Source organism: Lissotriton helveticus, chromosome 2_1 (genome assembly GCF_964261635.1).
Source record: "Lissotriton helveticus chromosome 2_1, aLisHel1.1, whole genome shotgun sequence".
Taxonomy (NCBI): domain Eukaryota; kingdom Metazoa; phylum Chordata; class Amphibia; order Caudata; family Salamandridae; genus Lissotriton; species Lissotriton helveticus.
The window spans coordinates 1,205,339,835-1,205,411,923 of NC_136059.1; positions in this window are offsets into that span (position 1 = coordinate 1,205,339,835).

The window sequence follows — 72,089 nt, forward strand, 5'->3', positions numbered from 1 at the left end:
GAATGGTGACTTGAATTGCCATATTGAAATCCCTCTGCGTGTGTGCTGGGAGCACTGAGAGACCTCGAGCAGTGGCATTAAAACCTTGCCAAAGACTGTATTACCCACGATGCGCCTGGGAACCTCACCCCATGACATGGGAAAAGGAAGACAAATTGCAAAATTGTTAAACATTGTATATTAAAATGAAATAATATTGCTGGGTGGAATAAAACCATGGGAAAGTAAGTTGAGGGCGGGAACATTGATCCATTACATTAAATGAAAATTATCTCATCTTAGTATGGTGTGATGACCTCTCCTCGTCTTTCTGACCAATCAAATGAAGGGAACACATAGAATCTGAAACATTTAGGGGGTGGTACACACACTGAAATGGTATAACTAAGGTAGGCTTAGTTAGTTATTTTGTCTGACTTGTAACAGACCTGTCACTGACCCAACGTATGCTGAAGGAGAATCTAGAGCAGAATGCTGGGCGAGCACTCTGATAGAAGAATCAGGAGTTTGCTGGAGAAGAGTCAGGGCCTGAAAGTAGCTGTAGAGAGTGGTGCAATACTGGTGTTGCACTGGAGGAGGTTACCTGTCCTGATCTGCACCTGTCCTGTTGGCACCTGATTAGTCAGGAGCCCTTTCCTTTGCCCCAGCCCGTGGCCAGGGTTGGTCCTCGCACCATTCTAGGTAAATATAATCCATGTGGAATGTCCTTCTGCTATTTCCCTTTCTCATCCTTCCCAGGTACCAATGTCTAAAGGTATTACTTTAAATTCTTGAAACTTAATGTTTTATTAATTATTTTCTTACTTGTAAAATTTCTGGTCACACTAATGTGGCCTCTGACTCATCAAAATTTGCACAGATAAAGTGTTCAAAACTTCTCCTGAGTCTGTGGTTATTTTATAGTAAGGTAAATTTGTAAAATTGCTACCTATTATGTTCACTCCCTAAGATCCATAGGACTTAGAGCACAGGTGACACAGGTTTGGTAAGTCATGGTGCACAGGTATAAGTCCTAAAGTGAATAAAATTCTGATAGGCAGTAAGTGGAAGCAGGATTACCGGTTTAATGTGTGAATGTTTATGGGCCCAGGTGAGTATGACTAATTGAGCTGGTAATCCCGCACCATCAGTATTAATAGGGCCGACCAGTTCACCGGCTCAGCAGGCCGCACAAGGCCGTGCAGGGCTCACTGATCCAATCTGTCCAGGGAACGCTAATCAACTGCACATTTGGACTGCCAACAATGTCAAGTGCCATGGCTCCCAGAGGTTGAAGGATCTAAAGACTGGCAGCCCACAGCAGCAAGGAACGCAACGTTCGAGAGTCTGGCTGGTGAAGCTCACTGGTTAAGCTGCCGTCTTGGAGCTCGGCTCTCTGGTGCCCCCCAGGAATCCTAGTATGTTCGATCAAGGCAGGCACCAGGTCTTCAACCATCTCAAGTAGCTCTTCCACATGATTTCCAAAAACATCCAAAGTCTTTCATCAAACAGCTTTACATTCTTCTCAAATACCAGAGCATCAGTCTGAAAAAACAATTGTATCAAAGTTATTCTGAATAAATGAAATATCACGTTAAGTATAGTGCTGTCACAGATACTATGCAAAGCTGTGTGTGACATAACTAAAACATTCCCTCCAGATTTAAAATGTGGGGCACTTCCAACATTCAGGATGGAACCTCATCTGATGATTGAGGAGGACAAATTCAGAGATATGAAAAATGATACCATCTTAAATATAGGTGGCCATATCCATGATGTGCAGGAGGTGCAGAGCTACTACAGCTCGTGTTCATTCACTAACACACACACAATCAAATCAATCAAGAAAGATTCCATGACAGAACTCAGGATTTACTTGCTTCCACTCTCTCAATGACTCCAACCGTGCATACTCTCTCAAGCTCCTCCTTAACTATATTCTTCAGCCATAAGGGCAAATTCTCTATGAGGGAACCTCCCTCCAGCTTCTCAACATCAACCTTTCCAATCTTCCTATCTGTACTTGAATTCTGTTACACTCGAAAACTATTGTTGGTTTCCAACCTGATCCTAAGTCCACACTCGTGGGGTCATAAGTACTTCACCCCCTTGGCAGTAAGATACAAATTTCCCGTGGTGTTCTTATATTTGAAAACAAGAATGGCAACTAAAACCGTTGGTGTGAATTAGAAGTCTTCATACCCACTAGTACTAGCATCAGTTTCCTACAACTGCACACTGTCATTAAACAGTTCCTCCATAGCCAGAGCACCTCAGAAGGCATGTAGTAGCAGTATCTTTGATAATGAAAGAGTGAGTGCATGATATGTCTGGGCATCAGAAAGCAGGTAACAAGCAAAAAGGAACCAGAAGCAAATACTCCTGTGCTGTGAGTTTTAACACCCCAGTGTGCTTTAGTTACATTATATATTAAAATAAGCACTGCCTTGACAAACGTGCGTTCCCTTAGTACGAGTTTAAATTAGGACTTAAAATGTGTGCTCAATTACGTTTTTTTGCTGGAAGGCCACATTTTTCTTGGAACATAACTGCCTGTCACGCCATACCGGGTTCCGCCACGTGTCCTTTTTTCCTACCTCGGCACCCATTAAATTGGCAGCAGATCAGTCACAGAAGGGTGATCATAAGATGGTGTGATCTCATTGGTTCTGGTTGTTTTTGAAGAGATGGAACATACAGTTTCAATGGCATTGGGTTCTGAGTCAGTGAGTGGGCACTCAGAGACCATATCAACATGCCTGATACATAATGGTGGCTTCTACCTTTAGTCTTCATGCACTCAATACTGTCAAGTCCCATTCCAAGATGGCAGGATAGGTGTAGGCGTAGTGGCGTATAGGCATAGATGGCGTACTGACATAGGTGTGGAAAAGTTCATTAATTAGCATGAAAATAATTAATTTTATAGTTATAGGTGCAATGACAAAAATAAAAAGTTATGCAGAAAAAGACACACATTAGAAATGTGCTGATGTACAATAGACAGTCATAGTTAACCGTGTAGGCCATAGAAAAGCTAAGAATCAGTTTTTGTTTAACTAGAAGCAAACCTAATATATTGCTGAAATGTGTACAACATGAATTAGAAGCTTGACCTTAAATCAACATGCTTAGAAAAATTGTCATAATTGCAGAATGATCCCGTTTAACAAATGTATTCATCTTATAAGCAACACTTTACTATTTAACTGTCACGAACTTCCTACTTTCTCGTGTTCATATAACATTTGAATAGGATAATTTGTGCATTTTAAACAATGGTGCTTAATTCATAGTAAAAAGAATGCATTACCTAACAATGATTTTGCCTTTTATTTAATAGTTCATTGTTCTCGCAGTGAAACTAACTTAGATATAGAAGGTTGATCTATGTTTTGAGGCTTATGGGAACCAAGACCAATGTTTCCAGAATCTAACACCGCCAGACTGACTGTAGCTAACCTTGTGATAAAATGTATGAGCCAAATGTATTTTTGTGGGAAAGAAGGAGCTGAACCTGATTACCAAAGAAGACTTTACTCCTATTGGTTCATGAAGCATGAAGCCTGTTACAATGTTTTTAACATGTTTTCCTGGATTTTACATTAATGCATGACACTAAATAGAGGCAATGCCTTTTTCTCGTTTCCCTTTCCCTTGCCAGACTCGTGACGGTTCTGGCTACTGCTACTACATTTTACCTCTCTGGCTTACCGTTGTTATTAAATATTTGACAGGTTGGTGCTGCTACTAAACGATGATATACTTGGGTTTAATGAGACTCGGCTGAGTCTTATGGCCTACTTTTATTGGAAGTTCTGCTACTCTAATATGCTCTGCTGATCTCACTCTTTTCCCTGGAATAGTACTCTTCATGGGTTCTTGAAATCTAAAACTCTGATCCAGATCTCTAGAATAGGGAATCTATTCCATTATGGAATGCTCTTAATGCAATATATATTTGATACTTTGCTCTACCCATTCTTTTGATGAGATTGCTGTAAAGTAATTTGATTTATGGACCAACTGAAATAAAGACTAGATAAAGAAGAGAACCTCACTAATCTTTTAATGAGAATAAAGGTATTGGAAAAATTATCACAACTCTCATCATTGACCGAACTTAAAACTGTTGATATTATTTAAGTTGAGATGTCTAATTTGCTCTTGACTCCTAATACACATTACAAGGTCCATTAAGAGGAAGAAAAATGATTTAGGCCAGAAAACGGTGATAGTACTATAATTAAGTACTGAGATTTTAAAATATTAGGGCCCACTTAGAGCTAGCTGATATGATATTCATAATCTTTCTGCCTTCCTCCATGCCCGACTCCATGTATAGCAATGGCTTGTGACAGAAGAAATCAATTTCCTTCGGGATCATCCTTTTCACAATCCGCTCTTTGTTTGCAATAACCAACCCCTCAATATCTTTTTAGAACATTGGTGAACGATGGCTTCAATAAATGACACATTGTCCTGAAATTGATCCTATCCACTTGTGACTCCTGTGGACAAAACATCCACATCATAACGATTGTCTCGCCACGAAGATTATGAAACTGTTGTAAATACAGTTGGTCTCCAAGTAAATGCTTTACCAATCCTTTTATATTGTATATACTACACATATTGTGCTTCCTGTTTCATTATGCTGCCTGCACTTTGCTCACTAGTCCTTTCATATTATTCTGCCACTAAGTACATAAAGTGCTTGATGGGGGCGTGGCTTAGCGCCCGTAGTGGATGGCGGCGTAGGTGTCGGCGCTCTGATCCCGCCGAGGGGCACCAGCGGTCCGCGACTCTCTCTCGACCCGCTGAAAGCGGGACTTTCTACCGGAACATGGCGTGCGTGCCGTGAATCCTTCAGGCGGCGCTGACAAGACCGCCAATACCGTCATTTTTGCCGCTGGAGTTTCGGTCGCGGCTCTGACACAGTCGCGGCCGCCATTTTGTATTCGCAAAATGCCGAGGCTGCATCCCAGTTACACGCAGCTTTGCACTTTGGACATTTTTACGCTTGCAGCCTCATTTATGTCAGTTGTTGAGCCATGTCTTCCCTGCTTTTGAAGTGCTACGCTTTTTGGCTGTCATTGCTCTTTTTTTTATGGTTCTGAACACAGACTTAAGCTCCCTCAGTTCTCTATTGATGGCGGCCATTTTATGAACTGTGCTATCTTTCTGGAGTTTTCTCCTACAGTTGCTGGCTCACCATAGCTCCCTAGATGTTTCAGAGACTGTCTTTCTTTTACCTCTGATACATATCCTTATCCAGCTGCTTTGTACTTCACGGGAATTTTGCTTATCCCCTATCTGTTTGCATTTCCTCCTGATGGCTTGCTTACATGGGCAAACTTACGTCGAACGGCATTACTAAACCTACACAGCATATCTTCATTAAAAACTCTAAGGTGTTCTCGGCCTTTGCCCAGTTAGAAGTTTCTCAGTCAACTTCTGCCCACTATCTGCTGTCCTCAATGGAGCAATCTGCGCAAGCTGGAGGGAAAGGTACTACCAAAAGGCTGAAAAAGGACCCCCCCTCTCCACCTAATCCTGCTTCTGCCATATCTATGGAACTGTTATTGAAGGAGATAAGGGCTTTACGTCCTTTTATGGAAGAAACCAACGCCAAATTACAGGTTTTGACTGACAACTGGTCTCAAATGGATGCAAGAGTCACTTCTGTGGAGCGCAGCGTTTCTTCTCTTCAGGAGTCGTCGTCCAAAGTCTCCCACTTGCACTCACAGGTTGCGTCTCTTCAGAAGCAGGTGGAGGAGTTGGAAAATCGTAATAGACGCAACAACCCACGTATTTACGGCCTGGTGGAGGGCTGTGAGGGGTCTGATCCCGTTGCTTTGTTCAAATCCTTTCTTCCTACCCTCCTGCACTTGCCGGAAGGCACTATGCTTAATATACAACGGGTCCACAGACTTGGCCGAGCTCCTTCTCCTACCTCCACTTCTTCGAAACCAAGAGGCGTCATCATGTACTTTCTAGAATACACCGACTTATTAAAGGTTCTCTCAGTGGCTAGAGCCTCGCCTCGCTTAACTTGGTCAGGATCCTCCCTGTTCTTCGCACAGGATTATGCAAGAGCCACAGCGAATCGGCGCAAGGCCTTCCTAGATATGAGACCTGCTCTTCGTTCCATCGGTGCCAGATATGGTCTCTTCCACCCATGTTTTTTCAGGGTTACCTACAACAACAAAACGACAACCTACGAGGATCCAGTTAGTCTTCAGAGCTTCCTGAATTCTTGCCAGGCTGCTGACATGGACCTCTCTGGTCCATCTTCATCTTTTCCTCCGTGATTTCTACCTCTTCTCTCTCTTTTGATTGTTGTTACCTGTTATTGTTCTTTCTCCTTCACTTGACGCTTCGTATCTAGCAGTTATATATCTCATTCCCACATGTTGATATATCCACTTCCTTCTTCCTTCATGTTCTCTCTCCTTACTTTACTCTTCTTTTTACATGGTTTCTTTTGGCTTTTATATTTAGTGGTTTTGTTTCCTAATGTTTCCTAATGTTATCCTTCTTTATTCACAGGTTATATGTCGCTTTCCGTTCCGTCCCCTCGGTTGGGTGATTCGTTGACCCTGTTCGCTCGACCTTCCCTAGTTGGCTCTAACCCCTCCTCCTCTTCTTCTCGTTTGATCCTCCTCCTGATTGTGCTCCCCTCCTTTCTCGTAAGTACGGTTCTTCTTCTTGCTTATCATGTTTAATGTCCCTTCTGTCCCCTTCTTCTTGACTTTCACGTTTTTTCTGTGCTTAAAGGTGTCTTTTTTCATATGCTTGCTTCTCCCTCTCAACCTTCAATATTTCGCTTCATATTCTCTTGTTTCTACATTTTCCTTTCTTGCGTCTTCGGTCTTCACTGTTTTGCTCTCTATCATTAGCCTGTCTCTTCTTGTTCCCTCTTTTTCTTTTCATTCCTGCCCTCTTTTTTCTTTTTCTTTTATACTCTTTTCTCTTTTCCTATTCCTTTTCTCCTTTCTCTCTAGCATCACTGCTCATCTTTTTCTCTTCTGCTTACCTTTTCTTATGGGCTTCTCTTCTCACGTTACTATTGGTCTTTTTTTTCTTCTGTTTTTTATATTATGTCATTGAAAATTATTACATGGAATGTTAAGGGCATTAACTCTCCGATTAAGAGGCAAAGAATTTTACCTCACTTAGCCAGATTGAATGTTGATGTTGCATTTTTACAAGAAACTCATTTATCTGATGTAGAATCGGCTAAACTTAAACGAGGATGGGTTGGTGAGGTTTATTATTCCCAGGGTGATGGTAAACGAAATGGTGTAGCTATTCTATGTCGTAAAACCCTTACCCGTTCCCTAATTGCTCAGGAATCAGATGCTGAAGGTCGATGGGTATATGTTAAACTGTCTTTAAAGGGTGTTCCAATTTCCCTTCTTAATGTCTATGCCCCACTGGTGGTGATCCTGCTTTTTGGCATGATTTTTCCCACCACATCACCAGATTTGCTGATGATAACTTCATCTTAGCAGGCGATTGTAATCAACCCCTTGACCCTTTCCTTGATCGTAATTCCAAGGCTCCTTATATCCCAAATAAATCTCATAAGCTATTTACTCAGGCTATCTCTCAACACAAGCTTATTGACGCCTGGCGCTTGTGCAATCCATCAACGAGAGAATTTACTTTTTATTCCCCATGCCATCATTCCCAGTCCCGGATTGATTATATTTTTGTTACTCATAATATTTCCCAAACTCTTACTAATGCTGAAATTGGTCCTATCTTATTTTCGGATCATGCTCCTACCATAGCCCATATTGACATACTTCCTAAACCTGTCGGTCCTAAGAGATGGCGTTTTAATAACGCCCTTCTGTTGGATCCCAAATTTACCGCTTCCTTTATTGAATTTTCTGATGATTTTTTTCTGTTTAATGATACTCCCTCCATCCCCAAACATACTATCTGGGATGCCTTTAAGGCTGCGGCAAGAGATTTTATAATTGGATATGATGCAAAAAAACGAAAACTTGCCCGCAAACTTACTGGCGATCTTCTTCAAGACATCAAGAAATTGGAGCTCGCCTATTTCACCTCTCACTCACAAGACAGTTTAACAGCCCTTGTTAATGCCAAAATGAGTTTCAACAAGAAATCTACAGAGGATGCCTCTCTCTATTTATTGAAATCCAGTGCAAAATTTTATGGTGGTAGAAATAAAGCGGGGAAAATTTTAGCCAACTATCTGAAAATCAAGCACAACAAACTGAACATTGAGTCTATCTACGACACTCATTCTAATCTTCAACATAAAGATGCAGACATCCTCACTGAATTCTCTTCTTTTTACACAACTTTATACTCCTCTGCAACTCAGCCCTCCATCCACTCTTTAGATCATTTCTTCTCTACTATACATAAACCTGCCCATTTCCCTCTTGATTTATCTTCCCTAGAATTAGATATCTCTCAACATGAATTACTTCTAGCACTCCAGACTCTCAAAAAAGACAAAGCCCCTGGACCAGATGGCCTCACTGTTGAATTTTTCCTTCATTTTTCAAAACTCCTTCTTCCAAAACTACATTCTCTCTTAGACTCTTTTCTTGCCTTAGGCGCTTCCTCAGGTTCTTTCTCTGACGCTCACATCTCTCTTATACCCAAGGAAGGGAAAGATGCTCAATACTGTAAGAACTAAGGGCCCGATGTAGGTCGGTCGGTAACGGCCGAAAATCGGTATTTTCGGCCGTTACCGATCGGTAAATAGGTGATTGGCATGTAGGGGGCTTTATTTTACCGAATCGGTAAAATTACCGATTCGGTAATTTTACCGATTCTGTAAAATAAAAAATCGGTAAATGTACCGAATCTGAGCCACCCATATGTAGGTGGGACTCTTCAGAGTCCCAGGAGCCTTACCAAATCGGTATTTTACCATCAAATAAATTTGATGGTAAAATACCGATTCCGGTGTGCATGCACATGTGTGCATGCACATCTATGCCATGTGACAGGCAGACCTGCCCTTAGGGCATGTATGCCTGCCACATGGCACCCGAGCCTGTTTTGGGGGTGCCAGAGGGTGTCAAAGTGACACCCCCTGCACCCTTGTGGAAATCAGTATTTACCGATTCGGTAAACACCGAATCGGTAATGCCCATTCATTCCTATGGGCTTCATAGCCCATAAGAATTAATGGGCATTACCGATTCGGTATTTACCGAATCGGTAAATACCGAATTCATCCGATTCGGTATTCCAGCACATCTGGAATACCTACATGTCGACCCCATAGATTTACCGATTTTTAATTACCGAATCGGTAAAATTCGGTAATTTAAAATCGGTAAATCTATTTCACCTACATCTGGCCCCAGAGGCCCATCTCCGTGGTCAATATTGACTACAAGATATTTGCTAAATCACTCGCAGCACGTCTTGACCTCCTACTTCCAGATCTTTTAGGCGAGGAACAATCAGGCTTCGTCAAGGGCAGATTTATCATGGATAATACTAGACTTTTGTTTAATGTGTTATCAAAATCTCATAAATTACCCAATGCCCTTGCAGCGATCGCTCTAGATGCTGAGAAAGCTTTTGATAGGGTTGAGTGGACCTATTTGTTTCATACCCTTAAATGGTTCGGTTTTGGCCCTAAATCTATCTCTTTGGTCTCTTTACTGTACTCCAATCCCCGTGCGGCGGTTTGCGCTAATGGTCTAGTCTCCTCCTTTTTTGATTTAGGGAGAGGAGTTTGTCAAGGCTGTCCTCTATCCCCTTTTCTTTTTAACCTGGCCCTAGAACCTTTTTTATCCAAATTACATCAAAACCCTAATATTCATGGCTTTCATGCCTTAGATTCTAAAGTTAAGCTTGCCGCGTATGCGGATGATATTTTACTTTTTATTTCCAACCCTACTGAATCCATTCCTGCCTTTCTTGCTGAAGTAAAAGATTATTCCAAGATATCTGGTTACAAGCTTAATAATGACAAGTGTGAGATTTTGCCCTTGACGAAGTTCACATTTAAGCCTGATTTCAGTGCCTCCAACTTTACATGGAGCTCCTCACACATTAAATATCTTGGCCTTCATATCACCCCTTCTATTTCAGACACGGTTTCCCTTTACTTAAATAAATTCATTCAAAAATTATCAGACTTAACATCTAGATGGCATCCCCTTTACTTATCATGGTGGGGCCGCCTTGATACAATTAAAATGATGCTGTCTCCCATAGTCCTCTATACTATTTCTAATATTCCTGTCTCCATTCCCTCTAACTTTTTCAGAAGAATCAACTCAATTCTGACATCTTTTCTTTGGAGCAATAAAAAACCTAGAATATCCCTTGCCCGACTTATACGTCCCAAATCAGAAGGTGGAGTTAACTTCACAGATTTCCCAGTTTATCATAAGGCGTTTCTATTACGACAGACTTCCCTCTGGTTACAGGACCCGACCTCCCCTTGTCCCCTGTGGGCCAAACTTGAACGCCTCTTCCTCTCCCCTTTCTCTCTTGCTGAATATCTTTCTTTTTCACGCAAACCTTCCTCTACTCCAACTCCCATCCACAAATTCACCGCTAAGTTACTTTTATCTTCCTCTCCTGCTCCCCCTGTGACTGTTGTTGAGTTCCTTGCCTCCACCATTTGGCACAACACTTCCCTTTTAATAAGGGATAAGCCCTTTTATTGGAAGTCGTGGCGGCACAAAGGACTCATCTGGGTCTCCCAACTATTTTCACATTCCTCTTTCATACCCTTCCCCACTCTCCGCACCACCTTTGGCTTGCCTGCTTCTTTTATCCATAAGTATACACTTCTTAAAGAAGCTGTATTGGCAACTTACACTCGCCTTCTGCACGCACCTCCCCCTTCTTCTTCCTCTATTTCCCTCTCACTACTTCACTCCTTTCTACGCACTACTCCTAAAGCCTCCTCCATTTACAAACACCTTAATACTAGAGACTCTGTCAGATCCAAATCTAAGGTGGAGGAATGTGGGGAACAGGATCTTGCTACATCTTGGTCCGTTCCTTTATGGGATAAGATATGGAATAAAATTCGCAAGTCCTCTAGAGCAGCGACCTTGACACAAACCTTGTTTTTCATTTACAATAGACTTCTTTTCACCCCATTTGATTTGCATAAGCGTTTTCCTACTACTCCACACATTTGCTGGTCCTGCTCTTCTCCGCAGGCGACTTTGTTTCATTTGTTATTTTTATGTAAACCGGTTCATGACTTTTGGATACAGGTCTGGGCCCAAATTAATGTAATGTTTCATACTTGCATTCCTTTCTCTTATACTAATGTTTTTTTAGGAAGTCATTCTCCTTGTTGGACTGATGCTGAATTCAATACTCAGATTATTGATTTATTGTTAGCTGTTGCGTTTCAGCAAATTACAGTCAATTGGAAGACCTTTTCTAATATCTCTTTTAAGGCTTGGTGGTACAACGTTTGCCATAATGACAGACTGGACACTGCTTTTGTTTTTCCGGCCCATATGGCAGCAAAGCGTATAGATTTATGGCTTCCTGTTACGCTTTATCTTGATGTATGTACTAAATGCTCTTTTCGCCCGCAACCTTCACAACAAGAAGTTCTCAAACCTCCTTAATTGCCCCTTGCATTCCATTTCTCAAACATTATCAATTGTATATACTTTCCTTTGTATACTTTTATTTCTACAATTGCTGTTTTTATTTTACTTAGTTTTTGACGCCTATGATTAGTTTTCATTGTTGTTTATGACTGTTTTATGCCCATTACTTACCGATGTATTTGTACTTTCTACTTCTCATTGTATTATGTATTGACACCTTATTCCTTTCCCCTTACCCGAAATAAAATTCTTTTTTGAACTGAAAATAAAGTGCTTGATGATTTTATGTTGAAATAACTGTAAAGAATAAACTATTATTTTGCATCATCAGCAACACAGACCACATCAGCATTTATTTAATATAATCTGTTGGTGTATAAATATGTCTCCTTTATAAGAAATTGCCAGGTCCCACATTACTATTGGAGCACTCGATCTCTTTGCGCCAGCAGGTAAAATATGAGCCATGCTGTTGTGGAAAAGTAAATTTTGCCATGTTGTATGTGCCTATGTGTTCCCCATCTTATGTTATATGTGCATGATCGATATGCATGTATTCCCCTCTGATCGATTAAAGACGCAATTACAGTTGTGTCCATCTCTAGTATGCCAGTTTCCAGCCCTTGCCACATTTCACAATGTGCACGTTAATACATTGAATTGTCCCCGTTTCTAGGCCTCAAAAGGGCCTGGACTCAGATTCAGCTCCTGTCTCCTGAAACTCTCTCCGAGGAGCGATACAGCCCCCACCTGCATCCCTGACCCTTCACTTACTTCATGCCTCGCAGTGCCCGGCCCGGCCTGGCTCTGCCTCCCAGTCTGCCAAGAGTATGTTATGTTTCTAGTTATCAGTCCAGCCCTCCTTCTCTGCATTCCTAAGCTACTGCATCACATCAATAGTTTCCGTCATAGTCTAGCCTTTATGTCTCCATGTAAGAGAAATACTGTATTAATATTCATAGAATATTCCTCGCACACGCAACACATGTAGAATTATGCACGCATCAGTCTTAGTATCAAGTAGCCTTTGCCCTGATAACTTTTGGATTCTATCAATATGTACTCCAAACACCAGATACCAGATATGCCTTAGGTACATGTCGCTCTGACACTCCAGACTTTAGTCTCCTCTTCTAGCGCAGAAGTCATAGCCCCCAGTTCTCCCTGGTAACACGTCATTGCCCGTTTGCGCGCACCACTAGGTTAAAGGTCCCAGCTGCTCAGGTAGCCCCCTCCATGTTTCCGCCCCGTTTATGACATTTCTGTTACGTTTACATCACATGTCTATGTATACGCCCTGTACACGCCTTCTTGTTACATCATTTTGCCCTTATCTTTCGTGACTGCTACGAGTCACGCCTACTGCTACGCCTACTGTATTGAATGTAATGCAATTGTTTTGATATATATACTGTGGACTGTTACAAAAAGTTACCCTTTTACCCCTTTACCCCCGGCAGCTGCCTTGCCTTCATTCCCGTATAGGCTGTCCTGTTCCTGTCCTTTATGCCTGATTAAAGCCTATAGACTCAAGATACCTCGACTCCTGACTCTTATTTATTGAGCTATCTGTTTTATTGATTATAATAAAAAATAGTACCGGTAATTAATTATTTATTTACCACATAATGGCGCCCGAATAGGGACTTGCCCTTTCCCCACGCGCCGGTGAAGCCACGCAGGCCCCCTGATCCTCTGCAGCCGTGACGGAACCATACCGTGCACGTGCAGATATTTCTGCTTCAAGTATCCCTCAGGCCCACGGAGGAGACGGAGGTTGCAGTCCAGCATCCAGACGAGGCGGTGAGGAACGCGGCGAGTCCCGACCAGAGCCCAAGCCGAGAGTCCAAGGTCCGAGGTATCCGGAGGCCCACCTGTAACTGAAGTCCGAAGTTCGTAGTCCGTCGTCGTAGCAGTCCAGTCCAGTCCGAGGCCTTCCGTTCTTGCTGCCCGGTGAGTACCGTTGCTGGGGTAGTATCTAGACAGGGTCAATTAATTTGTCTCTGGTCCGTGGGTTTGGGTACGCAGATCCAACACGAAGTGTTCACCTAGGTGGACGCGGGTCCTGACGTGTCTCTTTATGGGACCGGTAAGTTTCGTGCTGTTTTAGCAGCGCATCTAGTAATTCTAGTAAGTTCCGTTCTCGAGAAATTCATGTGTTCTGTTCTCAGTATTCCAGGTAATATTCTGTCCGAACTGTTATTCTAAATGTTATTTCAATGTGTTTTCAATGTCGTGGTATGAGTGATTTGTTTTTCCAGTTATTATTGTGTTTATCGTGTATTGTATTGTGTTTAGATTCCAGCCTAGACAATGCCTCTATTGTCCAAGTTACGTCAGTTAAAAACCAGAAAAGGATTGCTGGAGGAAGCAGTTCCTGTCCCGCCTAGGGACAGTCCAGGTCATTTTATGTATCATAAGCATGGCTTAAGTGCCATATTATATCTAGACTTATGGGTGGATTACACCAAGGAATTAGAAGAGAAATATAGATGGCCCGTATCAGGTACGTGGGATGCCGAGTGCATCATGCGAGTAGAAGAAGTATTATGGAAAAAGAAAGCCAGACAGTCCCAGAAAGATGCCATCGAGTTATGGCGCAAAGAATCTCATAGAAGAACCGAAAAAGAAATCAGAAAAACAGAATTAAGTAGGGAATCCTCAGAAAGAGCCCAAGAAAGGGAATTGATCGAAGTAGGTGAACGAGTTAAAGCCGAACAGTCAGACAGACAGAGAAATGCCCTTATTAAGGGTATGTATCCTCTTCTTGCCGAGGGCTTGCCAAAAGCAACCCCGGAAGCACCATGTAATTTTCCGCCGCCATTAGTTCCGATTAAGCTACGTCACAAACCGACTGCAGCTGATATTTTTCTCTCGTCCTATCTGGACGACACAGTTCCAGAATATGCAAATCCTGTTCCGCCAGCTCCCGTAAATAATGTAATTCCAGTTCCTCCAGTCACCGGGGCACCCGTTGCAGCACCTGTTACGGTACCCCCGGTCCAGCCTACAGTACATGTACCCACTACATCAGTCACTCTCCCAGCCCGTAAAATATCCGTCGACGATTCTAATCTAGGAGCCACGGGGGGAAGTCCTCCTGGAACCCCGCCTCAACACAGACGTCTAACGTTACTCGAGCTACATGAACGAGCGTTACAGCGTTCGCCGAAAATTCAGTCAGTTGCAGATATCAAGCGAGCCCTTACCGAATGCCGTTATGATCCAGTCCCAGGCGATGATGATATGGTCCTGTATTCATTGCGTGTAAGACGGGTGACCGAATATTTGGACACCCTGCCGAATATGAAAGGTTATCTAGACAGAATATATCGTTTCATCTGTACAGGAGTAGATCCAGAAAGTATTGGCGACGCCATGGTCCAAAGAAAAGTCGAGATTCAGCTCATGCTTTTGAAGTTTCTAATTAATTGTTTAATAAGAGAACAAGATTATCCGGATAAAGATCCGGAAGAAATGAAAGTCCTGACTAGGTGGAGTGACCATATAGCCGAGGGAAGACACAAGACACAGAACTGTATAGAGAGTATGTACAAGAAAATCCGTAGGGAAATAATAAAGTTACACGAGAAACGAAAAGCAGCACAAGTAACCGAGAAAGAAGACGCCTCTGATACTGAAGAGGTAGACAGCGAGAATCCCTCCAGAATAGCGTATGTAGGTAGAACTAGACTTCCCGACCGACATTCACGCCTAGATCACAAGAAAGTTTTCCTTTCTCCAGCACCAGAACAAGGTTCTCTTGAGCAAGTATTTCAAGGTACCGATCACATTCTGAAATCACGAATCGGTTATAGTGAACTTAGTACCATGCATGAACAAGAACTAGCCCGATCAGCAGTCCGATGGATTACTGACTCTACCACTTTTCCAGACGAAATAGTGGCACAAATGTTTCTGAAACTGCCCCCAGCCGAGCAGCGACTGGTGGGTATGTATATGATCCAGCACCTCATTACACTGTATGAGGAACAGCATTCTGATCCAGGTCCATTACATGATGTTCTGAACGAGTTACTCCAGTATAGATGGAGAGGTCTAGGTACTGATTTAATTAGTATCATTCTAGAACAACGCCACAAATATAGAACGTTTCTGAATCCGCATTTTGTTCATGTCTCACCTCCAGAAAGTAAATCATTGTATATAGATAGACAGCATCCGTTACGAGAAGTACACCCAGTTAGGACAACGGGTGGTGACCTAGAACGAGTATTTGTTTACACCCCTATCACAAAGATGGAACTCTTAGAGATGAAAAAGTTAATTCCCTGTCACGACAAAGATCCAGCAGGGTTCCATCGAGAATTAAAAGACATGCTCCGTATGGGAGAATACACGTATCCTGATATCATTAAAATGTTAAAGGTCCTGTTGCCCGCAGGGGTATATGAAAAACTCAAGGAAAAAGAATGGGAGGTGGGAGAGAAAAAGATAGATTGGACAGCTCTAGAAGCTGAAGATAATTCACGAGTACCAGGTACCGGTCTTGGGAGTAAAGTTAAAGAATTGCCCGAGTTATTGATACAGGTTTTGCCAAGATTACTAGCCACGAAAAAGGAAGATTGGGATGCCATCTCAGCTTGTAAACAGAAACAGGATGAAGACACTAGTGATTTTTATTCTAGATTTGAAAAATGGTTTATTATTAACAGTGGTCTGAAAACAAGTAGTGAATCGTACCCTCATCTTTTTGTTACCAAACTAGTCGAGAATTCAAGTCCACAAGTTAAAAATCGAGTATTGAAAGTCGAAAGTAGTTGGCAAGCTAATACTCCGTCGCAGATGTTACAAATGCTCCAGTATCACCAGAACAGAATCAGGGAAGAACAAGAACACGAAAGGAGACGTATGAAAGACACAAAAATGAAAGTATTAGTTGCACAATCTGTTCCACAAGACAGTCAGAAGAGGGGTCCGAATCAAGCCAGTCATCCTGCAGCTCCCGTTAAAGGGACTTGCAATTACTGTAAACAGCCAGGTCATTTCATAAACGAGTGTGCAGTTCTGAAACACAACATAGCTACAGGTAAAACTAAAGAAAGACCACGTCCGCCTAGACAAGAACAAGTTTCACAGACTTCTCAGTCACCACAGAATGCACAACAGACAGTTCCAGCACCGCAGCCTATCGCTGCAACACAGCATGTTACACAGCAGATGTACCAGTATGCCCAGACAGAGTATCCAGAGTATCAACAGTATTCATGAAACAGCCTAGAGAGGGAGGTAGGCTTGCCTCTCATCGAGATACCTGTAGATCAAGAGGGTCCCTATGTACACAGTCAAGTATTAGGGAAAGACAGAAAGTTTTTGATTGATACAGGGGCAAGTAGGACTACTATCAGTCATGACGAGGTTCCAGGGGCTCCGCTCTCAGGCTCTAAAAATGTTTCCCTTGGATTTTCAGGAAAGCCGATTGTTAATGAAATTTCGAAACCAGTTACTCTAGAAGTTGGTCCATTGTCCCGAACTACTGATTTGTTACTCACGAAATCATGTCCAGAAAATTTGTTAGGCATCAAAACGTTAAAAGAATTAGGTGCAGTAATTTGCTGCTCCCCAGAAGGGGTCCGATTGTTTCTGAGAGACTTTAAAGGTCATTATGTATTACGTGATTTTGATCCAAGATTATTGAATGTACCACAGCATTTATGGGCGCAAGGTGCAACTGATGTAGGTTGTATGCATATCACACCCCATCGTGTGACTCTCAAGCAAGGTATAGTTTTGCCACGAATCAGACAGTACAGATTGCCACCTGAGGCTGTAGCAGCCTTATCCAAAATTATTGACGAACTTATTGCTCAAGGAGTGGTTGTAGAAACTGACTCCAATATATGTAATTCTCCTATCATTCCAGTCCTGAAACGTACTGATCCAAATGCACCTCCAGTATATCGATTAGTGATTGACCTTCGAGAGCTTAATAAATGTATCATACCTCAGTACCCAGTAGTCCCAGATATTTCTTCGCTATTGACAGCCATTGATTCTGAAGCTACGTTCTTTACAGTTATCGATCTGAAGAACGCATTCTTTAGTGTCCCCATTCATCCAGACAGCCAGTACCTTTTCGGTTTTTGTTTAAATGGAAGAAGCTATAAATTCACACGAGCTCCTCAAGGTTTTACAGAAAGTCCTAGTATTTACAGTCAAGCACTTAAGAGACAACTAGACAATATTCACATGCCAACTGACACTGCCCTACTCCAGTATGTCGATGATCTATTGATCACAGCCCGTTCTGAACGTGACTGCGAGCGAGCGTCACTCACGGTTCTGTATTTTCTAGCCGAGCAGGGGCACAAGGTGTCCCCTTCCAAATTACAATTCTGTGTCCAGCAAGTGATCTACTTAGGACACTTACTGTCCAAGTGGGGTAGGCAGTTGACACCAGACCGTATCCAGTTAATAGCGAGTCTTCCACAGCCCAAGACTCAGAAGGAGGTACGAGCTTTTATTGGCCTCACTTCTTACTGCAGACAATGGATTCCTCAGTATGCATTTCTAGCCAAGCCACTGATACAGTTAACGACACAGGAGGCAGCCGTATCGACTGTCCTCCCTTGGACCCAGGAACATACACTTGTTTTCAATGAATTAAAGAAAGCCTTATGCCAAGCACCTGTTCTAGCAACACCGAACTACAGTAAGCCTTTTACACTTTTTGTCACAGAACGTGATGGTACTGCATTATCTGTTCTTACGCAAGATCAAGCAGGACAATACAAGCCCTGTGCTTATTTCTCGAGCACATTAGATCCAGTAGCCCAGGCTCTGCCTGTGTGCCTCAAGTCAGTTGCAGCCACAGCTCTAGCTATCAGACAAAGTGATTCCATAGTGTTAGGACACTCCCTGACAGTACAAGTTCCACACTCCGTGGAAGTTCTTTTAAACCGAACACAGACTCAGCACTTGACAATTGCACGTTTAACAGGTTATGAACTGACACTGTTTCAGCCACACATAGAAATCAGACGCTGCAACATTCTAAATCCTGCTACACTGTTACCGTCAGTTACTTCAAATCCTGCCACACATGACTGTGTGGAAGTTGTTAACACTATGACAAAACCAAGACAAGACCTGACAGACATTGCATTACCTAACCCCGACCTGACACTTTATGTGGATGGTTCATGTATGAGAACAAGTACAGGAGAACTAGTAGCCGCGTATGCAGTGACTACTGAAACGGAAGTTATAGAAACACATCGTATTGACACCCTGTCTGCTCAAGCAGCAGAGCTAGTCGCTCTGACCCAAGCCTGCATACGTGCTAAGAACCTGAAAGTAAACATATATACAGATTCACGTTACGCATTCGGAGTCGTACACGACTTTGGAGTGCTCTGGCAGGAGAGAGGTTTCATGACTTCTCATGGAACCAAGATTCAGCATGGTCTCCTCATTCAAGCTCTGTTAGATGCAATACATTTACCGACAGCTATCGCTATCATGAAGTGCAAGGCACATACGAAAGTTACTGACATCATTTCCCAAGGTAACGATCTAGCAGATCGAACAGCCAAGCTTACAGCTCAGACCCCAGACATTCCAGTTAACACGACACAGACACCCACTCCAGATCAGACTACTTGCATGACAGTTAAGGACCCTACACAAGATGTCATAGACATACAGTTACACGCTACCCCCGAAGAAATCAAGAAATGGTCCGAACAAGGAGGGGTCCAGACAGATCAAGGTTGGTTGACGAAGGGAAAAGCCACATGGTTTCTCCCCGACTCTATGGTTCAAGTCATTATTAATACTGCACATAGTCCAGCACATCTAGGAGAAAAAGCTATGTTAGACAGTATTCAGAAACTTTGGTTCAACAAGCATTTACGAGCTGCAGCCAAGCAGAAAGTCCGTACCTGTATGATATGTTGTCAGTTCAATCCAGGTAAAAGTGTCCCGGTGGAACAAGGTGGATTCCAACCTCCTGACCACCCTTTTGAAGTCCTCCAGATGGATTATATTCAGATGGAGCGATGTCGAGGTTTCAAGTATGTCCTCGTAGTTGTATGCGCTTTGTCCAGGTGGACAGAAGCATATCCAGTCCCAGATTACACAGCCGCGACCACTGCCAGGCAGTTGGTTCGTGAGTTCTTTCCCCGCTATGGACTCCCTAGGGTCGTGTATTCAGATAACGGCCAGCCATTCTCATCCGAGCTTATGAAACATGTTTCCCTTCTGTTAGGGTACCAGTGGAAGTTCCATTGTGTGCGCCATCCTGAAGCAGCCGGTCTCGTAGAGAGACATAATCAGACTTTGAAAATCCGCATTGCAAAAGTATGTAGAGAAAAAGGTGTAGACTGGCTAGTTGCCCTGCCAGTTGCTTTATTTTATATGAGGATGGTTGCACATTCCAGATCAGGTCTGTCCCCGTATGAGGTCGTATTCGGCCGCCCCCCAAACATGTGGGGTACACCTAGACCCCGCAGTATTACAGATGTTTCCAGTAACATGCTGACAGATTACCTAGCTTCCTTGATGTCTGCCCTACACTCTTGTCGTTCACAGGTTGCCGCCGCATTTCCAGACAACACCGAGGTGAAACCGCATGAAGTCATTCCAGGCGACCTGGTGTTGGTGAGGAATTTTGATCGTTCAAGTCCACTGGAGCCTCGTTGGAAGGAGCCTCGCATGGTACTGCTAACAACAAGGACCGCCATAAAACTTGAAGGCAGAAAAGGATGGGTCCACCTGAGCCATATCAGAAAATTCCATGGATTACGAGAAAAGACTTTTGCTAAGGACTGCCTTATTCCTAAAGACTGCCTAAATACAGACTCTGAACTCAAGGTTCCCCTGTTAGAGACAACTCCGCAACAGGAGTATAAAGAGAAGCTTCGGTCTAGTAAAATAAGTCAGCCAGTTTAATTGTCTAAGTCCCTCTCGGGTGAAACGGTTAGACAGGTTCCTGACATGTATGAGATAGACCCCCATAGTGAGAGAGTTAGTCAAAACTCTAAAAGATGTATTATTGTTTTATCTTTCTTGTTATTTTTGAGTCTTATGGTTACCTGCACAAGTTATGCTTTACATTTATGTTTTCCAATTTCACATGTACATATGTTTTCTAATGCTACAGTAGAGCACACATTTAGTGATCTACCTCCTCACGAGCTATCCTATCGTCTTGCTATGCGAAATAATACATTCATCAGAATGTTACACTATTCACACCAGACCAGCAATGCCACTAATTGTTGGGTGTGTGGTCGACTTCCCCCTTTCCAGACACCGAAGGGAGTTCTGCCACTCTTTCCTTATCCGTTTTCACATAATGGTTCGTGTGGAGCATGGTCCACTTTAACGTCATCCTCCAATGATATGTCCCTTCTGAATAGAACATGTTTTCCAGACAAGCAGGGTCTCTCCCATAGAACAGGGTTAGATCTAGAAAATGAAGTATATGATTTAGGTAATTATTCTTCGAATTTCATGGTCCTGAATGTTCAGTCTGATACTACTCCAGATTTGCCTGCTATTTCAGTACTACCAGTCAAAGGCGAATTATGTGTCAGAAAGAATGGTTCCGCACATGTAGGACATAGTGATTGTACTACTACTGTCGAGTATAGTGACAGTGGGAAATCTATTTACAAAGCCTCACGTCATTCTTATTTTGTTTGTGGTCAGACCGCATATGTTCGTCTGCCCCTCGATTGGGATGGAACATGTTACATTGCCTTCCTACTGCCACCAGTTTTCCTAGCCCCATCTGATTATCACAGAAACACACATCTAGTACACGTCAGACATAGAAGGGAGATCGAGTCCCCAATTGTCGATCAAACTGAAACTACTCTAGAACAGTATCAAGACTTCAATAAAGGTTTCTTCTTCTTTATAGGACCTGTCCAGAATAGTAAGCTAATCCGTAGGTTAACCAGAACCCTTGAAGCAGTAGTGAATGAGACTACTTCTGCTCTAGGTAACTTAACCGAAGAGCAATCTGCTATGAGATTTGTCGTGCTCCAAAATCGTCTCGTTCTTGACGTCATACTGGCCGATAGAGGAGGAGCATGTAGAGTCATCGGATCTAGTTGCTGCATTTTCATTCCTAATAACGCGCCGTCTGTTTATTCAGCTATAACCAGACTTCATAAAATTGCCCATCAGTTACACCAGAATCCAGGCACCTGGACATGGTCCGGTTGGCTCTGGAGTATTATATCTGCCTGGGGATGGAAAGTATTGTCATTCCTAGGTATTGCAGTAATGATCATAGTCAGTTGCTGCCTCTGTATACAATGTGGCCCTGCGATTTGCGGCATGTGTGCTACCTCTTGTATTCCTAGTCCTAAATCCCATTCCAAGACAATTCGAGACGAGCAAATGATGCTATATGAAATGATAGATGGTATCATGAATATTGATGTTTCCTGATGGAAACGTAGGGCACAAGGAGGGAATGTGGAAAAGTAAATTTTGCCATGTTGTATGTGCCTACGTGTTCCCCATCTTATGTTATATGTGCATGATCGATATGCATGTATTCCCCTCTGATCGATGAAAGACGCAATTACAGTTGTGTCCATCTCTAGTATGCCAGTTTCCAGCCCTTGCCACATTTCACAATGTGCACGTTAATACATTGAATTGTCCCCGTTTCTAGGCCTCAAAAGGGCCTGGACTCATATTCAGCTCCTGTCTCCTGAAACTCTCTCCGAGGAGCGATACAGCCCCCACCTGCATCCCTGACCCTTCACTTACTTCATGCCTCACAGTGCCCGGCCCGGCCTGACTCTACCTCCCAGTCTGCCAAGAGTATGTTATGTTTCTAGTTATCAGTCCAGCCCTCCTTCTCTGCATTCCTAAGCTACTGCATCACATCAATAGTTTCCGTCATAGTCTAGCCTTTATGTCTCCATGTAAGAGAAATACTGTATTAATATTCATAGAATATTCCTCGCACACGCAACACATGTAGAATTATGCACGCATCAGTCTTAGTATCAAGTAGCCTTTGCCCTGATAACTTTTGGATTCTATCAATATGTACTCCAAACACCAGATACCAGATATGCCTTAGGTACATGTCGCTCTGACACTCCAGACTTTAGTCTCCTCTTCTAGCGCAGAAGTCATAGCCCCCAGTTCTCCCTGGTAACACGTCATTGCCCGTTTGCGCGCACCACTAGGTTAAAGGTCCCAGCTGCTCAGGTAGCCCCCTCCATGTTTCCGCCTCGTTTATGACATTTCTGTTACGTTTACATCACATGTCTATGTATACGCCCTGTACACGCCTTCTTGTTACATCATTTTGCCCTTATCTTTCGCGACTGCTACGAGTCACGCCTACTGCTACGCCTACTGTATTGAATGTAATGCAATTGTTTTGATATATATACTGTGGACTGTTACAAAAAGTTACCCTTTTACCCCTTTACCCCCGGCAGCTACCTTGCCTTCATTCCCGTATAGGCTGTCCTGTTCCTGTCCTTTATGCCTGATTAAAGCCTATAGACTCAAGATACCTCGAATCCTGACTCTTATTTATTGAGCTATCTGTTTTATTGATTATATTAAAAAATAGTACCGGTAATTAATTATTTATTTACCACACTGTTTTCAGCCCTGAGCAAGCTTTTCGTTATACCTTTGTTGATATCGAATAGCCCTTGGGGTCATGAAGGCTGCGATGGAGCCACGATAAGCATCCACAGAGCCAGAAGGGTGAAGGGCTGCAAATGTAAAGTGTATGAAGATGGACTGCAGAAGATAAACATGGGAGTCACGCAGTAATATCCTGAGACTCAGAACTCCGAGAACCAAATCTAGACAATGCATACAAGACTGGAAAGCAAAGCAAACTTAAAACAATCTGCGTATTTGTCGGTAAATTAAAAGTTGTTGTCTCCCTAATTCTATTTGACGTTATTTTCATTCTCAGGGAATCTCATACAGGCGCCCTTGAGACTTGCGCCCCTGCTGACTCTCTACAGGGTGAGAAAAGACGTGCACACAAGCGTGCAAATTGAAGGGAAGATTTGTCTGGGGTACATCTTCTCATCTCTACATTGCAACATATTCTCTAGCAGTGAGTCCTATGTCTAACAATAACCATGTTAATATAACTACAACCCAAAGGATGAAAGTGCAGGAAGTATTTGTATATTGTCCTTCTCTCCACAGAGGCCAAGGCAATGAGCATAACTCTGAGGGGATTAGGATACCTCCACCGGTCTGATCTCTAAAGAGAGAGGGTATTTGACAGTGGCAGATGGGTGGTTCACTGTAGTCCCCAAAGGGCCAGGCTTCTCTGACCTTAACGTCACATACCAATACCACTGGAGATGTCCATGGGTATTTAAAGATGCTCCTCAGAAGTATGAAAGGTGTTCGCTTATCTGACTGATGATTATTGAGCTTAACAGTCACAAAGGATACCCTAATGTAGCGAGTACCAATACTTGAATTTTGGTACACAATGGCTGAATGCAGTAGAAATTCCCAGGAATGTCCAACTTGCCTGTACTTCATATGTAATGGAAGACGATTCCCATTACCTGTGGTAGATACTGTTTGTTATTAGGGCACATCCAATAGATGTTGCAGATGTAAACATGAGGCTCTTTACTAGATCCACCTCAAAGAATCCTCCAGGGGAACACAATCCTCATAGGTATATCGAGGTAACCTTTCCAATGTTACAAAGTAGACTTACGCTTACCCCATACTACAGGCTTAGGTCCATAGACATTAGCGGGACAGGTATGGCCAATGTTATCTACTTACACTCCACATCCTGCTAGGGACTAACAGATGATGGACATAATGAGGGATATGCTAAGAAACGTAATAGCAATCTGTTTCAAATTAAGGCAGTATGTCTTATAAAAGAGAGATGCAGATGTTTCTGGTACAGTTGCCACTGTAGCACAAACTCCAACTAACAATTCTCTAAGTATCAATGCAATAAGGAGGAAACTATAGGAAATTCCATTTTTGATCACTAGAAATAATGCAAGCTTGATGCAGTGATCCTCATACCACACCACAGGACAAGCACAGAATAATGACTAAGGGCCTGATGTTGACTTTGGTAAGCAGCCCGCCATCTGTCAGGATGGCGAACTCCATTAGGTTTCCCATCTTGGCCAGACTTCCACTGCCTTATTTAGAGATCACCGCTGGCCTAGTAGTGATCGCTGAGCCTTCAGGGGAACCGCTATATACTGCAAGTTTGGTGTACTGATGCCGTCTTTTAGCCAGCCGTGCTGCAAACCTTTTTGGTTTTCCAAAACAGACTTCCAGACCAGGAGTTTGTTTTTGCAAAACAAAAAACTAATAGCCCCATGGTGTGGGTGGAGTTTTTCTTTATTTTCTGTCCAGTCTTTCCTGGTCTTTCCTGGCAGGGATGAACAGAAAAAAACTCCATGAGACCGTCAACTCTAAATAGGATGGACAGTCTAATGTCCTTCATCCAATGGTCTCTACTCCATCAGGCCACCGGAGTATGTTTTCCCACAGTGAAACCAACAGGGACACCCAAGTCTGAAAGATGATGGTCCATTTGACTCTAAATAGGGTGGGTGGAAAGATGGTTTGGCAGACAGGGCATTCCGCCATATTTGTGACAGAATACCGTGCATGACAAACTCTAATCGGGCCCCATGTGTCTCCATAGGAGAATAATTCTTACTCTCATCAGTTACAGACTTGGAGAAGTATTTTTGCAACCTATATACTACTGCACATGATATCCCTTCAACACTAGTATTACCTGAGGCTCTCAGGCATAACCAGGGGGAAGGCATGGTGCTTCTCTCGTGGTGGATCGAGGCATGAAATTACTTGGGAATATAGAAATCATTGCTGAAATTATTCTTGGCAATTTGTGCAGTGATGCTATGCTTTTAGCCATTTCCCAAAAGCACGAGTCTACAGAGCCCAAAAGTAAAGTAACCTAGTTACAAAAATGAATCCCACAAGTTTAGGTTTTAATTGGTAAGGATACTTTATGGACTGCATGGCTTAAATTAAACCTCAGTTAAACTCTACGATTGATAATACGGAGAACTCGAAAGCGAAAAAGAAAGATGAACAGAAAAGCCAGATATACTACTGCAAAGAGGAATATCAGGGGAGTTATGAGATAAGGGACAAAAAATATATTAAAGTCTCCAATAGAGAGTCCTCAGACATAACTTTCAACAAGATTAGGGGGATAACAAAATCAAGCACACAAGATCAGCTAGTCATCCTAGGGACCTGCAAAGAGTCAAACTCAACAGCAAGGGAAAAGGAACTGAAAGGGATGAGGACAAAAGCAGAACTTCTACAAGAAGGTACTGTGAGAAGTTGGCCTGGTATATGATGTTCACTATTCTAGTGAGCACCTTGCACCAGTCCAAACAACCCTTATGGTGATGGTTGTAAAGTCAACCTTATAGACCAGCTATCCTAGTGGTAGCATGGACAAAGCAGTCTTAGGCTAAACTCAAGAGGGCATGTGAAGCCAGCTGTTTTACCATATGCAATCCCTTTAATACCAAATGAAAGGACACCACACAGGATATATATAAAATATATATGTATTTATTACTAAATTAATCCTCTGAACTCTTTATGAGGTCAGAGGCACAAGCACATAACAAGTTACTTAATAAACATACAATAAGTTGCACAAAATACAGTAATGCCCTAGGGGCACTTCGAACCATATACTAAAATAGTGGTATAAGAACCACGTCATGAACAAAGGAAAAGCCTAGGGCTTGAAGAATCACTGGGGCTACACTGTACTACCAAAGGATAGAGAGCAGGACGCCCACAGGATGCACGTGCAGTGTCTTTACACGCACGCAAGTTACAATAGAGTTAGAATAGGAACGAAATAAATGGAAACTAGTTCTTTTACGACACTTCCGAATGGACTAGGGAAAAGCTACTTGAAACTAGGACAATAGGATAGTCAATACCCACAGGAGTACCGAAATACTCGCGCTACCTCACCCGCAGGAAGCGGGTGCATAGGTGTCAAAGTGTGTTGGGTTTCGTCGCTGATTCCTATGGAGCCTTGGAGAAAGATGCTGCAGGCAACCAGGAGAGAAGTGTCCGGTTTGATCCAAGTACGGATTGAGAATGAAGAGTACCTGAAAGAAGAGGGGACAGAGTCTGGGTCACGAGCCAGTGACCAGGATGGAACCAGGAAGTAACCAAGCGATGTTGTGAAGCAATCAGGTGATGTCATGAAGCTGGTCTCTGCAGCCACGTGGACCAGGAGGTGTCGACGATGACAAGGCACTGGATATCGACTGTCCCACGAAGGCTCTCGCTGTCGGCAGTGTTGGCTGCCGGATTGGAGTCAACAAGCCTTGGCAAAGGCAACCCACGCAGGAATCGAAGATGGCTTCTTAATCAGACCAGCACGGCCTGAAGGGCTGCTCCTTTTTAGGGGAGCAAGGGCCAGTCTGGAGCAACCAGACCAGCATTGTAAATCAAAGGTTTCATCATCACAGAGGCCACTAGCCAACGGGCAAGTGACCGGACAGATGCATCAAGCAGGAAAATGCAGAAGGGCCCCACGCAGAACTCGTGGAGTGTGGAGGGCTGAACTTCGGTGCAGTTGGTGCTCGGGGCTGGGGCTTCTCAATCCCCAATGCACAACTTCAAGGGTGCCTCAGAAGTTGCACGGAAAGCAATTCTCTGGCTTTGCAAGATGGCCGGTCCCACGTCTCTCTCGCGTCCACGGGTCCCAGCTCTGCTGTGACTGTGGATAGGGCTGTTGGAAGTCTGGAAGTCCAGGTCTTGTCAGGCTCTGTGCTCGGGCTCCGGCGGGAGCGTCGACAAAGCAAACCGCTGATCGCTTGATGGTGCCTGCTTGTGAGGGGTGGTCACTCCTTGACCACAAGGGAGATTCCTCAGTCGTCTTCTTGCAAAGTAGATTGTCGAAGGTCCAGAGTTTCGTTTCAGAGTTTCAGTCAGGATAAATCTAAAGTCTTGGGACTCAGCTCCTACCTATATACCAAATTTAGGGGCTGGATTACCTGCTAGGTCCCTCCTATGGGTGGGACCCAGGAAGGGGGTGGTTACACCCCTTTCCCTTTGTCCAGTTTCATGCCAGAGCTGGGGCTGGAGTGCCCCAGCACCGGTTTGAACTGGACTATGCATGGGACACCTTGTGTGCCCCAGGCAGTGTCTCATTTCATTCAGCCCTCCCTGCCCCAATACACTATGGCCTGTCTGGGGTGGTGCTAACACCTCCCAAGACAGGAAACCTATTGTCCAAGCCTCCCTCGCTGGAAGGACTCCCAGCAGGAGGAGGTCAGACTTGTGTCTGTGGCAGCAGCATCCATTTTGTGATGCTGAGGCTCTGGTTAACTTTAACCGGGATTAGTAGGAACAACATGTCTTCTCCCTCTAGAAGGGTGAAATGCTACCCCCGTCGCCGGAACGGGCGAGGGGGTAGTATTCCAAAGCGTATGACACCTTACACGACATGTTTTGATAAAGCCAAACCATAGTTAGCATTTAACCGCGAGGTTCATAATGCATTTAAGAGTATATGGTATGGCTATATCCTAGAACAGCTATAAGGACATGGTTCCGAAAGCTGCAGACAGGCTCAGCTCATGCTAGAGTCTCATCTCACATAAAACCAAGCACTCTGCCTCCAGGATTGTTAAGGCCTGCCATAGGAGTGACTTATAGGTGTATATGTGTCTAGATATAAGGGTAGATATAGGAATACTATATCTAAGCAAGGGGTGATTACACAACCTTACCCCAGCTGAGTGATCAGCCAGTTGTGTCCGTTTGGATGGCCAGCCAGGGGTGGCAAAAGATATGCTGCAGCCCCTGGTAGGCCTTGGATGCACCTATGCCCTGGGTACCTATGGTACACCATACAGGGGCTCATAAGGTGACCCAATTTCCAATTGGAGATGTACCTAGAGTACATGGAGTCCATTTTACAGTAAGAGCAGATAGCCTGGGGCCCTGATTAGCAGGATCCCAGGCCAACTAAGTCGAAAACCAGCTAAAAACAAGGCAAAAAATCTGGGGTAATCATAGTCAGGTATCCACCTTCCTACAGGTACCTGCTACTAACAGACAGCGTGACACGAAAAAGGAGGGTTCTCCTAATGAATAGGGAATGGGCTGCTGCAATTGTAGGCAGTACAACAGAAATCACAATAACCCACTTAAAGCTCAAAAATTGTCTGAAGACAATTATCACAAATAGTTCTGTCAATAAAGGTAGGAATAATCACTGTCCTTGCTACTGTGAGACACAAACTTAATTAAAGCTGTGGTTGGTTTTCTAAATATGACTTTTCTTGGCTGTATGTTCTCTAACAAATGAAAAAATCTGCACCTGAATTCCTGAAAAAGGTGCCAGAATTTAATTCTCCTAGCAAACTTTGTACATTTTAAATATTATTATTATTATTATTATTATGCGTTCTTATATAGCGCTCGATTACCCGTAGGCATCTCGGCGCTTGCCTTGGGAACCCGTCCTGGCTTTTCCCTGTGAGATACCCGTACTGGGCATCCCCAAGGTGAAAGCCAGGCATCCCGCCGCGTGGGGGCCGTAGTGGAGATTAAGCAGCTAATGCCCAGAGCTGCAGAGTGTGAACCCGTGATTCGAGTAGGCACCGAAACGAGAATTATCGAGTCCGTGGCTATTTGGGCTCAAGACCCTGCCGCGTCGGGAATTGAACCCTGGTCCCGGGTCTGACCTCTGCTTCAGGGTCTGCCTCCTCTAACCAGTGAGCCACACTTCTCCAAATAGGGGTTTTGACTTTTGCTATCACGTGGCTACCACATTATTCTGAAAAGGAGAAACCATTTAACCAGTTGATCACTCCTGCCTTCGCAGGGAAAACTGAGAATCACACTTGCATACCAAATGAGCTGCATAGGGATAGGGTTGCTTCTGCATATCTGCAGACATGAAACAACAAACTGACTTGGTATTAGCCAGTCAGGATTCACTTACTTAATGGCAATGAGTATCGAACCATGCTCAAAGCATACCAATCAGATTTGCATTCAGCTACAGAGGATGGCTTCGATACAGGTGAGAAAACACTCTTTGCAGTGCAAACTGATAAAATCTAGCAATAGGATCACAATTGTGTCACCAATACACATACTAGAAGCTTCTATCAAAGTTTGCATATTGTTAGAAGGCGCCCTCAGGGGGGAGCAGGAAGGATACCTGACCACCCTAGGGCCCACCTCCCTAAGTACAAAGACGAGCACTGGCGGGAGACTTCTCAGGGGGAGAGTCTCGAATCTAGGATCGTACACACTATACCAGCACCACACGACAGAGAGACACCACACAGTAGCTTCTTAAGAACGTTTCTTTATCTCGTGATTCAAAGGATCTTTATGATCGGCAAAGACAGGTAGTTACAAATAGAGCCAGGGCTCAAAGAGTCTCGGTCAGGGTAGGGGTAGCGGGACAGTCTTATGGCTCAGTGTCAATATCGGTACGTATCCGGCGCACAGCTCTAAATCCTCGAGCAGGGGGATACGATGCGATCTTTTGGGGTCCAGCCGGACAAGGAGAGTCAGGGAGCCGCGAGTCACTCAGCAGGGCTCAAGCAAGATGTTGGAGGTCTTACGATCTTCAGGGGAGCCGCTAGTCACTCAGCAGGGCTCAAGCAAGATGTTGGAGGTCTTACGATCTTCAGGGGAGCCGCGAGTCACTCAGCAGGGCTCAAGCAAGATGTCGGAGGTCTTACGATCTTCAGGGGAGCCGCGAGTCACTCAGCAGGGCTCAGGTGTTCCAAAGTTGCAGGGGAGCCGCGAGTCACTCAGCAGGGCTCAGATGTTCCAAAGTTGCAAGGGAGCCGCGAGTCACTCAGCAGGGCTCAAGCAAGATGTCGGAGGTCTTACGATCTTCAGGGGAGCCGCGAGTCACTCAGCAGGGCTCAGGTGTTCCAAAGTTGCAGGGGGGCCGCGAGTCACTCAGCAGGGCTCAGATGTTCCAAAGTTGCAAGGGAGCCGCGAGTCACTCAGCAGGGCTCAGATGTTCCAGAGTCGAATCTCTCGATAGTCTCGGAGCATCCCCAGGTATAGGACTGCTCCTCTCTGATCTCCGGAGTTCTGGTATGCGGGGCACTCAGCACCTGGGGGCCGCTTGTCCGGGTTTCCTCCCACGTGGCCCTTTTATCCATTCATGTCAGGTTCGGGAGGAGTCCCAGACACACAGCAGGCGTGGAGCCAGCCCTCAGGGTGGCCGGAGGGGCGATCGAAACCCATCTCTTGAGGGGAGGTCGGAGGTGTGAGAGAAACTGCTCCTCCCTCTCTCACTTAAGGGAAGCGCGCTGTCCTCCAGCCAGGGTGGCGCCTCTTGGCCTAGGCCGCGCTGGATCGGGCGGCCATCTTAGGTGCCGGGAAGTGTACACACAGGGCCTACTGGCCGGGAAGATGGAGGCACGGACGGGGAAGTCCGGGGACGGGTGTGTGTAACACGGAGGGAAGGGTCGGCTAGGCCGGGGGACTCAGGGGTCTGTTGTGGTGTACAGCTCGGAAGGGTGCTGCTACGGGTCAGGGAGGACCACGCCACGAGGCTGGGACTAACATGCGTCCCCCCAGCTGAAAGTCGGGGAGAACTACCCATCCTCTTGGGGGTTCTCTTTGCTGAGGCGGAAGAACCTGGAGAGGTCGTCAGCGTTGGCGTGGTTGGTACCAGGGCGATGCTCTACAGTGAAATCCATCCCCTGGAGGGAGATCGACCATCGCAGCAGTTTGGGGTTCTCGCCCCTCATCTGCATCAACCACCGCAATGGTCGGTGATCCGTCTGGACTCGGAAATGGGTTCCGAACAAGTAAGGCCGTAACTTCTTTAGGGCCCAGACTACTGCGAACGCTTCCCGTTCGATGGTGCTCCACCTCTGCTCTCTGGGGAGTAGCCTCCGGCTAATGAAGGCTACAGGCTGGTCTAGACCTTCCTCATTCAGTTGGGATAGTACGGCCCCAATGCCGTGTTCCAAAGCATCAGTCTGTACCACAATCTCTTTTGAGTAGTCAGGGGCTCGTAGCACGGGGGCAGTACACATGGCTTTCTTGAGGGCGTCGAACGCCTCTTGGCAGGCTGGGGTCCACTGCACCTTCTTGGGCTGCTTTTTGGACGTTAGTTCTGTGAGGGGACCTACGAGGCTGCCGTAACTCCTGATGAACCTCCGGTAGTAGCCGGTGAGGCCCAGGAAGGCTCGGACCTCTGTTTGGGTGGTTGGTGGTTCCCAGGCTAAGATGGCGTCGATCTTAGGCTGTAAAGGGGCGACTTGCCCGCTTCCGACCTGGTGTCCCAGGTAGACCACCGATCCTTTTTTTTTTTTTTTTTTTTTTTTTTTTCTTTTTTTTTTTTCTTCTTTCTTTTTTTTTTTTTTTTTTTTTTTTTTTTTTTTTTTTCGAAAAAGAAATTGCTCTAAATAGGCGCTCTTCAGGCCACTAACACAAACTCCCGTTACCAGCCCTCTTGTTTGTGGATAGCCGATGAAGATTGCCCAGAGGTAAGGTTATTACTCGTCCAACTTCCTCTCGTGTTGATACTTGCTACTGAGAAAGGACAAGTCCACAAAACCTCTGGCATAATCATTGGACTATTTCTCACACCAGGCATTCAAGGCTGACCATAATTTAGCAGACTCATCTCCACCACATAAAATATCCAATTTACTCACCGCCATGATGTTTTTAAGGAAATTGGCGAATGTCGGGGAAAGCGCAGACTTCCACTCTTTACAGATCTCTCTTCGGGCAATCACTATTGCATAAAAAATAAACTGTGATATGTTGCTATTAATATCATAATCGGGTTGGAGACCAAAAAAAACCAAACTTAAAGTATATATAGGTGAAAATGAAAGTACCTCCTCCAAAAACCCACAGACTTGTCCCCAGAAGTTGTTAATGCTTGGACATTCAAAAAACATATGTATGTCATCTGCCTCTTGTGACTTACATCTGGGACAAGAATATTGAAGTGCGGAGATCTTAGAAAGTTTCGCAGGAGACCAGTAAACCCTGTACAAAGTATATAGATGATTTCTTCTCAAGTTAGAAGGTTTAATTATTTTTTGGGACATAGAGAAAGAATCTGCCCATAGTTTAACAGGATTATCCGAAACCTGAAAGATAGCGGGGTCCCATAACTTAATAATCTCCGCCTCTTGATTGTCCTTATTGCTTATAAAGATTTTATACCATTGGGCAGTCTCCCCCTTTCTTATCGTGTTATTACTAATTAGGTCTAGAAGGAGGCTCTCATCACCAGAATTCCAAGCTTGACTTCCCCACCAAGCCGATAATTGATAGAACTTAAATCTCGTGAGGGTTCCCCCGGTTAAACCTACCAGCGTTTCCCATTTTAGTGCTCTTGATGTATCAAGAAGGTCGCCCCATTTGAGGAGACCCGCCCTCTTTAACGGAAGTGCTAACTGATCTGTCAAGCATTCCGGAGTACCAGGGGAATCCCATATCGGGGCATATGTATGATAATAATGTATGCCTAACATCCCTCTTATTTGTAGCCAGTTATGTAAAACAGCCTTCAAAAGCTTCAGTCGTACTTTTTTAAAGAATTTTTGGTCTCCAAATTTAAACGTAAAGAAGTCAACCCCGTATGGAAGATCAGACAACATGGCTCGGAAGAGTATGCCATTAGAGGTGGAATCTAATTTGTTCGCTAGAAGTCTAAAATTTTTAAATTGAAAAGCATAACAGTATAAAAGTAAGTCCGGGAGAGCAAGGCCACCTATTTTTAGTCCTCTCCTCAACTTCCTCCAGGCTATCCTGGGAGATTTTGTCGCCCAAATAAAGGAACCTATCCTACCCTGTAAGTTAAGAATATCTTTCTTATTGAATGTTAGAGGAATGGAATTGAAAAGGAAGGTCACCTTTGGCAAGATGATCATCTTCACCAAATTTACTCTACCGTAGATATTTAAAGGCAAGGAGTTCCATCTGGTCAAAAGTTTCCTAACCTCCTTTATCACCACATCCCAACTAGTTTTAGGAGTTTCTACCAGTTTATGATTGAGCTGTATGCCCAGATATCTCATCTTGGTTTTAGCTTCTGTGATAGGTACTGCGATATTCCAACACATGATATCGGTCTTTTCCTTATTAATACCATACCCAGAAGCAATACCAAACTCCTCAGCAAGTTGGAATAACCTTGGAATTGCATCTAGTGGATTCGAAGTGTACAAAAGGAGATCATCTGCGTATAGAGCTGTCTTAACTGTTAAATCTCCGATTTTAAAAGGGTGAATTATAGGATCCTGTCTTAAAAGACAAACAAAGGGCTCAATATATACATCAAATAATAACGGAGATAAAGGACATCCTTGCCTCGTCCCTCTGTAAATATTTAACCAGTCTGACAGTCCACCATTCACCAGAATCCTGGCTCTCGGGCCCCCATATAAAGTTCTAATTCCATTGATGAAGACTTCTGGAAAACCAAACTTCCTCATCGCTTTCCAAAGAAAGAGCCAATTCACCTGGTCAAATGCTTTAGCAGCGTCTATTGCGACGATAGCAAGAGGCTTCTTTTTCTCTGTGGCGTAGTCTATGGCAGCAATTACTTGGAATGTGAGCTCGTTTAATTGACGGCCAGGAATGAATCCCCTCTGATCAGGATGAATAATAGATTTTATGACATTGGCCAGTCTGGTCGCTAAAATTCCAGAATAAATTTTTAGATCAGAGTTCAAGAGTGAGATGGGGCGATAAGATTCTATCTTTTCCGGATCTTTATTCGGTTTAGCTATTAATGAAATTGTAGCGTCCAACCATGAAGATGGTATTTGTTCTCCCTGAATGAAAATTCTATTGAATAGTTTCTGAATTGGAACTAGAATTTCTTCGATATTTGCTTTATAAGTCTCTATTGGGAGGCCATCGGGACCTGCAGCTTTATTCCTTGCCATCTGGCATTTGCTAGCTTTCACTGTGAGGCCTGCCTGGCGCAGGGCCATCAGCACCCTCCTGAGGTGCCGGAGGTGCTCCCTCCATTCCGAACTGAAAACCGCGATATCGTCCAGATATGCGGCGCTGAACTCTTCCAGCCCGGCCAGGACTCTGTTTACCAGTCTCTGAAAAGTGGCCGGGGCATTTTTCATCCCGAAGGGCATTACCCGAAACCGATAGTGCCCATCCGGGGTGGAGAAGGCGGACCGCTCCTTGGCTCCCTCTGTGAGCGCAATTTGCCAGTATCCGCAGGTCAAGTCAAAGGTGCTGAGAAAATGAGCAGACCCGAGACGGTCAATGAGCTCATCGGCACGGGGGATAGGGTGAGGGTCCGCTCGGGTGATGGCATTGAGCCCCCGGTAGTCCACGCAGAACCTCAGTTCAGGGGCGACACCAATTGGCAGCGGCTTTCGGGACCAGCACCACTGGGGCGGCCCAGGGGCTGTCTGAGGGTTCGACCACCCCCAAGGACAACATCTTCGAGACCTCGGCCTGGATGCAGGACCGGACTCGATCGGGGACTCGGTAGGCTCGGTGTCGCACCCGCTGGCTGTCTCCGGTGTCCACGTCGTGGACACACCAGTCGGTGACCTTGGGGATGAGGGAAAACAGGTCAGAGAACTGCCCCAAGAGCTGGCAGCAGTCTTCGCGTTGCTGGGGAGTGAGGGAGGAAGAGAGGTTCACTCCTTCCACGGAGCCATCCTTCTCTTTGGTGCACAGGAGGTCAGGGAGAGGCTCCGTTTCCTCTTCCGCCCCATCATCTGTGGCCAACAGTAGACTCAGCTCCGTCCGCACGAAGTGAGGCTTGAGGCGGTTCACGTGCAGGACCCGCAGGGGGTTCCTGGGGGATTGGACGTCCACCAAGTACGTGACTTGGCTTTTCCGCTCGATCACCTTGAAGGGCCCCGTCCACTTATCTTGGAGGGCGCAAGGTTTTACGGTGGCCATGACCCATACCTGCTGGCCCGGCTGGAACTCGACCAGAGTGGCATTCTGGTCGTACCAGCGCTTTATTTCTTCCTGGCTCACCTCCAGGTTGGCCTCGGCCAGCTCTCGGAACTTCCGAGTCTGGTTTCGGAGGGTCAGAATGTACTGGAACACCTCCTGAGGAGGGTCTCGGGGTGTCGTCTCCCAACCTTCTCTGACCAGGCTGAGGGGCCCCCGGACAGGTTGCCCATACAGTAATTCAAACGGGCTGAACCCCAAGGATTTCTGGGGTACTTCCCGGTAGGCGAACAAGAGGCAGGGGAGCAGGACGTCCCACTTATGCCGGAGGGGCTCCTCTAGGCCCATGATCATCCCCTTTAGAGTCCGGTTAAACCGCTCTACTGGGCCATTTCCTTGGGGGTGGTACGGAGTGGTGAACCGATAGGATACTCCACATTGCTGCCAAAGGGACGTCATGTACCGGGAGATAAAGTTCGTCCCGCGGTCGCTCACGACCTCTCGGGGAAATCCTACACGGGAAAAGATTCCCATCAGCGCCCGGCCCACCACGGGGGCCGTGACGGTGCGTAGGGGGATGGTTTCAGGGTATCGAGTGGCATGGTCCACTAGGACGAGGATGAAGCGGTGACCTTGAGAGGTCTTGGGGTCCAGCGGCCCCACAATGTCAATTCCAACCCGCTGAAAGGGGGTACTGACTGTTAAAAATAGCAATATGTATGTACATAAGCGGCGTTCATTTGTGTTCTCAGTGCCCCTTGGTGTAAACAGAACGAATATCGCTAACACTCTGACTGTGTTGTCTCACTAGCATAGACCCATGCACACACGTACACGACGGCCATTTTAGGTACCATGGTCTCCCTGTTCACGATCGCACATCAGCGCCCCTTCCCTGACCCTGCGAGCATCCCCCATGCACCCTGACTGCCCCCGCTCTCTCATGCACAAGTCAGGAGCCCTCCCCTCCCGCATGACTCTGTCCCTAAGAATCGCACCCCACGCCTGACCAATACCTCCTGTCCCTCCATGAATACCCCTCCTTTGATAACCTCTTCCTCTGAGCCTAAACGTCAGCACTGACCGCTGGTCATCCTTTAGCCCAAGGATACAGTTTATTGCCCACTACTGTATGCACTCGTCCCTCCTGAAAGAGGCCACTATTGATGATGACACCCCCACCCCCGGAGATTCGATCAGGCGCACACATTCCAAAGAGATCGGCAGAACACTCAGCTGCGTGATAGCCCCTCCCAATCATATGAGGGGAAAGGGTCTCTACTGTTGTCATGTGTTGGAATGGACTGGAACTGGGGGGTGGCGGGGATATCGTTCTGATGTCATTCTCATGCTCCATAAATGCCCTTATTGTATTAAAAGGCGTCCACATGTCTTGAACCTGTGTATAAAAGACGAAGCCCCAGAGAAACTTGTTAGAGCACCTCCCGAAGACACTATGCGAGTGTCCCAAAGGACAGGCTCTCCTCATGAGTAATAAACTCTGTTCTTGTTTTCCTACTTCCAGTGCCCGTCTCTTTATTTGGTAATTATTCAAGATGGAAACGAAGAGTCGCCCTGCGCCAGCAGCCTGGGCATCCGGGGCGTTATGGGCTGACTTTTCAACAATTGGCGCCCTAAACGCGGGGCCCATCAGCGACATGAGGTCCGGTAAGAGAGGTCCAGACGACGGGGTGAACATCTAAATGATTGGAGTATACCTGCCTTGAGAGGGCCCTCGTCCGGCTGCCGATTGAATTAACTTCACCGATTCCGAACAGACCTCTCTCAAAGTGACCTGTTGTCCTGACTGGGATCCCACAGGAATGCTGCGGTAAAAACATGGAGAAAAGAGACCGATTGGGCGCTGGAAAAAGGAAAGGCAAAGAACTGTCCACATGGTCTGGTCCGGGTAAGGTCGTGACACACGACAAATTGCAAAAATTGATTGATTGATTGTTTGATAATACTAGTATTTCCTATTGATTGCTTCTGGGAGATTCTCTATTTGCAAACAAACACAGAATCACCATACTCTGTTTAGTCTTTGCAGATAGTGAAGGGTAGGCAACGCAAAACTTTAACACGTCGTGCCTATTCTTTTTCTCCCCATTGATTGATTGATTGAATCGAGCATCGAATTGTTCGAAGTTGGTTCTCTTAGGAATCTTCTCTGCCTGCAAACGGGGAAGAATAGCAACATTCTCTCTCCCTTTTGCAGAGAGTGAAGGGTAGGCAACGCAAAACTTTAACACCTCGTACCTATTTCGTTCCTCATTGATTGATTGTTTGCCCGAACATTGACTATTTGGGAATTGGTTCTTTTTGGAGGTATTCTCTATTTTTGCAAACGAGCACAGAAGTCGCCATACTCTAGTCTTTGCAAGTAGTGAAGGGTAGGTAATGCGGACCTTTGTCCCCCGTTGCAATCTGTCATACCTACCTACTCCCCACCGACTGATACGCCAGTCTCACTCGGACCATTTACTAGAGGAACGTCATCTGGCCCGACCAGAGAACACCCCTAGTGAAAAGGACACATACACTAATAACTAAGTGATCACTGTAACCTGTTAATAGAAGCTTTAGCATGAAACAACCTGGAAAGAAAGGAATAGGAAAACGAAATCAGTTGGCCACTGATGAACACGAACTTTTATTTAAAATAACGAACAAGAAACGGTAACAATACGTAATAATAAAACCTATTAATGCCCTACAAACAATAAAATGTTAGAAATAAGAACGGTAAACTGTAGAAAAAGCAAGTCAGCAGAACATCCGCCCCCACTCTGGAAACTTCCAGAATAGGGCAGGGCTGCGGCCACGCCCAGCCAAAAGCAACCCATATAAGGCGGGTCCTGCTGCCAACAGTCGGCCAGGAAATCGTAACATAGGGTGGAGCCGGAGGAGAGACAGGGGCCAGCGGGACCCGGCAAGGGGATTGCCTTTACAACGCTGAAGAGTTGCAGGGGGGGGAATGTCTCCTCGACCCTCCCCTCTCTCCCCCAGTCCGGCCACAACGGCCCATGGTAGTTCCAGGTAGTCCCGCCACATGCTCCCCGGTCCAGCCACCAACGGTCGGGGCTGGGGCCGACGGGATCCGGCTGCAGCCGATAAACCAAGGAACTCGTTCATGGGGCCAGAGCAAGGGGCGTCCGGCCGACATCCACCGGAAGCCCGGCCCAGAAACGGGCGAGAAACTCTTTCTTTTCTCCTTCGTAATAGCAGCAGCAACACGCCAGGCACCACTTCTTTCTTCAAAAATGGCCTCGATAACACTGGGGGGATGTCTTGCACATGCCTTCGACCCCTCGCCCCTCGTCCTCATCGCCGCCGGCCATAACAAATGTCAAGCGAGGCGCCGTGGTGTGCACTGGGAGGGAGAGATGGTGCGAACAGGCCTCTCCCGTCCCCCAGGTGGAGGCTTCCCAGTTGCACCCTCAACGCTCCCGGCGCCCGGAAAAGGGTTCGTCCACTATGGCGATGCCGCGACGCCTCATCCAGCAGGTTGGAGCCCATCCGCTCGTTTGACCCCGCGATTGCTGGCGGCTGCCGAACTCCCAAGATGGCGGTCGACCCGGCAAGAGTGGGCCCAGCATGCAGGTATGGCCCGGTCACTTGTTGACTCCACCATCATAGTTCTCCACAACCTTGAAGATTCTAGAGGAGCCGCGGGAGTCCCCGACTCCCGCAAATACCCCCGATGGGGAATAACTGCCATGATTTCCCACGGAACGATGGAAATGTAGCCGCAGGACGTCGGCGCTCCCATACTGGCGCCAGCCTCAGTTTGAATGACTAGAATCCTGCAGACCACAGTTCGGATCAGTTCCGGTGAAAGCACAGTGTGACCCGGTAGGAACGTTGTTGCCTCCCTCCCCTTTTTGACTGATGGTTCAAACCACCGATCCTTTCTTTTGCCCTTTAACGGAACTTTGGACTACCAGAGGAAGCTCTGGGCCAACCACGAGTTAGTAGAGATTTAGACTATGCCTGATTCTGCCTGACTGCACCCAAAATGGCGCCGATGCAAATGAAACCCTCAACTCCTTATTGTACCCCGATTGCTCAGCCTTGGTGTCATAGGATATGTATGAAGTTTTTAAACTTTTAGATTGATATAGGATGTGTACTGATTGTGAGTTCGCAACAATGGATTGATATAGGATGTATACTGTCAGCTCGAACAATGAATTGATATGAGATGGGTACTGATTGGGTGTTCGGACAACGAAGGACAATGAATTTTTGTAAGATGGGTACAGATTGAACTTTCGGACAATGAATTGTTGTTGAGTTTGGCGCATCATGAATTATTGAAAGTTCGAAATTTCGATGTTTATGATATTCGCTCACGCCAAAAGATTCAATATGATTTCATTGCGCTTTTCGCACTTTATGTATGAAATAAACGACCACCGACTCCATTAAAGCTGCTACGAATAAAGTATCCTCACCTCTACAGTTTCAGCCTGCTCCGTGGCTGGTCCACCGGAGAGTAGGCCTGTATTTATGCACCGACATTCTTATTAAAGAGTTTTGAGAAAGCAACTATAGTTGTCCGTGTAAATTGATAAAGTCTTGAATGAATGATCCCTATTTTTTCGATATAACTAGAATGAAGACGGAATGACTAAGCTCGATTAGATAAAAGGTTGAAAAGTATAGTACGTAGAAATATTGCAAATAGGAAGGGTCAAATTTTAGTTGTGTATTTCTTCCTTTTTATACAGCCATAGGCAACAGCTAAAGATCCTGATATTTCGCCTATACTTTATATGCTACATGCATAAGAAAAGTCACGCTAAGGGTCCACCTGGGCTTAAACGCCCCAGTTGGCAGTGACTGCATCCTGTGGAAACAGACCGAGTACGCAGTAAGTAAAAACCTTTCTGGGTTTATGCACGCTAGTGTGTCTATCAATGTAGCCTCCTGCTCTCCCCTCCCTTCTTTTCCCTCTCTCTGCAGGTCACCTCGGAATGCCGACTAATGTACGAAGAAGGTGATCCAGCGGACGACGAGACAGGAAAAAGGGTCTGATTATAGTATCTAACAGCGGCAAAACCCTGAATAAAGCAAAAAGGAATAACGTACACACTTGATTAAGCATTCTTACGTTTAACTAAGTAGGAAATGGTCTAGGATATTTCGAGGTAAGGGTTACACAAGTATCCTCCGCCGAGAGGACTAGGGATATTACCAATATTTGAAAACCTACTACCTCCTTTTTTCGCATCCTCATAGACATATAACTAAAAGCTGCCCAATTGCCCTCCAATTGACACCAACGATTGTCTCAGCCTGGAAACGCACTTGCTAAAATGACTCGAATAAACCTCCGTGAGCATTAGCCCGACCAGGTTAGTTTATGACCAGTTGCCAACAGCATAAGTGTGTACAACCAAGGCCACCAGTGAAAGGCAGCCAACGAATAAAAAAAAATAAGAAACGGGTAAAAAGAGCTCAGGACAATAAGTATGCGCAGCATACAGAAAAAGATAATTGTGGCCAATAACTGTTTTATGTTGTGTCTTGGATCTTTGTATGTAATACCGGTACTGTCTTCCCCGTCTGAGTTTGTGTGTACGTGATGTATGGATCTACGTCGTCTCCCCGCGTGTGTTCACGTATTACTTAACCCCTGCTGTTCTATGTTGCGTACGCACTGAATGGACCATTATTGTGCACGTCTCTCTCTCTCTCCGCGACATACGTGCACCAAATGGTTCGTTTAGAAGTGCGACTCTCTCTCTCTCTCTCTCTCTCTCTCTCTCTCTCACACTCTCTCTCCCTCTCTCACTCTCTCTCTCTCTCTCTCTCTCTCTCTCCAAAAAACCACCCCTGTTTTCCTCTTCTTGTATAGTGACGTTGTGCCCCTCCGGCACAAACATAATTGGATTTCCTCGAACGCAAAGGTGTTCAACAAAATTGACCAAAACCAAAAACGATTGTGACTTGCCATATTACTACCTCTCCTTTCTGCAAACGATAGAACCCAAGTTGGTAATAAAGGAAAGGACAGGTAAGACGACGGATGTCCCCTAATCTGGCCTTTTATAAAGGGAACTATAACGTCAATGGTCTTCTGTTTTAGAAATGCGATCCCCAATGTCCTGATTGCCCCACCCCCTCGCACCTAAGTGCGGATGTCCAGAGTACCCCACTCCTCCCAATCGACCCCAGCTCCCTGTCCAAAAGCACCCACGAGCCTCGATCAGCCCTGGCCTCATGTCCGCGACCCACGAAACGAAATTGACGACCTCGATTAATGGTCATTCCCCAGGAAAGCCATGTTTTACATCCGCCCCTTCCCCCTTCTTCATGTACGAGAACGCCCCGCTTACAAGCATCAGTCGACCCCGAAGGGAAACGTAAGATTGTCGATACTTGGGTTAAAGGGAAGAACGAGTCTCTACATAAGGACTCGATTTTTTTTGTAATGTAATACATTGTGTACAAAAGCCAAATTTCTCTTATCATATGTCACGAATGAATACCAAGCCAGCCTATAAATTCAATATGCAATGCCCTTCTCCAGACTCCATAAGTGGCGACCTCTGACTGTGACCGATGAACTTATCCCCCACCTACTCAGGAATGGGGAAGGAATTGAGATGTATATCTGTTCTCTCGACCAGTTTTCTAAAACTTGTTTTTCACCCATTTAAAGATAATGATCGGAGGAGAGGAGCTGAACGGAGCACACAGCCCGGCCACCGATCATGGAGCACGTGTGACGACCAAAGGTGGAGCCGCAGAGCAACGTGACGTGGGACGAGGCATAACTTTCAAACTCAGCAGATGGAGGAATGAAGGGCTGCCTTGAAGCCCTCGACTCGCTGACCCTCTTGTGCCTGAAGTCCCCGTCCCCTTTTTAGTCCGATTGTTGGGCTTGCCTGCTCATCATCCTTTGCTCCCTTGGTCCCTTGGTGTGTTCAAAGATCTGGCCCCACTCCGCCCTCTCTTCCCTCGATTATTCAACAACCTCTTTCATATAAACTTTGACTATGGACTGGGATTTTGCCACGAAAGACAAGAAAGACACGCAGGTGCCCAGCATAAGGCACCCCTAAGAAAATGAGTTAGGAAACAGGACTGTGATCTAACAGCAGAGGACTGATCACACCCTGCAACGTGTAAGGACGATTCCGAGCTGGACTTATAGCTCCACCGCCGGTGCTCAGCAGCGCCAACAAAAGAAGACGGACTCTGTTAAAAGACATTGCGACAAAGACCCTCCCCCTTTCCAGAACTTTCTATTCACCCCTTGACTAAATTACTTGTATCGAATTGAATACTTCCCTCAACCATTTTGTATTGCCTTTTAAGAAATGTTTCACCGGTCACTCATGTGTTTAGGTTTTTCCGAAAATTCCCTATAATACTGACACACCGGAAGGTATCAGAACGTTCTTTCTGTACGTGATGCCACTAGAGAGAAAAATGTGAACTTGATTTTTATGTATCAGAACATTTTTTCCTTGATTCTACACCGACTAAATATTATGCCGATTTCTAAGCTTGTATAAAAGAGCCCAACAGACGTAGATTGACACGCATTGTATTCTGCCTATCACATCGACGAAATTGAACGTGCTTATGTAAAAAGTGGGGACTGTTAAAAATAGCAATATGTATGTACATAAGCGGCGTTCATTTGTGTTCTCAGTGCCCCTTGGTGTAAACAGAACGAATATCGCTAACACTCTGACTGTGTTGTCTCACTAGCACAGACCCATGCACACACGTACACGGCGGCCATTTTAGGTACCATGGTCTCCCTGTTCACGATCGCACATCAGCGCCCCTTCCCTGACCCTGCGAGCATCCCCCATGCACCCTGACTGCCCCCGCTCTCTTATGCACAAGTCAGGAGCCCTCCCCTCCCGCATGACTCTGTCCCTAAGAATCGCACCCCACGCCTGACCAATACCTCCTGTCCCTCCATGAATACCCCTCCTTTGATAACCTCTTCCTCTGAGCCTAAACGTCAGCACTGACCGCTGGTCATCCTTTAGCCCGAGGATACAGTTTATTGCCCACTACTGTATGCACTCGTCCCTCCTGAAAGAGGCCACTATTGATTATGACACCCCCACCCCCGGAGATTCGATCAGGCGCACACATTCCAAAGAGATCGGCAGAACACTCAGCTGCGTGATAGCCCCTCCCAATCATATGAGGGGAAAGGGTCTCTACTGTTGTCATGTGTTGGAATGGACTGGAACTGGGGGGTGGCGGGGATATCGTTCTGATGTCATTCTCATGCTCCATAAATGCCCTTATTGTATTAAAAGGCGTCCACATGTCTTGAACCTGTGTATAAAAGACGAAGCCCCAGAGAAACACCTCCCGAAGACACTATGCGAGTGTCCCAAAGGACAGGCTCTCCTCATGAGTAATAAACTCTGTTCTTGTTTTCCTACTTCCAGTGCCCGTCTCTTTATTTGGTAATTATTCAAGATGGAAACGAAGAGTCGCCCTGCGCCAGCAGCCTGGGCATCCGGGGCGTTATGGGCTGACTTTTCAACATGACGACGAGGAATGGTTGGAGGGGAGCCTTGCGCTTTCCTCCGCTTTTTCCACTAGCCTGGCACGTGGGACAGGACTTGCAGTGGGCCTCTACTTTCGCTTTCATTTTGGGCCAATAGAAGTGCGCGACCAGGCGGCTATACGTCTTGTCTTGGCCCAAGTGGCCTGCTAGGGGTACATCGTGGGCCAAGCCCAGGAGGAAGTCTCGGAAGCGTAGGGGTACCACCAGCACTCGGGCTGACCCTAGCTCCGCTGACTTCTGTTCACGGTAAAGGAGGTCATTCTCCCAGTACAGCCAGTGTGTTCCTGATTGGTCGCCCGCGGTCTGGGCTTCGGCCTGTTGCCGGGGTCCGACCAGGGAAGGACAGGTAGCTTGCTCCCGGCAGAACTCCTCTCGGGAGGGGCCCCCCTCGTGGCGCCACTGCGCCAATTCGGGCAGATCACCCAGCTCGGTGATCTGTGCGGGGGTGGGGTGTATGGGTTCGTTGTCAGTGACATCTTCTCCTCGTGGGAAGAGGTCGGAGATCTCGGCTGGATCGGCACCGTCGCCATCCACAGGGGGGAGGCTGGCAGCTTCATCCTCGACTTCCCCGTCGGGGGGCAGTCGGGCTGCCATAGATCGGGTGGTGGCGCACACCCACTCGGGAAGACCCATCATCCCGAGGTGGGTCCGGCGCTCGACCTGCTTCCATGGAGAACTTTCCAGGTCGTTCCCCAGGAGGCAGTCAACAGGCTGGGAGGTCCGTACTGCTACTTTTAATTTACCTGCTACTCCTTCCCACTCGAATGGTATCAGGGCTACCTTACACAGGCTCTCAGTGTTATCTGCTGAAATTACAGGGCACAGGACATTGGGGAGGATCTGGTCTTCTCGCACTAAATGGCTAAGGACACCTGTGATGCTGGCTCCGGTGTCACGGAGGGCCTCCACTCGGTGGCCATTCACGGTTACTAACTGGCGGTACTTCTTGGTGTTGGTAGGCAGGGCATTCCCGGGAACCATCTCCCTATCTCCCAGGGATACTAGGGTCATGGCAGTAGGTTCCCATCCCTCGCTGTCCTCAAACTCCTCCCCTAAAGCTACATTTGCTATCTGCTTAGCCGGGGGAGTTGTGGTAGGGATACGTGGGGCCATGGGACACTGGGGATCACTGGCGTAGTGCCCGGCCTTTTGACATCTATAACATGTGATGGTCACTCGGTGCTGTCTACCTGGGGGACCGGCAGTAGCTGGTGGAGGTGCGGGGAAATTCTGCGGTGGGTTCCTCGGGGGGCTACACTGGGGACCGGACTGGGTGTCCCTGGGTCCTCCTGGGTTTCCCCCCCCCTCTCTGGCGGGGTGGTCCTTGACTGTTGCGGGGGTAGTCTCCCACGGGGCCCCGGGCGACCCGGGTGTTCACCCAGCGATCCGCCTCGACGGCCAGCTTCCTCAGATCCGCGAGCTTGCTGTCGAGCAGATGCTGGCGTAGTTCCACAAAACAATTCGCGGACAAGTGTTCCCACGGCATGAGGTCAGTTAGTTCTTCCACGGTGGTCACTTTGCTGCCCTTGAACCATCCATCAAATGCTCTGCTAAAAAAGTTTCCGTATTCTACCCAGGTGGTGCCAGGAATCTTTTTGCAGTCCCGGAACCACTGGTGGTACATTTCTGGGGTGAGGCGTATCTCGTCAGGAGGGCCTCCTTCATGTGGCTGTAGAAAGTCTGCACGGAGGACGGTAGATCGAGTAGGGTGTCTCTCCCCTCGCTCAGGAATCGACCCCACAATCCGGCCCCCCAATCTTTTTGTGGAACTCGGTGGGAGGTCATGGCAACTTCGTAGGCCTTAAACCATTGCTGGATGTCGTCATTTTTGTAATATTCTTTGACCACATCTTTGGGGATGTGGACCTTCGGCTCTGCCGGGGGTCCTATCTCTCGGTTCCCCGGGGGCCGGTTCTCGTCTCTCCTTGCCTTGAGCTCGAGCTCCTTCAAGCTTCGCTCGTGCTCCAGCTGAAGTCTCTTCCCTTCATGCTCCCGCTGGAGTTTCTTCTCTTCTAATTCCCCTTGTACTTTCATTTGCTCGATCGCAAGTTTCTTTTCGGCCAATTTTATTTCGCCTTCAATCTTCAGTTTTGCCATCTCAAGCTCGTGGTGGCGACTTCTTTCTCGATCCGCGAGCGTTTCCGGGGATAGGCCCCCGTCTGGTACTATGCTTCGTACCTGGCTGCTGCTTTCTGTCTGAGGGAGTCCCGGTTCGTCTGGTTGCGCCGCCGCTCCTTCTGTGCGGGGGACTCCGGACTCCACCCAAGCTTTCAATGCTTTCTGCACGTCTTCCTTTGTGTTGAGGCCAGTGGTAGCGATTCCTAATTCTTTGCAGAATTCCTTTAGGTCTTTGTGCGTGTACTCCTCCAGTTGTTCTACATGGAATGCAGTACTCATGGTGGTTTCTTCTGTCGTCTTTGCTCGGTAGTGCGTTAGTCGTGTACTGTACGATCTCTAGATTGCGGCTCGTATCCCGTCGCTTGCCACCAATGTTAGAAGGCGACCTCAGGGGCGAGCAGGAAGGATACCTGACCACCCTAGGGCCCACCTCCCTAAGTACAAAGACGAGCACTGGCGGGAGACTTCTCAGGGGGAGAGTCTCGAATCTAGGATCGTACACACTATACCAGCACCACACGACAGAGAGACACCACACAGTAGCTTCTTAAGAACGTTTCTTTATCTCGTGATTCAAAGGATCTTTATGATCGGCAAAGGCAGGTAGTTACAAATAGAGCAAGGGCTCAAAGAGTCTCGGTCAGGGTAAGGGTAGCGGGACAGTCTTATGGCTCAGTGTCAATATCGGTGCGTATCCGGCGCACAGCTCTCAATCCTCGAGCAGGGGGATACGATGCGATCTTTTGGGGTCCAGCCGGAGCAGGAGAGTCAGGGAGCCGCGAGTCACTCAGCAGGGCTCAAGCAAGATGTCGGAGGTCTTACGATCTTCAGGGGAGCTGCGAGTCACTCAGCAGGGCTCAAGCAAGATGTCGGAGGTCTTACGATCTTCAGGGGAGCCGCGAGTCACTCAGCAGGGCTCAAGCAAGATGTCGGAGGTCTTACGATCTTCAGGGGAGCCGCGAGTCACTCAGCAGGGCTCAGGTGTTCCAAAGTTGCAGGGGAGCCGCGAGTCACTCAGCAGGGCTCAGATGTTCCAAAGTTGCAAGGGAGCCGCGAGTCACTCAGCAGGGCTCAGATGTTCCAGAGTCAAATCTCTCGATAGTCTCGGAGCATCCCCAGTTATAGGACTGCTCCTCTTTGATCTCCGGAGTTCTGGTATGCGGGGGACTTAGCACCTGGGGACCGCTTGTCCGGGTTTGCTCCCACGCGGCCCTTTTATCCATTCATGTCAGGTTCGGGAGGAGTCCCAGACACACAGCAGGCGTGGAGCCAGCCCTCAGGGTGGCCGGAGGGGCGATCGAAACCCATCTCTCGAGGGGAGGTCGGAGGTGTGAGAGAAACTGCTCCTCCCTCTCTCACTCAAGGGAAGCGCGCTGTCCTCCAGCCAGGGTGGCGCCTCTTGGCCTAGGCCGCGCTGGATCGGACGGCCATCTTAGGTGCCGGGAAGTGGACACACAGGGCCTACTGGCCGGGAAGATGGAGGCACGGACGGGGAAGTCCGGGCACAGGTGTATGTAACATGGAGGGAAGGGTCGGCTAGGCCGGGGGACTCAGGGGTCTGTTGTGGTGTACAGCTCAGAAGGGTGTTGCTACGGGTCCGGGAGGACCACGCCACGAGGCCGGGTCTAACACATATCCGACTCAAGAGCCTTTATATTAGATGCAACAAAGCCAAGGACTGATGTTCAGTTTGAATACAATACAATCAATCAATATAGACTTTATTCGGTTTTTGAAGTATAAATCCATAAAAGTTGACAAACATAAAAATAATAAAATATTCAGAATAGCAGCACAATTTATCATCAATAGTCCCATGATTGACTGTAACATGATAGCCATAAAACAGAGTGACACAACCATACGGTGTTATAAAGTTGTGAAAGATCAGCACCATTAAACATTGTAAAACGACGTTATACCATATATCCGATTGTTTATACAATTCAACTTTGAGGACACAAGACTTTGCTCAATATCAACAGGCTGTTCCATATACAGACCATATCAAGCCTCTACACAAATATACCATAGCGTTTAATACTGATGGCACTGTGCAGCAGTTGATTGAGCTGTTGATGAGGATCAGACATATTAGTGCAAACTTTTTGTGTAATTTCAGTACATAAATAGAGGAAATCAGTGCTTTCTTTCTATCCTTCACTAGGTTGCAAACTAAACATCAATGCAGATCTCACTTTAGCAATACAAGCGTCACACAACAATAAAGCCTGACTACAGGTCTTTAAAGTATGCAAAGAATGTTTACTCTTTGATATGATGGGCTCTCTAAAGTCTCAGTACTAAGAGTTTCTGATCAGTATTTACCAAACAGGTTTTCCCGACATGGTTTAGTCAAGGCAGCTTATGAAGGTATAGCTTAAGAGGGGGGGGGGAATAATAAAAGCAGGCGTACACACTCTTAAGTAAAAGGATCATGATTGCTGACGATAAACACGTTAGTAACACCCTCCTGCTAGACGCCGCCCGACCTCCGGGTTGTGGGCTAAACGGCTGTGTACAGAACAAAACAGCAGAGAGGACACCAAGGAACCAGGAATGCAATAGATGTACCGAAAAATCAGATGTACATTACACCTGCAATAAAAATTACTTTACAAAAAAAAAAAATGAAGGTATAGCTTAACCTGGTGTCTCAGCCACTCTGCACATGCTTAATGAGAGCTACTGATGGCCTCCTCTAGAACCAAAAGCAATTCGGCAATATGTGCTGCAGTGTAAATTATGTAAAGTTTGAGGGGTTTGTGGGGAGCACTCCGTTATAAACAATATATTCAACCTATACAATCGGTGCTGCAACTAATCAGGTTTGTCACGCCTGTGACTTAAATGCAGGTTTAAGTGAGAGAGGATCTCAACTAGTTGCGCGCTGTTCACTGAGTGTTATCCAACACTCAAAATGATAATCAATATAAACACAAAAACAATGTGAGACTCCAGTTATTTTAATCCATAACCTGACGCTTCTATAATCATCTTAATGTTATTGCAACACGTAATTATAATTCAAATGAGCACATTATCTTGTGATTCTCAGTTCTATACACAATACATTTTTCTCAAATAATCACAACGCAAAACATATAATACGTGATTTTCATGTCATGCCCAATGCATTTCGGCACAAAGGTGTGCCTTCATCAGGGGCTAATCTGTAATAAAGGTAGAAACAATGGAACAAGTGAGTGTGTTGTATCAGTTGCTTGTCATGGGGGTGTGTATATACAAATAAAGAATTGTCATACCTCTAGTGAAAGTAAGGTTCTCGAATGAACTGTAAGAATAACAAACCACGTAAAAGCCAGCGGTAAATATGCATGGCCCAAGTGAAAACCAATGGAACAGTGGTCAATCTAAAAAGGTAAATAAGCGGCCGCTTACCTAGATATGTTTGAGATTAAATGCCCTGTAAATACAAGTGACAACCAGAATATATGTTCATGTACATTCACATAAATACTGATGAAGTAAGTTACTCAATGATAAAAAAACGTAACTCAGTGATGAAGAAGAATGTAAGGTCCTACCTGATCTGCGTTGGCTATTCCAATCTAAAAAATGTGTGATATAATTTTAAGTTCTTGAGGAAACTCCAAGTTACTGAAATAAATCCACCAAATCCGAAATCACATACCTTATACGTGCTATTTTCTAACCTAAAACACAAAAACGAGTAATTTATAAAAACGTGTGATTTGTAGCTTGTGACTGTCCTAAGACATTAAAGCTAGTGTAACCATAAATCACGTTCAACACCAAGATGCCCATTTACCTGTATGAAGCGTCGCCAAAACTTTAAACAGTAGGTTACAACCTCGCACTTCTGTTTACTTCCAATAATCTCGAAACTAGCCGTCTCACGCCATTACCGAAATGTGCCTAGTTGATAACGTGTGACCGTCATGAACACTAAGAACGGACTTGGGCAGCAAAGTATTCCGATCGTCAAGATAACCTGGGGCGCCATTTTGAAGTGGGGTTAAAATATTGTAATTACGATGTTGGATCCCCGATAGAAAACCATGCTGTGATGTGTAAAGTTGTGAGAGGTGTAAAAAAGTCCCATGTTTATAACGCTGCGCTCAATATTATCCCGCAACCTTCCTGTGATCTACACTGTCAGAATCTTGTTACCGTCATCAACACTAACAACGGGCTACACAACAAAGCGTTCCACTCTTAAAACCTAGATCGCCATTATAGAAATTGTTAAATCATATAATCCCTGTGTGGAGAGTGCGGTGTAATGTGTATGATTATGTATGATGGCAATGTGCAGCTTGTTACTTAGACTCCACTCAGTGTTTTTTATGAAGTTCCACTCTAATTTATAAACACAAGAGATGTGGAGGAAATGAAAATAGTATTGCATGTTCAAAATGTAATATGACATTTCAATATTTGTAATATTTATAGTTCATAGAAAACCTGTGCTCGACCTAAGGTGAGCTCTACTAATAGAATAGTAATAGTTGGGAATGTGTCTAAACAAAAATAACATTTCACGTGCACTGTACTTATAAAGAACAGACTATAATTCGTACTTTACCCACTATACTAATACACACCTAAACATCTATTCTATATGGTGAGATATGCTAAGATGTGAACATGACAAACACACAAAAAATATATATACAAGAAGCCATGGCAGATTCAGTGATCAATACTGTAACTCAGTACTTATGAGTTCATACTAACATATAATCAGTCTAATATGTGTTGACAATCACCCTCGATATATATTCATGAACATATGGATAGGTTATTACATTTCAACAATCATCCTAAGTATATGCATACAAATACATTCAATGTATTCAATGATGAACATATATAAAATAACATTATTCTGATTTGTGATAATGTCACTATGGGTGATATGTATTTCAAGAGCAAAACCACTTGATAATTTTCATAAAAGAACCTTATATGACTCGAGTGAACCTGTAGTATGGGAAATCGTAGGCACTTCAGTAGGATTAATATGAATAAATGTCCAGTGTCTAGAGTCCTACAAGTAACATGAAAGGTCATATCTGTCATTTAATCCCTTAGGCTGCATTGTTTGTAGAAATTGTATCCAGTACAACTCACGTTGCAGAAGACGGAGTCTATTATCAATACCTGTTTTGATCACTACCTTCTCAATGATGAAACATCGTAATTGGGAAATCGTGTGACTGGACTCTTTCCAGTGAGTAGCTAAAGGAGATGATAGGTTCTGGTTGCGTATTCGACTCTTATGCTCATTTAATCGAATCTTGAGCTTGCGTTCCGTTTTCCCAATGTATAACTTGCCACATGGGCACTTAATGCCATAAACTACATTTAGAGTATTGCAGTCGCTGCTGTGTCTCAATTTAATTGTCTGGCCTGTAGTCGGGTGTGAGAAGGTGTTTCCAATGATTATGTTATTACAGTTCACACAGTTCAGACACCGAGTTGTTCCTTTGTAGTCAACATGTTGGTCTTCTTTTTCTCTCCCCCTCAAAATTTGTCTCATGTTAGGTCCACGCCTATATGCATGCATCGGTGGTTGAGCAAATATCCCATTAAACTCTGTTTCTGTGGAAAGTAATTCCCAACGTTGATTGACAATACGTTTAATCTTTGGTGACACTGTAGTGAACTTGGTCACAAATACCATTCTATCCTGGTTGTTTTTAGGTCTCAGTTGTAACAATGTATCTCTGTTCATTTCTGCCACTCGCTCTCTGCTACGTTGTATGATAGAATCAGGATATCCACGATTTTGGTATCTTTGGACAAACTTCTCGATATTAGTTTCACTTGTAGTAGCCTGTGAACAAATCCTTTTAATACGAATAAATTGAGAGAGAGGTAAATTCTCAATCAATCTTCGTGGATGGAAACTAGCGTAATGTAACGCACTATTCCGGTCCGTTTCCTTAGTGAACAGTTCTGTATGAAATCCTGTGGGTTGTTTTTGGATCCTCACACCCAAGAAGTCCATTGTCTTAGAATCAATTTTATGGGTAAATTGAATCCTGGGGTTAACAGAGTTCAGGTAGTGTATTGTGTCGAGTAATGATTCCTCAGTACCTCGCCAGACTAGAAAGATATCGTCTATAAAACGACAGTACATCTTAATTTGTGTCCATGCTGCTGTATCAAACACGTGTTCTGACTCAAATTGCGCCATAAAAATATTTGCATACGCAGGAGCCCCTGCAAAGCCCATAGATGTACCAGTCATTTGGGCATAGAATCGTTGATCCCATTCGAAGTAACTGTTGTGCAGACAAAATTTTTGTAGTTGCAAAAGGAACATTTTCTCCGTAGGTAGATCATCCATTTGTAGTAGAGCCCATTCCACTGAGTCTAATCCATCTGAATGTGGAATCGAGGTATATAGGGAGACTACGTCTATCGTACATAGGATCCAATTCTCGTCCATTTCACAGCCAATTTCCGAGATCTTTGTTAAAAAATCGCCTGTATCCCGAATGTAAGATCTCCAATTTTGAACGAATTGCTGAAAAAAGAAATCCAGAAATTTGCCGAGGGGGTCAAACAAAGACCCACACCCCGACACAATGGGTCTGCAAGGTGGGTTTGTCAGGTGTTTATGCACCTTGGGGAGCATGTAAAGTTTGGGACACCGTGGATGAGTCGTCATCAGAAAACTTTGAATCTTCTGATCTATCCATTCTTGTTCTCGTGCTCCCAATAAAAGATCTTTAAGCATTGATTGCAGAGTCATGGTTGGGTCTCTGTCCAAAAGCTGATAAGTGTCTGTGTCTGAGACGTGCTCCTCAACTTTGGCCATGTAAAAATGTTTATCCATCACCACCATTGCTCCTCCTTTATCAGCTGGTTGTATTTGGATAGTACGATTCTTAGCTAGATTATGCAGGGTCCGTTCCTCAGATCTTGTGAGATTGCCTCTTTTACTCGACTTGTAGTCCAAGGCTTGTATGTCTTTCTTCACCATTGTCTCAAAAGTATCAAGCATTTTGTGAGAAATGGGTGGTTGAAATGTACTTTTTGGTTTGAAACGTGAGCTGTATTCAGATTGTATTATGTCTGTTGAAGGTGCGATGTTGTTGAAAAAATGTTTCAGTCTCAACGTTCTCATGAAACGGTAAAATGCTCCTTCCAACTCCATTTCATTTGCTCTGACTGTCGGAACAAAGGATAAACCCTTGTTTAAAACTCTTGTTTGTTGTTGGGTAAGAGTTATTGAAGATATATTTATGATCAGACTACTGTCCTCCCACTCCTTAGCGATTTTCCTGTTGCTTCCTCGTCTGGTTTTCCGCTTGATGTTGAGACTTCGCGTTGGTCCGTTGGTTGTAACCCTTGATTCTGGGTTTGAGACAAAAAAAGCCACATTGCCACTGGTGGTAGGTTGTTGGGTTCCTTCTCTCGATGTTGCTGAAGCTTGGTCAGTAAGTTGAACTGGTCCACGAGTGATTGATGTCTCTTTATCTGTGACTAGACTCTCTTCTGAAGAATGCGCCGTGGTTTGTGATTTCTTCGGATGGTATTGGCGTCGGGCATAGATTTCTGCCCAGGTGTACACCTCATTAAGTTTGTAATCAATGGTGTCACGTTTATACTTTCTCAATTTGCCCTCCTGTAATTCTCTGCTGTATTTCTCAAGTTTCTGTTTCAACCCATCAATACTTATTTGCCATGAGTCATTTTCCATCCTAGACTCAAGTTCAGTTTTCAAAATTGAGATTTCCTCTTCAAGTTCTCGTATGGTCTTTGAAAGTTCCTCAACTATCAGGAGAATTAAGTCGAGTGAACATTTGTTAAGAATATTGTACCACTTCTCCATGAATTTTGCATTCAAGTTAAACCTGAACAACATCGGCTTGATTGACAATCGTAATCCGCGGGGAATTCGTTGAGCTTTATCACAGGAACGTTGCGGGATAATATTGAGCGCAGCGTTATAAACATGGGACTTTTTTACACCTCTCACAACTTTACACATCACAGCATGGTTTTCTATCGGGGATCCAACATCGTAATTACAATATTTTAACCCCACTTCAAAATGGCGCCCCAGGTTATCTTGATGATCGGAATACTTTGCTGCCCAAGTCCGTTCTTAGTGTTCATGACGGTCACACGTTATCAACTAGGCACATTTCGGTAATGGCGTGAGACGGCTAGTTTCGAGATTATTGGAAGTAAACAGAAGTGCGAGGTTGTAACCTACTGTTTAAAGTTTTGGCGACGCTTCATACAGGTAAATGGGCATCTTGGTGTTGAACGTGATTTATGGTTACACTAGCTTTAATGTCTTAGGACAGTCACAAGCTACAAATCACACGTTTTTATAAATTACTTGTTTTTGTGTTTTAGGTTAGAAAATAGCACCTATAAGGTATGTGATTTCGGATTTGGTGGATTTATTTCAGTAACTTGGAGTTTCCTCAAGAACTTAAAATTATATCACACATTTTTTAGATTGGAATAGCCAACGCAGATCAGGTAGGACCTTACATTCTTCTTCATCACTGAGTTACGTTTTTTTATCATTGAGTAACTTACTTCATCAGTATTTATGTGAATGTACATGAACATATATTCTGGTTGTCACTTGTATTTACAGGGCATTTAATCTCAAACATATCTAGGTAAGCGGCCGCTTATTTACCTTTTTAGATTGACCACTGTTCCATTGGTTTTCACTTGGGCCATGCATATTTACCGCTGGCTTTTACGTGGTTTGTTATTCTTACAGTTCATTCGAGAACCTTACTTTCACTAGAGGTATGACAATTCTTTATTTGTATATACACACCCCCATGACATGCAACTGATACAACACACTCACTTGTTCCATTGTTTCTACCTTTATTACAGATTAGCCCCTGATGAAGGCACACCTTTGTGCCGAAATGCATTGGACATGACATGAAAATCAAGTATTATATGTTTTGCGTTGTGATTATTTGAGAAAAATGTATTGTGTATAGAACTGAGAATCACAAGATAATGTGCTCATTTGAATTATAATTACGTGTTGCAATAACATTATGATGATTATAGAAGCGTCAGGTTATGGATTAAAATAACTGGAGTCTCACATTGTTTTTGTGTTTATATTGATTATCATTTTGAGTGTTGGATAACACTCAGTGAACAGCGCGCAACTAGTTGAGATCCTCTCTCACTTAAACCTGCATTTAAGTCACAGGCGTGACAAACCTGATTAGTTGCAGCACCGATTGTATAGGTTGAATATATTGTTTATAACGGAGTGCTCCCCACAAACCCCTCAAACTTTACTTTGTTACCAGTCACTAGTAGGGAGGCACCCACCGCCAATCATGCAGTTTGATAATATCACAGCAATGACACATAATAGGGCCAGTACGATGGCCTACACTGCGGAACAGGCTGATAAAATGTATGCCATGATACAGGAAGTAAGAACAATGGATGCACTTGGGGGTTCTATTAGTCAACAATTAAAACAATTAGAATACCTCACAAGACGCCAATTGAACCAGAAAATGCACGCATCTACACTGGTGTAATATCATAAAGCTCAACGAATTCCCCGCGGATTACGATTGTCAATCAAGCCGATGTTGTTCAGGTTTAACTTGAATGCAAAATTCATGGAGAAGTGGTACAATATTCTTAACAAATTTTCACTCGACTTAATTCTCCTGATAGTTGAGGAACTTTCAAAGACCATATGAGAACTTGAAGAGGAAATCTCAATTTTGAAAACTGAACTTGAGTCTAGGATGGAAAATGACTCATGGCAAATAAGTATTGATGGGTTGAAACAGAAACTTGAGAAATACAGCAGAGAATTACAGGAGGGCAAATTGAGAAAGTATAAACGTGACACCATTGATTACAAACTTAATGAGGTGTACACCTGGGCAGAAATCTATGCCCGACGCCAATACCATCCGAAGAAATCACAAACCACGGCGCATTCTTCAGAAGAGAGTCTAGTCACAGATAAAGAGACATCAATCACTCGTGGACCAGTTCAACTTACTGACCAAGCTTCAGCAACATCGAGAGAAGGAACCCAACAACCTACCACCAGTGGCAATGTGGCTTTTTTGTCTCAAACCCAGAATCAAGGGTTACAACCAACGGACCAACGCGAAGTCTCAACATCAAGCGGAAAACCAGACGAGGAAGCAACAGGAAAATCGCTAAGGAGTGGGAGGACAGTAGTCTGATCATAAATATATCTTCAATAACTCTTACCCAACAACAAACAAGAGTTTTAAACAAGGGTTTATCCTTTGTTCCGACAGTCAGAGCAAATGAAATGGAGTTGGAAGGAGCATTTTACCGTTTCATGAGAACGTTGAGACTGAAACATTTTTTCAACAACATCGCACCTTCAACAGACATAATACAATCTGAATACAGCTCACGTTTCAAACCAAAAAGTACATTTCAACCACACATTTCTCACAAAATGCTTGATACTTTTGAGACAATGGTGAAGAATGAATGAATGAATGAATACTTTCTTTTATAGCGCATGGCTACTCTTGAGCATCCCAGCGCTGTAAGACAAAGGAAAGTAAAGACACTATTGGAAAAGGTGCGTCTTTAAGCGCTTCCTGAAAGCAAGATGGTTTGACTCATGCCTGATGGCGTCTGGGAGTGCGTTCCATTCTTTAGCTGCATGCACCGAAAGTCGGCGGCCACCCATCCGGGCCAGCTTCATCCTGGGGACTACCAGCAAATTCCGCTGGTTGGATCTCAGAGATCTCACTGATTGGTGGCGACGAAAAAGGGGATCCAGGATAGGCGGGCCAGCCCCATGGATGGATTTATGCGCCATGCACATGGTCTTAAAAGTTATCCTTCCCTTGATGGATAGCCAGTGCAAAGATTGAAGTGCGGCTTTTGCTGAACATCTTTTCGGGACTTTCATGAGTAGTCGGGCAGCACAATTTTGTACCGATTGCAGAATTTTTATGGTCCCGACCGGGGCCCCCATGTAGACAGCGTTTGCATAGTCCAGCCGTGACATAATCAATGACTGGACTAGCAATCTTCTTGCTTCAAATGGCAGAAGGTCTAGCACTTTTTTTAAGACTCTCAGCAGCCCATAGCAGGTTCCGGCTACCTTTTTTGCTTGGTGTTGAAATCCTAAAGAGGAGTCTAGCCAGATCCCTAGGCTCTTTATATGAGTCTTGGGTGCTGGGGGAGGTCCTAGGCAGTGAGGCCACCAAGGATCAAGGTTAATTGGGGCCTTGTAACCTAGGAGCATGATGTCTGTTTTGGCCCCATTTAACTTTAAGAAGGAGGAAGTCATCCACTCCAGAACCTTGGTGAGACATGGGGTCAGGTTGTTGATCCCCGGGTTTAAAAGACATACAAGCCTTGGACTACAAGTCGAGTAAAAGAGGCAATCTCACAAGATCTGAGGAACGGACCCTGCATAATCTAGCTAAGAATCGTACTATCCAAATACAACCAGCTGATAAAGGAGGAGCAATGGTGGTGATGGATAAACATTTTTACATGGCCAAAGTTGAGGAGCACGTCTCAGACACAGACACTTATCAGCTTTTGGACAGAGACCCAACCATGACTCTGCAATCAATGCTTAAAGATCTTTTATTGGGAGCACGAGAACAAGAATGGATAGATCAGAAGATTCAAAGTTTTCTGATGACGACTCATCCACGGTGTCCCAAACTTTACATGCTCCCCAAGGTGCATAAACACCTGACAAACCCACCTTGCAGACCCATTGTGTCGGGGTGTGGGTCTTTGTTTGACCCCCTTGGCAAATTTCTGGATTTCTTTTTGCAGCAATTCGTTCAAAATTGGAGATCTTACATTCGGGATACAGGCGATTTTTTAACAAAGATCTCGGAAATTGGCTGTGAAATGGACGAGAATTGGATCCTATGTACGATAGACGTAGTCTCCCTATATACCTCGATTCCACATTCAGATGGATTAGACTCAGTGGAATGGGCTCTACTACAAATGGATGATCTACCTACGGAGAAAGTGTTCCTTTTGCAACTACAAAAATTTTGTCTGCACAACAGTTACTTCGAATGGGATCAACGATTCTATGCCCAAATGACTGGTACATCTATGGGCTTTGCAGGGGCTCCTGCGTATGCAAATATTTTTATGGCGCAATTTGAGTCAGAACACGTGTTTGATACAGCAGCATGGACACAAATTAAGATGTACTGTCGTTTTATAGACGACATCTTTCTAGTCTGGCGAGGTACTGAGGAATCATTACTCGACACAATACACTACCTGAACTCTGTTAACCCCAGGATTCAATTTACCCATAAAATTGATTCTAAGACAATGGACTTCTTGGATGTGAGGATCCAAAAACAACCCACAGGATTTCATACAGAACTGTTCACTAAGGAAACGGACCGGAATAGTGCGTTACATTACGCTAGTTTCCATCCACGAAGATTGATTGAGAATTTACCTCTCTCTCAATTTATTCGTATTAAAAGGATTTGTTCACAGGCTACTACAAGTGAAACTAATATCGAGAAGTTTGTCCAAAGATACCAAAATCGTGGATATCCTGATTCTATCATACAACGTAGCAGAGAGCGAGTGGCAGAAATGAACAGAGATACATTGTTACAACTGAGACCTAAAAACAACCAGGATAGAATGGTATTTGTGACCAAGTTCACTACAGTGTCACCAAAGATTAAACGTATTGTCAAACAACGTTGGGAATTACTTTCCACAGAAACAGAGTTTAATGGGATATTTGCTCAACCACCGATGCATGCATATAGGCGTGGACCTAACATGAGACAAATTTTGAGGGGGAGAGAAAAAGAAGACCAACATGTTGACTACAAAGGAACAACTCGGTGTCTGAACTGTGTGAACTGTAATAACATAATCATTGGAAACACCTTCTCACACCCGACTACAGGCCAGACAATTAAATTGAGACACAGCAGCGACTGCAATACTCTAAATGTAGTTTATGGCATTAAGTGCCCATGTGGCAAGTTATACAGTGGGAAAACGGAACGCAAGCTCAAGATTCGATTAAATGAGCATAAGAGTCGAATACGCAACCAGAACCTATCATCTCCTTTAGCTACTCACTGGAAAGAGTCCAGTCACACGATTTCCCAATTACGATGTTTCATCATTGAGAAGGTAGTGATCAAAACAGGTATTGATAATAGGCTCCGTCTTCTGCAACGTGAGTTGTACTGGATAAAATTTCTACAAACAATGCAGCCTAAGGGATTAAATGACAGATATGACCTTTCATGTTACTTGTAGGACTCTAGACACTGGACATTTATTCATATTAATCCTACTGAAGTGCCTACGATTTCCCATACTACAGGTTCACTCGAGTCATATAAGGTTCTTTTATGAAAATTATCAAGTGGTTTTGCTCTTGAAATACATATCACCCATAGTGACATTATCACAAATCAGAATAATGTTATTTTATATATGTTCATCATTGAATACATTGAATGTATTTGTATGCATATACTTAGGATGATTGTTGAAATGTAATAACCTATCCATATGTTCATGAATATATATCGAGGGTGATTGTCAACACATATTAGACTGATTATATGTTAGTATGAACTCATAAGTACTGAGTTACAGTATTGATCACTGAATCTGCCATGGCTTCTTGTATATATATTTTTTGTATGTTTGTCATGTTCACATCTTAGCATATCTCACCATATAGAATAGATGTTTAGGTGTGTATTAGTATAGTGGGTAAAGTACGAATTATAGTCTGTTCTTTATAAGTACAGTGCACGTGAAATGTTATTTTTGTTTAGACACATTCCCAACTATTACTATTCTATTAGTAGAGCTCACATTAGGTCGAGCACAGGTTTTCTATGAACTATAAATATTACAAATATTGAAATGTCATATTACATTTTGAACATGCAATACTATTTTCATTTCCTCCACATCTCTTGTGTTTATAAATTAGAGTGGAACTTCATAAAAAACACTGAGTGGAGTCTAAGTAACAAGCTGCACATTGCCATCATACATAATCATACACATTACACCGCACTCTCCACACAGGGATTATATGATTTAACAATTTCTATAATGGCGATCTAGGTTTTATTTAAGAGTGGAATGCTTTGTTGTGTAGCCCGTTGTTAGTGTTGATGACGGTAACAAGATTCTGACAGTGTAGATCACAGGAACGTTGCAGGATAATATTGAGCGCAGCGTTATAAACATGGGACTTTTTTACACCTCTCACAACTTTACACATCACAGCATGGTTTTCTATCGGGGATCCAACATCGTAATTACAATATTTTAACCCCACTTCAAAATGGCGCCCCAGGTTATCTTGACGATCGGAATACTTTGCTGCCCAAGTCCGTTCTTAGTGTTCATGACGGTCACACGTTATCAACTAGGCACATTTCGGTAATGGCGTGAGACGGCTAGTTTCGAGATTATTGGAAGTAAACAGAAGTGCGAGGTTGTAACCTACTGTTTAAAGTTTTGGCGACGCTTCATACAGGTAAATGGGCATCTTGGTGTTGAACGTGATTCATGGTTACACTAGCTTTAATGTCTTAGGACAGTCACAAGCTACAAATCACACGTTTTTATAAATTACTCGTTTTTGTGTTTTAGGTTAGAAAATAGCACGTATAAGGTATGTGATTTCGGATTTGGTGGATTTATTTCAGTAACTTGGAGTTTCCTCAAGAACTTAAAATTATATCACACATTTTTTAGATTGGAATAGCCAACGCAGATCAGGTAGGACCTTACATTCTTCTTCATCACTGAGTTACGTTTTTTTATCATTGAGTAACTTACTTCATCAGTATTTATGTGAATGTACATGAACATATATTCTGGTTGTCACTTGTATTTACAGGGCATTTAATCTCAAACATATCTAGGTAAGCGGCCGCTTATTTACCTTTTTAGATTGACCACTGTTCCATTGGTTTTCACTTGGGCCATGCATATTTACCGCTGGCTTTTACGTGGTTTGTTATTCTTACAGTTCATTCGAGAACCTTACTTTCACTAGAGGTATGACAATTCTTTATTTGTATATACACACCCCCATGACATGCAACTGATACAACACACTCACTTGTTCCATTGTTTCTACCTTTATTACAGATTAGCCCCTGATGAAGGCACACCTTTGTGCCGAAATGCATTGGGCATGACATGAAAATCAAGTATTATATGTTTTGCGTTGTGATTATTTGAGAAAAATGTATTGTGTATAGAACTGAGAATCACAAGATAATGTGCTCATTTGAATTATAATTACGTGCTGCAATAACATTATGATGATTATAGGAGCGTCAGGTTATGGATTAAAATAACTGGAGTCTCACATTGTTTTTGTGTTTATATTTTTATTTATTTTATTTATAGAGTTTTGTATAGCGCGGACAAGACCCGTGGGTATCAGAGCGCTTAACAAGGAAAGAATAACATGTAGGCATTATAGTAACAGTAAATAACAAAAAACATAGTTATGAGGTAGAGGGTAATGTACTATAAAGACATATTAGATATATATTTCCTAGTGTCTGTGCAATTAGCATTCGGTGACGAACTAGACTTAGCTTGTGTCATGGTAGTAGTCCGAGCATGGAGAGGTAGAGTTATAAGGAATTTCAGTGCATATCAAGGATAATATGGGTAAATAAATATGGTGAGGTAATGGTTATATAGATTGTGACTGTGAGATAGAGTTATAAGATCTCAGGTATATGAGGTAGCAGAAACGTGACAAGCCTCGGCTTGACCATGAAAAACAGTCAGTTGTCAGCAATCGATTTTCCAGTTTTATGAAGAGGACCGCCCTCTAGTAGCGTAAATGATCATCCTCGTAATCTGTCGGATTCTCCATGTAGGGTATTTACTCATCAAATGCGACTTCAGTTCCCGTTTGAATGATACTGTGTTTTGAATTTTCCTGATGTTTGGAGGTAGTGAGTTCCAGATTCTGGGGGCAGCTCCGGAGAAAGCTCTGTTGTAGGTCTTTATCTTGTGGAAAAAGGCAGGTCGTAATAGGAAGTCTTTTGCACTTCTAGTTGGTCTGTTACCTCCTGATAGCTTAAGTTTCTTAGCTAGGTATCTAGGCATGTTGTAATGAACCGCTTTATGTGTAATACAGGCTATCTTCATTTGAATTCTGGCCTCATAAGGTAGCCAGTTTAGTGCTTTCAGGTGAGGAGTTATGTGGTCGAATTTCTTCGTTCCGGAGATGAGTCTAGCCACAGCGTTGAGGCAGGCTTTTAGTGGGGCTGTGGAAGTTTTCGGAAGGCCAGCTAATGTGGTGCATCCGTATTCGATCCTCGAGATAACTAGAGATTGGATAGCCAGTTTTAGATCCGTTGCTGAGATAAAGGGTTTCATTTTTCTTAGGTAATTTAAGTGGAAGCGGGCGCTCTTAGCCATTGAGTTAATGTGTTCTTTCATGTTGAGGTTTTCATCTAGCGTGATTCCTAGTGATTTGGCTGAATTAACTAGGGTCGGGGTGCAATTTAGCGCCGTCACCAGTTTAGTCCATTCCTTAACTTCAGATTGGCTCCTTGTCGGTGAGATTAGCAGGAATTCTGTTTTCTGGTTATTGATTATCATTTTGAGTGTTGGATAACACTCAGTGAACAGCGCGCAACTAGTTGAGATCCTCTCTCACTTAAACCTGCAGTGTAAATTATTCCACTTATCAATACCGTCTGTGTTTGTTCGGTGCCCACTTGTATCTCTCCTATAAGTGGTACCCCCTTCGAGATGTAATATCATGATCATATTGGTCCACTGCCAACAATAAGTCAATATAAATTCATATTTGTACCTATTTATTTGTGTAGTCACAGTGTGAGAACAGAGCTAAAGCACCAAGCCATGGCTTATGTAGTTGCAAAAGATCAGATGTGCCTTGTATCAAAGGATAAGGTGTATTCATGTCAATCAGATCAAGGGCCAGCTTTGCTTTCACAATGCAAACAGCGGTTCTTAATACAACTCCAATTTTCTCACCTGTTCAAACCATAATCAAAACTAAAAGTAAAGACATCTAGTAAGAATCATTGGCTTCAAAGGTTGTACATAATGGTGAATCATAACTGAATAACCTATACACAGCACCCAAAGAATACTGAATAACTTGCAAAGGTGTGTATTACTCAAATGCCTTATAAAATACTACTTGGATACAAACAGGATTTCCCAGAAGGATTAGGTCCTCAGGATCAATCAAGCATTGATCGGATTCAGGATTTGCAAAAGCCCAGACACCACCTGTCTAGAACACAAGCTCTTCTTCACTCAACGCCCTCTTAGTCTGCTGCTGCTAATGGCTGGTCACCAAAGGTTGGTCACCTTGTTTCAGATAAAATTCCTTAGAAATAGATTTTTGGAGAGCTGTTTGCTTGATTCAGTGAAATCCCATCAAGTGGGCTTCTTTACAGTCATCTGACAAGGATCCCACAGGGTCTATAGATCACACAACAACTGGATAATTCTCTGCATCAATGTAAAAAAACAGTAAGTACTTTGCTAATCGAGAGTGAAAAGGAGCATAGCATAAAACGTCTGTCATTACATCTGCAACTGCAAAGGATACACCCAATATCGCTATCAAACTTAATGAACTTTGCACCAAAACCATATTGAATAAGGACTGAACTATCTGAGTATGAGTCTTCTAATACCAAGCAATTTAAGATTGAAAAGCAAAATTATACCATTAGTTTCCACTTACAGAGGGTAAACATCCTTTACAACGACTGTGGTACAAAGCATGCCGTTACCCCGCAGTTTTTTCTCCATAAAATCTTTTACAGCACAGGGCTTTACACCGCAAACCATTACAACACATTACCCATTACAACCCCCTGGTGGAGTTAGATTAGTAAATTGCGTTGTAATGGACAATCTGTTGTAAGGAATTGCGCTGTAAAGCCCTGCGTTGTAAAAGTGTGTGGGGTATAGTGTCATATTCCTTACAGAGGTGTGAACTGGCTCCATGTCAAAGAATGGCATGGCACGACAAGTGGGTTGCAGGCAGGTCTGTGTCTATGAATGCCAGAGTACCCTTGAATTTTTCTTGGATTTTGGGTCCATCCTGAAAGTCATTGCATTTGCCACATAGATCACAATGGTAGTGTTCTACCCTCAAGCAGTGCATGGACATTATTTTGATGGGACAATGAGCGCTAGCCTGTACCATGCTGCCATTGGGCTTGCAAGAGCAATGATGATCCATCCTTCCCTCACTTACTTGAAACTACTGGGTTAAGTGACTTGTTAGCATGGGAATGGGATAGACAAAACACAGCTCTTGTGCTGCTTAGTCAAAACCCACTGTGTTGGTATGCGTCAACAGTCTGGTCATGTCCTGTGTAGTGGATGTAATGTATGTGGCATAAAAGTGCTACACTGGAAATGGCAATGGATTATACAACAATTATTACTTCACTAAGGCTCTGTCTACATTTACAGATGAAACCGTGGAAATCCCTATTTATTTATATACCTTCTAAAGAGGCTTGTCCTGTCCTCTCTATAAGACATGGTATGCAGTACTAGTTGTATAAGGATATTCAGTTGTGTTGTGAACCAATTGCAAGCTAGTTTAACACAGGTCTATTAAAACTCCAACTGAAATATTTTTATTGAAAATGTATAACACATGGTAGAAGGTTATTGAATTTCCTTAGCCTAGATTTATTAGATCATGCATTGAGAGGAAGCTGAGAGCAATGGAGTTTTGATATGCTACTTGGTGGAAACCCATAACCTTCCAGTGCAGGAATCTCAACTTCACCTAATGAGGATGAAAGTTAAAAAATCCTAAGAATCTATCGTACTGAGACAACTGGCGCCTGCATGGAATCAGGCAAGTGTTTAAAGATGAACCACAAGGCCATGTTTGTAGCTCTGTAACACTAGACAAAAGACTTCATTTGTCACACTTGAGGTCAAAGTAGTCCACTTGTAGGCACCTGTGAAAAGCATGCCGGGTCTTAAACCCTAACTTAATAAATAATATTAGCAGGTAAGAAGAAAAAAACGTGAATCAGTGATTCAACAGAAAGTATGGAGTCGATGTGTCCTTGGATCCCAAATCTGGAGGGCACAAGGAAGCTCTATAGAAAAGTGGGTGAAGGCTGGGGATCCGCTATGTGGGAGTCTGAAGAGCTAGAGCGTGAAGAGATGCTGCTGCCTCCTATTCAGAAGAATCAAATGCAAGAAGAGAGGTCCAGACTATGGGGCCGATTAGGATGGCGGACGGACTTGCGTCCGTCCGCCACCCTTGAGGAGGAGGGAACGTCCGCAGGGGCTGCGGCGTTCCCTCCGTGCTGATTAGGATGTGACCGCCAGGGTGGCGGTCACATCCTCTATATTTAACATTGCGGCGGGTGCAGCTACAAGCTGCACCCGCCGCAATGTTAAAAAAGCATGTGTTACATTTACATGCACAAAGCGGCAGGCACCGCACGGTGCCTGCTGCTTTGTGCACGCAAATGCAGGGGGGTACCATAGGTACCCCCCATGTGCACCCCCCACCCCCCATTAACCCAGGGGGCCCGCAACGGGCCCCCAAAGTGAATGTCCGTATGCTTTTCCATGGCGGAAAAGCCGCCGTGGAAAAGCAGTTTAACACAACCATCATAATATGGCGGACGGTGTCTCATAGACACCGCCTGCCATGTTATAGCTTTTCCGCCGCGGTCGGAAGCCGACCGCGGCGGAAAAGCGGCGGACGGAATTCCAGACCCACCAGCCATCCTAATTTGGCGGTGGGTCTTTGGAGCCTCCGCAAAGGATTTTCCGCCTCCTCCGGGCCGGAGGTGGCTTCCGCCGGCCCGGAGGAGGCGGAAAATCCTCCATCCTAATCGACCCCTATGTGTGGCTTTTATATTGAGTCAAACGAAAGACCTGGAGCCAGAGGACGTCTACAGCCAAGCAGAGAGTTCTTTGCTGAGTGTGACTTTCAAACTGAGCCATCCATACCTGCCTTCCACAAGGTCAAGGGCATCACAATTATCTGCCATATTTTATTGAGCCTAAACCAGTTGATGTACAACTGCAACAGCAAGCGTCATCATTCCACATAAGCAAGGTATGTTTTAAAAAAAAAACTTTTTATTTGAACAAGAAAGTAGTAAAACAACGAATAAACATTCAAAACACATGGCATCATCTAAATTACACATAATAAACAGTAATAATATTCATCTGAGTAGTGGCACAACCAGTACTATATTATAACCATAATGCAAACAGAGAAAGTGAATATTGAGAGTGCAGCACTCCTAACTTCTACCCTGAAAGATATAGACTAGCATGCCACGCTTAAATTACATAAAGACAAGAGCTATTTAAAGTGCATAATGCAAATACCATTATGCATATGTTATTAAAATACCATACAGAGCAAGCATAAAAGCCTTATATACACCACATAGACCTTCGAATGATTAGCAGCAGTTCTTAAATAAAGTGCTTATTATTTAGGCCTTAAGTAAAACAGTCAGGAAGTATCATGATTCTTGTATTTCATAAATAGAGGAGCATCAAAATATTTAAAGTGCATAGTGCTAATAGCAGCAGCTCTTTAGAAAAATGTCCTGCAAAAGCTATTTAAAGTGCAAAATTGAAAATAGCAGCAGTTCTTAAATAAAGTGCATGATATTTAAGCTCTATTTTAATTGCCTTATTCCTCTACTATCTCAAGCGTAATGCTAATATATATATATACATATATATATGCTATCCCACCTTATTTCAAAATGGGAGGGTTGGGGACTTTGGAATGCCTTGCCTTTAGGCTCCTTCTCCTTCCCTCACAGCCTGATCGGAGTACTCATGCCAGATAGCTCTAAATCTTTTTGTTGCTCCTACCCGTCTCGCATAGGTCTCCTCAAACTTAAAAGTTCAGTTCATTTTATTAAGCCAGTGCAGTATGAAATACTGCTGATGTTTAGTTAACCCTTTCACCTCCCCCGAAGTGACAAATAAAACCAGCATAACCGACGGTTGAATTCTCAGAGACAGAGATGAGGAGATCTTAGCAAAAACCTCATCCCAAAATAGTCGTAGCTTATTGCATTCATAGAAAATATGGGATGTATGACGTTACAACGCATACTTTTACAACGCCTACCTTTACATCGCAGGTTTTAAAACACATACCATTACAACGCATAATGCTTTTGGGCGCTGGATAGTGAATAGTTTAAATTACTATTCCAACTCCAGTCCCCTTGGATAGTAGGGAAGGTGTTGGATAGTACATTAAACCTATTTCCTATCCTAGAGCGCCCCCCAGCGCTATGCGTTGTAATGGTTTGCGTTGTAAAAGTTGCGTCGTAATGGTAGTGCGTTGTAAAAGTTTCGTTGTAAAGGCTGTTCACCGAAAATATGTACCCATCCGCCCTCCTCCTGGGTATTACATCTAAAGCAACGGTTTGGGTTTGTTGGATACATCTTATGCAATTTCAGGGGGGTATAGTAGGCAAGCCATTTAGATTAAAAAAATCCTCTTGTAATTAGCCCCTCTGAGTGCTTCTTTTGCTAACTCAATAAGTTGTTGCCATTCCCTTATATTAAACTTACAATCGGTCTCTGAATAGATTTTTTGAAGTTCTATTGTCAGAATCTCTTCTGAACGGGCTTTTTGATGCAATAGCCAGTACCAGCCTCCTAGCCGCAACCTTTTTTTCGGCATTTGCCTGACGATTTGCTTTAGCATCTTATTCAATGTTACATAATTGTTTTTAAGAAAGTTAATTAACTGATAAAAGCGCAGGGAGAGGGCTGTTTTTAAAGAATTAGCTTGTAATTGGACTGTTTCCCAAGTTACTAAAGTCTCATCATTAAAGAAATTTCCAAGCCGACTAAAGCCTAATTCTTGCCTCTGTTAATAAAGACGTCTAGATAATATAAGACCACCTACTGCACAGTCCTCAATAGGAGTAAACGATTCATAACAGGGGGTGGTGATGGACAGAGTATCTGAATTAGGCAGAACACTCCTACCCAGTCAAAAGATCAGGGCTTGATCCATCACCGTTTTTTAGCTCACTGCACCATCCCAGATCAGAACCTGGCTACATGCAAATTAGTCTGGCCCTGGCCCAGTGCATCATGGGAACAGGGCAGACCAAACTACCAAGCCAATTCTTCACTGGAAAGGAAACAAGCTTCCGGGGACCGGTTTCTGGCATTGCAGCCGTCTTCGGCCCGGCTTGCTTGAATCCTGATGGTGCAGTGAGCAAGGGACTCACATCTGAGTATACCCTTCCACACTTGTGGTGGCCAAAACGATTCATAACAGGGGGTGGTGATGGACAGAGTATCTGAATTAAGCAGAACACTCCTACCCAGTCAAAAGATCAGGGCTTGATCCATCACCGTTTTTTAGCTCACTGCACCATCCCAGTTCAGAACCTGGCTACATGCAAATTAGTCTGGCCCTGGCCCAGTGCATCATGGGAACAGGGCAGACCAAACTACCAAGCCAATTCTTCACTGGAAAGGAACCAAGCTTTCGGGGACCGGTTTCTGGCATTGCAGCCGTCTTCGGCCCGGCTTGCTTGAATCCTGATGGTGCAGTGAGCAATAGGAGTAAAGGCATGAAATACTGGAATATCTTGTAATTTTAAAAAGTTGCATTCTTTCTATTGATGTTAAGATGACATTGTATCTGTCCTTTAAGGCAATTTTGCTTGACGTAGGAAATTAGCGAGCCTTATTGCACTCTCTTTCAGCATCTGCACCAAGATAAAATGATCAAATACTGAATTTTCCGCACCCAATTGTGAAAACTAATTTACTAATGATGCCTGGTAATATGTTGGAAAATGTGGTAAAGCTAAACCACCTGAAGCTACATCCAAATTGTAGTGTGGTAAATTTCACTCGGGGATGTTTGTTATTCCAGACAAATTTCCAAATTATTTGATCTAATTCCCTAAAATAAGAGCTCGGAATTTTCAAAGGAAGATTACTAAAAAGAAATAAAAACAGTGGGAGTATCAACATCTTAATCATCGAGATCTGTCCTATTAGTGATAGATTAAGCAGAGTCCATTTATCCAATACATTTTTCACTTTTGTGAGCATTCTGTTATAGTTCAAGGGGAACAGTTGACTAAAATCCTGTGTAACGTATATCCCCTAGTATCTAATTGGATGTGGTGGTCTTATAGCGATAGATGCAGGAATATCCGCTAAAGTGGAGTTAACTAAAAGGATTTTGGTAATTGCTTGATTTACTTTACACCCCCACCTGCATACATTTCTGTATTTCATCTAGTGCATTTTGCACATTGGAATCCCCAGCTTTAAGATCTAAAATAATATCATCTGCATAGAGTTTGACTTTTGCCATCCCCTCAATTGGAGGCAAAATCGTCAAACTCTTCCGTATCTTAACAGCTAACGGTTCAATAAATAAAGAAAACAAAAGGGGGGATAGAGGACAACCTTGGCGTGTACCTCGCTTAATTTTTACCCCACCAGCCTCTTCTCCATTTACGACAATTTTGGCCTCCGCACAACTATAAAGTTCTTTTAACATTCGTAAAAAATGTGACAGAAACCCAAATGTATCCAAAATAAAGAATAAAGCACTCCAAACTACTCGATCAAAGGCCTTTTGGAACTATTCTCTTTGCTCAGATCATCATGAATAATTTATAATCTGTATTTAATCGACTAATTGGGCGGTAGGAATTAGGATCACAGGGATCTTTATCTTTTTAAGAAAAATTACTAAAACCGATTCCTTAAAACTTTTCGGAATATCCAAACCCTCCTTTATTTAGTTTATCTAGTTAAACAATTTTCCCAGAAAAGGGAGAATTTCTTCCGGAAATGCCTTCAAAACTTCCACTATGATTCCATCTGTACCACTCGCCTTAGCATTGGGCATACTTTTTAACACTGCTAAGATTTCTGTAGTCCCAATTGCGCTATTCAATATCTCAGAATCTTGTGACGGTATCTGGGGTAACTCCAAAAATTCAAAATAACTCACCAAATCTGATACTTCTACCCCCTGTGTTTCTGCATAAATTTAGTTAAAATGTGAAAGGAATATCTCGGAAATAACTTGTTGATCGTCAACTAATATACCAGTTGAGGGATTCTTAACTTGGGCAATTATTTGGGTTGCTTTCTGATTTTTTGTGGACCAAGCAAATAATCTTCCAATCTGTTGACTTTCTTCATAAAGTTTCTGTTGATAAGCCCTACTCCCTCATATCTCTTCCAATAAAAAAAATCCTTCAACTGTTCCTTTACTTTAACTAATTCCTACTGATGTGGACTCAGTAGTATTTTCTAAATCGACATTCCGTCTTGCTTTATCTACTTCTGTCTGTAATTCTTGAATCTTTTCTTCGTTTATTTATTCTAGCCTTTTATGATATTGTGTGACCTCTAAAGGTCACATTAAATGCCTCCCATACCATAAACATGGATGCAGAATTTTCATTGCGCAGAAAAAAATCCTTTATAAATACTTTGGTTTCTGCTATCCAGGTAGAATCTTGTAGTAGGGAATTATTGAAATGCCATCTAGGCCTGTTTTTCAGAGTAATTCTTATCCTTAATGTAAATTAGACTACGGAGTGGTCTGAAAAGGAGGTGGAAAGTATTTCTGTGAGTCCGTTAGAGAATAACTTATCTACTAAGAAAAAATCCAGTCGATAAGCAAGGTATGTGTCTGCATCAACCTGAATGTGATTCTCCTACAAGGCGAAGCCTTAGATGAAGAGCTCAAATACCAGACCCTGGGACCAACAGAGACTCAACTTTGATGATGTTGCCTTGCAGGACCCTTTGTCAGAGAATGGGAGCAAGACATTGTCAATAATGTTCCTTGCCGCTCGTAGGTGTGGTGGCGAGGCAAGAGGTGTTTGGCTGTCTCCCTGTTCCCTGAGGAAACCGGTCCTGCATATTGGGCGGAAATCCGACAGAGCGGGACTGCGAGTCCCAGGAGTGACTTCGGCGCTTCACCAGCCGCACCTGGAGACTCTTCCCGCCCCGCCTCCCAGGTCCTCTTCTTCACGACTCGCGGCCCCCGCTTGGCGGGAGCCGCTCGTAGTTGTGGTGGCGAGGCAAGAGGTGTTAGGCTGTCTCCCTGTTCCCTGAGGACCTGCATATTGGGCGGAAATCGGACAGAGCGGGACTGCGAGTCCCAGGAGTGACTGCGGCGCTTCACCAGCTGCACCTGGAGACTCTTCCCGCCCCCGCCTCCTCCCACTTAACCACGCCCAAACACGCGTTCGCGGGACGCACGCGGGCAGCGCTGGGCGAAACCCGGGCCAAGGTCGGGCCCGTTTTAGCCTGTTCGAGCCCGGGGGAGACCGGACCGGGCCACCCCTCTGGGCCCGTGGCTAGCTGTTCAAGACTTACCACATTCTGTGCCCCATCGTTCTAGCTTGGCTGAGACCCAACTATACCAAGATCAAATCAACATGTCAACAAGGGAGACGAGGAGCAAAGCCACGGCATCGTCTACCATGGTTGCAGGTACTCTGGACAGTTTTCTTATTAGAGCTAACACTGTGGTAAATAATGAATTGACAGCCCTAGAAAGACAGCTCGCGGAAGGGATTGAAAATACTAAGCGATCTTCTCTGGGTTCAACCGCGAATGCTAGATCCCCAGAAATACTGGATGCCTCCCATATATCCCTTCTGGATAGCATCGATCAAACAATTGAATCTGTCCTACAACAGCTGAGGACTTCCTCAAACTCACATCGAGACTCCCTTCAGACTATACCTGAAGTGACTCCTCTTCCAACATCCGACTCAGTCTTGACTCTGGATGAGGGGAGTGATCTCAACTTAACTCACTCACGGGGTCTTCGGGAAGGTGCTGTTCCAAAA